The sequence below is a fragment of the Humulus lupulus genome, chromosome 8, assembly GCF_963169125.1.
Source record: "Humulus lupulus chromosome 8, drHumLupu1.1, whole genome shotgun sequence".
Classification (NCBI taxonomy): Eukaryota; Viridiplantae; Streptophyta; class Magnoliopsida; order Rosales; family Cannabaceae; genus Humulus; species Humulus lupulus.
The window spans coordinates 4,240,404-4,301,351 of NC_084800.1; the positions used below are offsets into that span (position 1 = coordinate 4,240,404).

At 35.7% G+C, this 60,948-nt stretch overlaps 2 protein-coding genes and 2 long non-coding RNA genes across 4 annotated transcripts; 1 reads left to right on the forward strand and 3 right to left on the reverse strand.

Moving 5' to 3' along the window:
- Window positions 1–18,253: 18,253 nt before the first annotated feature.
- LOC133794233 ((3S,6E)-nerolidol synthase 1-like) lies at window positions 18,254–21,005 on the reverse strand. Its single transcript, XM_062231449.1, has 7 exons — window positions 20,875–21,005; window positions 20,414–20,732; window positions 19,937–20,321; window positions 19,559–19,777; window positions 19,295–19,436; window positions 18,922–19,170; window positions 18,254–18,564 (listed from the first exon to the last, which is right to left on the reverse strand). Exons 1-7 carry the CDS (start codon window positions 20,944–20,946, stop codon window positions 18,277–18,279), a joined length of 1,674 nt encoding a protein of 557 aa, XP_062087433.1. The 5' UTR covers window positions 20,947–21,005; the 3' UTR covers window positions 18,254–18,276.
- A 12,545-nt stretch (window positions 21,006–33,550) lies between these two features.
- On the reverse strand, window positions 33,551–36,369 carry LOC133794234 (uncharacterized). Its single transcript, XR_009875143.1, has 3 exons — window positions 36,141–36,369; window positions 35,455–35,603; window positions 33,551–35,244 (listed from the first exon to the last, which is right to left on the reverse strand). It is a non-coding gene; the product is annotated as an uncharacterized LOC133794234 (long non-coding RNA).
- Window positions 36,370–36,622: 253 nt separating this feature from the next.
- Window positions 36,623–38,058, reverse strand: LOC133794236 (uncharacterized). Its single transcript, XR_009875144.1, has 3 exons — window positions 37,958–38,058; window positions 37,634–37,708; window positions 36,623–37,541 (listed from the first exon to the last, which is right to left on the reverse strand). It is a non-coding gene; the product is annotated as an uncharacterized LOC133794236 (long non-coding RNA).
- A 16,547-nt stretch (window positions 38,059–54,605) lies between these two features.
- Window positions 54,606–55,929, forward strand: LOC133793442 (protein CHLOROPLAST J-LIKE DOMAIN 1, chloroplastic-like). Its single transcript, XM_062230804.1, has 3 exons — window positions 54,606–54,734; window positions 55,166–55,286; window positions 55,663–55,929. The coding sequence occupies exons 1-3, from the start codon at window positions 54,672–54,674 to the stop codon at window positions 55,716–55,718; spliced, it is 240 nt and encodes a 79-aa protein (XP_062086788.1). The 5' UTR covers window positions 54,606–54,671; the 3' UTR covers window positions 55,719–55,929.
- The last annotated feature ends 5,019 nt before the right edge of the window (window positions 55,930–60,948 follow it).

The following is a 60,948-nucleotide window of genomic DNA, read 5'->3' on the forward strand; positions in this document are numbered from 1 at the left end:
ATATAGTATTAGGGGCGACTTGTCGCCCCTAATACTATTTAATTAATTAATTTTATTAATTTTATATAAATAAAGAAGTATTAGGGGCGACATTGTCGCCCCCTGATAATATGTCACGTTCATTATTTGGCGCGACAGAGTATAGTATTATGGGCGACGTGTCGCCCCTAATTCTTAATTATTAGGGGCGACAATGTCGCCCCTAATTATATACCACGTGTAACCATTTGGGGCGACATATTATAGTATTAGGGGCGACTAATAGAGTATTAGGGGCGCATATCGACAAAAATAATTCAAAATTTTCAAATTTTTGAGGCGAAATTTCAACTTTTAGGGATGACTGTGTCGCCCCTCATATTTGAATATCAGGGGCGACCCTATAGTCGCCCCTAATGTACCCTTCAGGGACATTTTTCCACGGGCGACTAATCAGGGGAGACAAGTCGCCCCCGATACATATTAGGGGCGACTTTTTGGGTTATTAGGGGCGACATGCGTCGCCCCTAAAAATCATTTTTGTTGTAGTGAGTAGATTTGGAGAAGATGAAGATAAGGCCATAATTGCATCTGAGAATGGTAAATGGTCGAATGGAAAAGCTGGCAGCAAAATACACATTTATTCCTGAAAATCGGGATAAGTTTTGTCGATTTTTGAAATCAGTCAAATTTCCAGATGGGTTTGCATCTAATCTAAGGAAGAATGTAATTGAAAATGACAATAAGATTACTGGGTTGAAATCCCACGATTGTCATGTCATATTGCAACGTCTTTTGCCAATTGGTGTTTATTCATTCCTAGAAAAACCTATTGCCAAGACCATTATTGACTTGTGCACTTTCTTCAAGATTATTTGTGCTAGAACTCTGATTGTTTCTGATTTGGAGAAAGTGAAAACATCAATTGTTGAAATTCTTTGTGGACTAGAAATCATTTTTCCGCCAGCGTTTTTTGATGTTATGGTTCACCTAATGATACATTTGCCTCAAGAAGCAATAGATGGAGGTCCAGTACACATGAGGTGGATGTATCCCTTTGAGAGATACATGAAAAAATTGAAACATTATGTGCGTAATAAAGCTCGTCCTGAGGGGTCCATAGCTGAGGGTTATGTCGTCGATGAAGCATTGACATTCTGTTCTATGTACTTCAAAGGGGTGGAAACAAGGTTTAATCGTCCAGATAGAAATGTTGATGCAATTCCATCACCAAAGAAGTTGTCTGTGTTTCAATCTCAAGGTCGTTCGATCGGTAAGAAGACATTAACAACTTTGGACGATGAACTTAAAAAAACTGCTGAGTGCGGTACATTCTCAACAATTGCATTGAGATTCTCCCATATATTCAGTAAGTACTTTGATCACACTAACAATATATTTATCTACTCTTCCATTTATCTTTCAAATTTTTTAAGTCTTTCATATTTTATCTGTGTAGAGAGCACAAGCAGATCTTTTTATCTAGTGGTGCTGAAAACCTAAATCAATTACAGAAAAAGGAGTTCCCCATGTGGTTTTACAATAAGCTTTACAATCTTCGACAAGCGGGATCTGCAGAAGCTTCTGAAGAGTTATTCTCCTTAGCAAGCGGCTCCTCTAATCTTGTTTCTTCATACACTGGGTGTATTGTCAATGGAGTTTGATTTTTGTGTTATGATAGAGATAAAAATTTGAAAACTCAAAACAGTGGTGTCTTAGTACCCAGAGTAGACAACAAAAATTTCTACGGGCAATTAGAAGATGTTATAGTGATGTCATACCTTGCTGGTTGTTCTGTTGTATTATTTAAGTGTAAATGGTTTGATACAGATCCTACCAAGAGTAGGATGAAGCATGAAAATAATATAACCAGTATATTTACTAAGTTCGAGTGGTACAAAGATGACAAGTTTATCTTGGCAACTCAGGCAAAACAAATTTTCTATCTTGATGATTTGAAAAATGACCGGGATTGGAAAATTGTTGAAGAAGTTCATCATAGAAATGTGTGGGACATCCCATCAGCTGATGAACAATTGGATCCCATTGAAATAGATGTTATGCATGACTCAATATCATCTGATTTCCAATTGTTTGTCGATCTTGTTCCGTTGCTAGAAATCAATTTTTGCCGTAGAGATTAACCACCATATATTGTCAATGTAGATACTCCTGTTGATCAAGAGGAAGATGAAGAGGAAGAGGAAGAGGAAGAGGAAATGGTCGATGAAGAGGAAGAGATGGACTTAGAAGAAGATAATGTAGAAGAAAATGAGAATGATAGTGATAATGAATATTATAGTGATGATTAAGTTGTAATTTTTGCATTCAAAGATTGTTTGCACTTATTATTTATGGATAACCATATTATTTATGTTTATCTTTATTTGTCAACATTTTATTATATGCACACATATATATATCATTTTATTTAAATTTATTAGATATGTCTTCTGCGGTAATGCGACATCACGGAGGTGATGGCGGGGCAGATCCTCCTCGAGATCCAACACATATAGAGGCTGACTGTGAGAGAGGTAATTCATGCACTATCTACTGTTTTTATTCATAAATTAACTTTATAACTATAGATGTATAATTTAATATTATGCAATTGTAAAATAATAGTGCCTGCAATAAAAAGGCGTGGCATCAACAAAGGGATATCAACCCGAGAGGCTAGGGCTGCCTTAGGTAGACCATTACCCCTTGAGTGGGATGTTCGAGGAAAGACGTACAAGGAAATTGGTGAATATTCCCACCATTTGTCTCGGGAGATCGGCCTTCTCATTCGACAATATGTCGATCCCGACTACGATCGATGGGATAAAGTACCAAAGGAAGTTAGGGATCGAATATTTCCTCGTCTACAGGTAATTTATTTCTTGTCTTTTTGTATTTTGTTGAATTTAATGTTAAATTTGACTGATTAACTTAATTTATTTTAATTTAGGATGATTTATTCGATATTGGTCTCACTCGCTATGAGGCAGAACACTGAAGTGGCATTCTTCTCGGCATTCAACGATCTTTCACTGATCGTTACTCAGAATGGAAGAATGATCTATCTACTCACATAAAGAAGCATGGTCGGAGACATGCTCCTCATAGTTTGGTAGAAGAAGAATGGAAGAAGACGCTTGATTATTTTAATCGACCTGAAGTGAAGGTAAAATTTCTTTTTAATTTAGTTTTGTTAATATAACATATATATAATTAACACAATGTCATTTTGTAGAGGTGCTCTGAGATTAACGCTGCGAATCGAGCAAAACAAAAACAAAATAGCTTCCAAGGATCGCAGTCTACGTCAGCTCTTCGTTATAAGAATGTATTTTTTCTTATTAAATTTAAAAAAAAATTCATATATTTTTATTAAATTTCTAAATAATTTTTGTATATTATTAGCACAATATGCAAACTGGCCATCTCTCAGGTGTTCCAGAAACTTGGATGGATACTAAATATAAAGAAGGGAGAGGTTGGGTCAGTCAAGTAGCGAGTGATAACTATGTAAGTAATTATATATATTTTATATTTTTCTTACTTTGTAAATTTGTAATAGTTGTATTAAAAATTCAATAATACAGGAAAAGTTGCTGGAGGTACGTCAAACTCAGCAGACACAATCTTCTACGACCACCCCCAGTTCGAGTACTACCACAACTGAGGTGGACGACATTGCCCTTGTTGAGACAGCCTTTGGACGTCGTCGGGGCCATCAGATAGGACTTGGTCGTAGGATTCGCTCGAGCGCGGAACGTGAAGTGACTGACACACATCAACCACCGTCACCGCCCCCTACTGCACAAGAGATGCGGGATGTGGTCCAACGTCTCCGAATCGTTGGGGAGTACATGGCTAGGCTTGGTGGAGCCTCAGGTTCGGGATCTTCTCAGCTAGGTGATGGTCAGGATTCGACACCTCCTACTCAATAGGATGCAGGAGAACATTATTTATGACTTTATACTTTATGTAATTTGACTTTAGAAAAATATTATATATCACATTCTACTTTATTTAGACTTACTTTATTTTATTGGAACATTATATTTATAAAATTTTATGATTATTAAATTTCATTAGATTTATTTATGTTTCAATAACAAAAAAATCAAATAAAATATATAATAATTATAGAAAAAAAGCAAATGAATAAAAAAAAAAAGTGAAAACTCTAGCGACGACAACTGAGAGCTCCAGCGACGACTTTGGGGAAGAGTTGTCGCTAGAGCAAACGCAAATCCGAAAAAAAGAAAACATCCAGCGACGAATTTAAAAGGTTCTAGCGACGACATTTATCGTCGCTAGACGTTCCAGCGACGACAATTCTGGAATCGTCGCTAATAAAACCCAATTAGTGACCGGGTTTTAGCAACTACAACTAGCGACGACCATGTTATTTTATGTAACATGGTCGTCGCTAGTGGCTCCAGCGACGAAAAATCCCCTTCTAGCGACGAAAAATCCCCTTCTAGCGACGAAAAAAGTCGTCGCTAATACCCATTTTTCCTGTAGTGTGCTCAACATCATCTTCATAAAAAGTTATTAACTCTTCCTTTATTCGAGCTTTTTTAGGAGCTCGCTCCTCCATATTCATCATCTCGATGTCTTGGTCGTGGCGTAAGGTTCGGGCGTACCGCTCCCTTGCCTTCCCACTATCTCCTGCAATGTTTGGGCCGCCATAGATGGTGAGTAACGTACCTGCCACAGGAGCTGGCTGTAAAGGTGGTGAGCATTGGTGTATAGGCACCTGCTCTTTGCCTCCTTGAGCCTCTCGCTGAGAACCTCCCGTGGCTCGTACATACCTCCTTAGGTGTCCTTGTCTAATAAGGAACTCAATCTCATCCTTCAATTGGTTACACTCATTAGTGTCATGACCATAGTCATTGTGAAAACGAAAAAATTTTGTTGTATCTCTCTTGAATAAATCCTTCCTTATGGGTCCTGGTCGCTTATAAGGGACATTGGAGTTGGTCTCTTGGTAGACCTCCGCTTTGCTCTCGACAATGGTTCAATAGTTGGTGAATCTTGGCTTATACCTATTGCCTTTGGGGCGCTTATTTTCGGACGTTGATGGCTCATTGCTCGCCTTCTTTCCACTGTTTTACTGTTCCCGTTGCCTTTATTGTTGCCATTAGGTGTATCCGACCCGTTGGCGGCTTTGGCGGGATCTTCCTTTGGTCCCTTGTCTTTTGCAGGCGATTTCCCCTCGTTGGCAATCACATCTTCGAGCTTAATGTATCGATCTGCTCGATCCTGAAACTCCTGTACTCTTCACCCCATTCTTTCTTAGGTTGTTCCAGAGGGGAGAATGACGCCTTACCTCAGCAGTAAGGGCCATCATTTTTCCCTCGTCGCCCACTGTTTTAGCTCCAGCAACTGCTCGCATGAAACTTTGGACGTATTCCATTAAGTATTCTCCCTCATTCTGGTGTATCTCGACCAGCTGGTTTGCTTTAGTGGGGTGTACACGACCAACGTAGAATTGTTCGTAGAATTCCTTCACGAACATTTTCCATGATACTATGCTAGCATGAGGGAATTTAAAGAACCACTCCTCAGCAGTGTCAGATAGGGTGGCCGGAAAGATCCTGCAGCGGGCATCCTCCGATGCCTTCTGGATGTCCATCTGTATCTCAAACTTGTTCACATGAGATACTAGGTCCCTGTACCCATCGAAGTTCGGCAGTACTGGCATCTTGAACTTGCTAAGGGTTTCTGCTACAACAATTCTTTGTATGAACGGAGTATCTCTCCTCCGGTCATACTCAATGTGGGATGTACGGCTTCCCACCAGTTGCTGAACAACCTGATTCAGTGCATCAATTTGGGCCTGTACAGCGTCTGGGATCACTGGGGCGACTGGTGCCAGAGGAGCGTACTCATCGTGCCTATCGCGCCTATCTTTGAGCACGTCCCTCAGGTCATCATCTATGCGCCTTTGCTCGCTAGCATCCAACCGATCAAAGACTTTATGCTATCTAGGTTGCCTCCTAAAGTTTTGGCTCGAAGGCCTATTTTCTCTAGGTGGGGGGTTCCTATCTCCACCTCTTTCTTCATGCCCTCGACCAGCATTTCTCCTGTCGGAGTTAGCTTCATTATAATAATGGTCATCCCAAAATTGCGACTGACTATGGCGCGAACAGCTGGTCACGCTGTTTCCTCCTCTAGTTGGCATCTCTTGAGCGTCAGGGGAGGCCTGCATTGGTCGGTGGGTCCCCATGCATTATTATGCCGTGGGGGTCCCCTGACTGCAGAGCCTGACTCGGCGTGCCTTCTGTTAGCAGAAGGACGTTGCCCCCTGCTCGATGGATGTGGCTCATCAGCCACTAGCGTCTAGGGCTTCGGGGAGGCTTCCCGGCCTTATTCTGCCTCTGACACTGGGGATTGTCTCGACCAGCTTGAGAAGGTGGCTGCTACTCAGGATCCTGAATTGGGATATCATGTTGAGCAGCGGGCAACTGTTCCGGCCTTTGAGGGCTCGCTGGTTGAAGCGGAGGACTTGGATTTGGGGCCCGTTGTGGTGGCTGATCCGGTTGAGATGCCGGTGCAGCTTGTCCCCGAGCCAACTGAATGGCAGCTTCTAAGGCGGCTGTGGCATCTCTCTGCCGGTGGTCCATATTTGCCTACTGCTCATTCAGTTCTTGACGCTGACGTTCGATTTCCCTCTACTGCAGCGCTAATGTCTCAACCGCATTTTCCTTATTGGCCCTCAGATTGGCCAACTCATCTTGCAACACAATCAGTGTTGTCCTCAGTGTTTCAGAATTTATTTCTTCCTCCTCAAAATCCAAGCATGGCACATTTTCAGCCACATTTGGAGGAGGAGGCTGAGTGGATGCAGTGCCAGAAGTATGCCCAGTTCTCTTGGATGTCTTGGCCATTTGATCTTCTTGAAGTTTCAGATTAATCTCTCAATGAAAGCACCAAAATGTTGACCCTCGAATTGGCCAACGACACGGAGTCAGATAAATGACAAAGAACAATAGGAAAACAAGAAGAGAATCAAATGGAAAGCAAATGACGCAAACGATTTATAGTGGTTCAACCCCAATTCGATGGTAATGACCTACATCCACTTAGTGTTCTTATTGATATTGAATCCCAATATTGTGATCAATGAACTAGGGTTCACGAGTTTCACAAGCCTTGGGAAGATTACAATTTTGGTGGATAATCACACTATGTTCTTCTCTCTGAATACATAGATCAAAAGTTCAAAAGTCCCTTCCTTGAGCCCTCTCATTCTTATTTATAGGCTTAAAGGGGTTACATGGGCCGATGGGTCTTAATTATAATTAAGATTAGCGTATCAAGGTAATAAAAAAAATGTACTTATTACAAGATTGCATATTGATAAGCGTACAAAATGTACGTTTATTTATAACATTTTCAGATTGATTTGGTTGTTTTTCTCAAGAGAAAGTTTCTATTTAACCTGTTTGGTGAACTTGTGCAGTTTGTCGTTATAATTCTGATTTGTTCGAGAATTTGGTTAACTGTTTGTTTTAGTAGCCGAAAATTGGCTAATCTTTGGAAATATGGTATAGGCGATATATCGCCTGTCTTGGGCGATATATCGGCATAAGAAGGAATTCCAAATTTTGGCTTTGCAGAAACGACATTAGAAACTCGCGTTTTATCGAGAAAATTCACCAGGCGATATATCGCCTCATCTATGCGATATATCGACACGAGGGTATTTTTGGAAAGTATTATGGAAATTCGTAGGTTTTTGGGATTTTGGTAAGAAGAATAAAAAGAAGATAGAGAGGGACAGAGGGGGGAAGCATTCTGACGGCAAAGGAAAAGAAACAGAGAAGAATCCGCGTTTATTTCGTTTGTGTTTATTTTTATGCTTTTGAATTTTAGATTGGATGATGAAGTTTAATATTATGAACTAAATTCTTATTTAGAGTATTTTAATGTAGTCACTGGATATTCTATTCGTCTTTAATGCAATTTCTATGAATCTTTGAATTTATGGTTATCTATTGTTCTTATGTTTAATGCTTGTAATTGATTGGCCATCTGTTGCATGATTATTGGTTTTAATTCAATATCTGAAAAGTGAGAATTGGAATAGTTTTAGACAATAGACATAGATTTCAATTTAGAACGAAAGTATCAAATTGGTTTGTGTAGCAATTAGGTTTTTGTTCTTAATGCGGTTTATGTGTAGAATTTATCACAGACATGTAGAAAATTCGCAGGTAAACTGAATATTTTATATCTTGAGAGAGAATAGAATTGTCATTAGTAAACTTGCTATAACCATAGATCACAGAAACATATTAGTTGTATTATTGATTGAATAGAATTGAAGGTTGATGAAATTAGAATACTCTAATCTTTCGCTCATATTAAATTTCGTTAATTAAATTGTGCTTTCTTAGTTTATTGATCATTGTTAATTGTCATTAAAATTTCATTAGTCAAATAGAAATAAAAGTTTGTTATTGGTAATTATTAGATCAATTCCCTGACGGAACGATAATCTATTTCCACTACTATTACTTGTTTATTCGATTGCGTATACTTGCGCAGTGGTAAAAATTCGCAACACATATCCCAAAGGAAGTAAGTGGAAGTATGCGACCAGACTGGTCGCACTTAATCGTGAGATTTGATTGAATTAATGATTCTCTGGTTGATGACTGAGCAAGATCAATTCGCGTGAAACCGCCACGTGTAAGAAAATCTTGCCACGTCATTAGGAGCCGTTTTTGGGTAAAAAAAAATACATCTAAAAATTAATTTTTAACTATAAGCTAGGTTGGGAAAGAAAATAAGTAATAAAATTTTAATTTTATATATATAAAAAAGTAACAGACATGCACCTAGTGGATGCCTTGGGGATAGCCAATGTATTCATGTACTGCTCCTCATTTTTTCAAGATGTTTGAGAAACATTTTGAAAAAATGAGGAGAAGTACAGTACTGCTTTCTATCTCCAAGGGATCCACTAGGTCAGAATAGGGTAGGTTGGGAAAGACCATAAGTAATAAAATGTTAATTTATAACAAAAAACAATAGACATGCACCTAGTGGATGCCTTGTGGATCGCTAATGTATTCATGTACTGCTCCTCATTTTTTCAAGATGTTTGAGAAACATCTTGAAAAAATGCGGAGAAGTACATGACCGCTTACTATCTCCAAGGGATCCACTAGGTCGGAATAGGGTAGGTTGGGAAAGACCATAAGTAATAAAATGTTAATTTTATAACAAAAATCAATAGACATACATAATTTGAATTAGTTAATTAATGAATATTTTAATGTAGAATGGCCGAACCAAGTAATGACACCGGTGGTGGCTCTAAGAGGGGCAGTGGAGCTTATTACGGTGCCAATATCGAGAAGGAGCTGGCCACCAAAAAAGTTAGCCATCTGAAAGTAGAGTTTGATGCACAAACTGGAAAAGCTATTCAAACGTACGACAAGTGGTTCAACAATTTGATGGCTCGTTATATGCGTGACATCGTACCCCCAACTACACGAGCTTAAGAACAAGTAACGCCAGCTGATCTCCAAGTTATTCGGCATAGGCTATCTGTAAGCATTTTTTAAATCTTTAATAACTCACTATTAATTATTTTGTCTGTCTTCATAATATTTTAAAAAATTCCAAATTTAATTGTGATTTTAGGAAAAATTCATTTATCCATAAGACAATTCAATAATCAACGATGCCATGGTAAGAGAAATGCAAAAGCATCTGAGTGATTGGCGCCACACGATGAAGAAACACTGGGTAAAGGTTGGAGGAGAGGTGGACAACGAGAGAGCGAAGTAAAAAACTTTTAGGTCGATTAGTTCTTTTGATTGGGCAATTGTATGCGATTTTTGGGCTTCTGATTCTCAGCAGGTATACCCTAGTTCTTACATTAATGTTTAATTATAAAATTACAATCTAGATCAATGAGTATTATTTTCTGTTTGAAGCATATATCGAAGAGAAATAAAGAAGCTCGAGCAAAAATGACCATACTAGGAGGACACGGTTCCAAATCCATCGTTGCCCATGCTTATGATCACGTAAATTATAATAACCTATGTCTTTAAAGTTACGAAAATATTATAAAGGTAACAATATTTTAATAATTTGTTTTTTTAGATCGACCCGTCTACTGGCCAGCTTCCGAGCATGATCGACACATTCAAGCACCTCCACAAGAAGAAAGATAAGTGGATTAGCGATAAAACGGTGCCAAAAATGTAAGTTGCCTAACCTGAACTAATTTATGATCATTTAACTTTAAAAAAGTTTAGTAAATAATTAATAAATATTAATTGGTTGGTGTCAATTAGTAATTACTTATTAATTATTAATTAAATTTATAACAATTAAATCTTTATAATCTATGTGCCAATATTTTTATGATTACTGATTGTGTACTAAGATAAAAAAAAAGAACGTAACTAATGTTGTCCCCGTATCAGGGAGCTTATGGACTAAGTTAGTTTGTTCATAAAAATCTATATCTAAATCACAAACATGCAAATATTGTTGACGTATATATTTAGAGACGTAATTTCCCCATTAATGGAATTAACTGCTCTTACTGTATATATCAACAATATTTTCATTGTTGTGATTTAGATATGGATTTTCATGACCAAATTAACTTTAGCATCCCTGATACAGAATCAAAATTATTTACATTCTCTTCCAATCACTAGTATGCAGTCATTAATGATATGATGTTGGCACATAGATAATAAAATTATACTTTATATGTAGTTATATTAAAAATTTCTATATATTGTCTGCATTCCTTGCATAATAATCAACGAACCATCAAATATCAAAGGAACAAACATTAGTGAAGTTCCAAATATGGGAATTGAGAAGAATATCATTACAGTCCACTAAAATCTATTGCATACTTATTCTGCTCTTCTTTAAGAAGACAACTTTAGCAAATAAACCAATGATTCTATGATGAGAGAATTGGTGGTGGGACCAGAGTTTATTTTCACGTGGCTACGAGTTCTTCAATTGAGCTATCAACTAGTGCTCTTCCAATGATTCATTTTCTTGAGCAAAGGCCTTCTTTTTTCAAATGTTTTTATGATACTCTACAAGCCATCATGCTTTTTTTTTTTTGGGCAACCGACGGTATATTAACAACAAAGTCTCGTTACCACATATATATAATTGATAAAATTGCAAGTTTTATTTATAAAATTTATCAATTATATTTATTAAATTTGTATTGTTATATAAATTTTAAATAAATAATATTATATATAAAAGAATGACATAAACATATTAAATGAAAAATTAAACAAAAATTTTATTTATAAATTTTTTTAAATATATATAATATGATAACTTTTCAAACATAAATGATAATTTTTTTAATAAAAATTAAGATTATGTATTATATATTATTATTATAATGATATTTTATAATATTTAAATTTATATTGATATAAATATTAAGTATCTAGTTTTGTATTAAATATTATTATAATAATAATATTTTATAATATTTGAATTCATATTAATATAATTAGTAAAAAATTATAATTATCATAACAATATTTTATAACATTTTGTTACATCCAGATTTTGAGAATGAGATTGTGGTTCCGAAATCTAGGCTCGTTATATGTAAGCTCGAAATAGACACGGTCGTCATGCGTCCTTTCAGTTAAACCATTTCTGTAAACAGCAACCTCGAATGTGAAAAGAGGTATGTAGCCTCGAAAATGCTCCGAGCTTGCAAATAGCATAGCGTGACACTTGGATATATCCCTGAACCATCTCTTGCCTTCTAGGCTCGGAATGTGTGAGTTCGAATGTGGCGGCATCGTCAATGTCTATTTGTTCCAGGCATAGGCAAAGTTAGGCGACGAGCTCATGATCGACTGATAGTCTCGGAGATTTGAAGAATCTCGTATCTGAGTTAATCAGTTATATGTGAACATATTTATTGTTGTACAATCCCAATGTTTAGGGGATATTATTTAATCTGTTATCCGATCCCACATTTTATGGGATGTTTCCGTGGATGTAGGAAATAATGCATTAAATAGAATTATATTAATTGATTCATAGAATATATTCCTGAGATATGTGGGAATGAATTTTGCAATCTTCTCTATAAATAGAGAAGAAAGCTCCATTTGTAAGGGACCAAAATACTGATTTATGGAGAGAAAACTCTGGGCAACTATTCTCTGAAAAGTTTTCAGAAAAATCCAAAGTTTTAATAACATAGACTCGTGGACTAGGCAGATTTAACTACTGAACCACGTAAAAAACCCCTTGTGTTCATCTTTGTTCATTTCCTCTGATATTTTCTTGTTTAATTGCTCTCCTATTTAAGTTGACGAAAAATGATGTCAACACATTTTAATTTATATTAATATAATTATTAAATATCTAGTATAGTATTATATATTATTATAATAATGATATTTTATAACATTTGAATATAAATTTATATTAATATAATTATCATATATGTAGTCTTATATTAAATATTATAATAATAATGATATTTTAAAATATTTGAATTTATATTAATATAATTAATAAATATCTATTTTAAGTTAATTTTAAACATATATTTCGTTGAATATTTAGAATATTCCATTAAAATTAACAAAACGAACTGTTAAAATCAAGAATTTCCGTTATCTACATACTTTTTTTTTATACAAAAGAGATATATACAGACCAACCCATTACCATATATATTATGCATGGATATATTATACCGACCAAGTCTCATTGTCATATATATATATATATATTAAATAAAAGCAACAAACAATACACGTTTTATTTAAAAAAATATACTATTTTATTTTTATTATATTTTTTTAATTGTCATATAAATTCACTACTACAAATAAGGGTTTTTAGGCTCGCAGGACGCGAGTCCTCTATTTGAGAGCCTTAAAAAGTGGAGTTTTTTAGGATGCGCGTTTCGAGTCCTAAAAGAATATTTTTAAAACTCGCAATGCGTGCCCTTAAATTTTAATTTTTAATATTTTAAAACATTAATTAATATTTATGGTAGAGACCTGCGGCGAGACTCTGGCGGCGGCGGCGGCGACGCCACCACTCAAAGGTGGTGTTTGGGAAAAAATAGTTACTGGGTTTTGAAGCCTAAAGCACAAAGAATGCAGTGGTCGTGGTCATTTGGCTCGGGGTGGCTCGAGGCAGTCGGAAAATGCTCAAGAAGTTTTGGAAACCCACAAAGTCGTCGAACTTTGAAGGCACCGTTGAGAGGGCTAGGCGACACATACGGCTTGGGGCTCACGGGGCTAGGGGTTTCGGGGGCTTGGGAACACGCCTGGGTGACGCGTGTAGGCGGGCGGTGGCTAGAGAGCCGCAAGTCGTGGCTGGCAGAAAGCTTGCGACGAGCTGCCACTACAACTTTGAGGGGTTCGTTGGAAGCCTTAGGTCACGCATGAGGCGGAGGGCTCGCGGTGTCAGAGGTCGACGATGTCCTGCATCTCCTCGGGTGGCGCGTGTAGCTGGTGGTGGTCGGCATAGTGGTCGTTGGGGTTTGCATAGCTGGGACGCGAGAGAGAAATAGAGAGAGAGAGAGAGAGTATGTGTGTGAGGCGGCTGGAAGAAAGAGAGGAGAGAGAAGGGGCTGGTACAATTTTAGGGTTTTTCTAATTTTTGTATTATATATATTAATTTATTTATTAATAAAGCTTTAGTTTATTTATTTATTATTAATTTTTAGGGCCCATTTTGAGTGTTCTCTATACTCTTTTAGAACACTCAAAGTGTGCCCTTAAAAATCTCCACTGACTCAAATTTCCTTATAGTCTTTTAGGACTCACGTCAGTAATTGGGGCTCGCACTGCGTGTCCTAAAAGACTAGGAGATGTTTTTAGGGATTGAATCTAGGTGAGTGCCCTAAAAAGTGTCCTAAAGACTAGTTTTTGTAGTGGTGATTTTAAATACATAAACAATGTCATATATTATAAAAGAATGACATAAACATATTTTAAAAAAATTAAACCAAAATATTGCCTATATTTTAAAAAATAAAAAGCTATTAAACTAAAAATTCATTAGATACACATTTTAATAAAAAAAAAAAGGAAGGGTGCATTCTAGTTTTAACATTAAATATGTTTTTCTAATTTTCTTTTCGAAAAATATGTATGAATTTCAATATAATAAAATATTAAAAAATTCTAAATTAAAATTATGAATTTGAAAAGTTTAATTTAATCAAATTTTAATTTTTTAATTTAAAAGAATTTAAAGATAATAAAAATTTATATAAATTATATTATTTAATTAATGTCTAGAGCAATTAAAATTAAGTAATAATTTCACACAAAAAAATTAAACGGTAAAAAAGAAGATACATATATTTATATTTTATTTCACTATTATATATATATTTAGATAAACAAAATATATGCTACTATTTAACAAAAAAAATAGGTCAAACCTCCGTACTGATCCTCCTTACTAATTTGGCAAGAATGTCAACAAATTTACATCATAATTGATAAATAGGACCGACCATCTCCTACAGTATTGGGGTATTCTTAGAAAAGTTATTTTTCAATTCATTCATGAAAGATTGTTATTAATAAATACAAGTACAAAACCCTCTCTAAAATCATAATTTTCTAATTAAGTACATGACAAACCGCCTAAGGCTCCCTCCTGCCCGCACATGTGTGTTGTGTTGTGTTGTCTCCTCTTTTTTGTTTGATCCCAATATTATGTCTTTGTTTTAATGAGTAGAAAAGAGTCAATCAAGACCAACCGAGCTCACCCAGACACCCCACATCGATCTAATAGATATATGTGGATCAGAGTTAGCCGCACTACATATGATAGCAGCACATTGAAAAACAAATAAGGGATCAGAGTTCGCCTAAGTAATGACCCAACTGAAGACTTCTTTTTCCTCTTCTTTATTTTTAAATTAAAGCTGAAAGATAATTTTGTCTTTCAAAAATATTATTTTATTATTAATTTTTTAACTAAAAAAATCAATTGAAATGCTATTCTTAATTGCCCCATAAGTAGAATATATATTTTTTTGATCTAGAGCATCTCTAATGGAATGACAAAAAGATAGTGCACTGTTATATTTAGTACATTTTAACAAAATTATCACTCCAATATTATTCTAAAATGTGTGACAAATTTGACACGTGCTGAAAGTTATGTCAAATTTGGCACAAAATAAAGCATGAGCCAAATTTAGCACAACAATTTATTTATTTTTTATTTACTATATTGCCACTAATTTTATTAATTAACAATTAATAACTACTTTTTTTTTACAATAAAAAATGAGAAAATGTTTACTTTTTGTATATTATCAATAAATATTAAATGAATTGTTGACTTTTTTTAATAAATTTGCATCTTGTACATTGAAGTACAATTGTAAATATTGAACCAAATATAATATTGACTCATTTTTTATGTTAAATTTGACACAAAATTTACATCTTACATTAGAGATGATTTAAGCATTAATTGACCATTTTGTCTTATATCAGGTATTTTTAACAAGTTCAAAGACAATTGAGGAAAGTTCCAGACTAGGCTAAGTAGTGAGACATATATGTTGTGCTCTTAATTGGTGTCTAATCAATTATATTATTAATACATGTGTTTAACATATATTTACTTAAGATGGTTAATGACTTAAGTTTTTCTTCATATATCTTGACTTTTGTAATTGCTATTTCGTATTAATGAGGTTGGTCATTCGAAAAGAAAGAAGAAATAGAATAATTATTTATATATTTAATTTTTAGTCGATTTATCTCGAAGCCATCTAGGTTAATTTTTTTTTTAAAAAAAAAACCCAAAATATGCCTATAATCTATTATTTAGGTAAGATTTGAAATTAATTAAGTTGGGTATTTTGAAATTTTTAAGAGTAGGTGATTAAAATGGTGTACAATTATATATCTCAGCAATTCATTCGATGAAATGTCTCTTGCTAAAATGCAACACGTTTTCCCTGGTTTGAGACATGCATAAGCTAAAATAACTTTTTATTTTTTATGGTTAAATTTTTGTGGAAAATTGTGTTTGGATAAAACAAATTAACAAACAAACAGAAAGTTGCCTGTTGAATAATTTGGAGCAAAGCATCTCATCATTAAGAACACACATATATATATATATACTAGATACAAAGCAACGTGCAATATGCATGTTTGTTTAGTTTTATTTATAAAATTTATTAATTATTTTTATTAAATTTATATCAATGTCATATAAATTTTAAATAAATATCATATTTTAATTAAATAATTTATTTATTTTTGTTTAAGTTTATATTTGTTCTAGTTTTTGAATTTGGGAAGAACAAGAATAAATCATATATTATATGTTTACTGTAATATTAAATATTATGCGTGTAATTTAAATTTAAGTTTCTTGCTACTTTTTAAAAAAAAAAACAAATTGTTGCTAATTCAGAGCAGATTATATTATATATTTAATATGATCTTATTCTAATAAGTGGGTTTAAGTTTAATTAAATTATATTTAAGTTATAAAACATATGATCTTATTATTTTTAAATAATTATCATTGTAAAATATCTCAAAAATATCATATTTTAATTTGTTTAATTATTTATTATTTTAAAATAATTATTATGGTATAATATTTCAAAAATATCCTATTTTAATTTTTTATTTATTTTATTTAAGTTTAAGTATTTACAAACTACCATTAAATATAAGAATATTCTGTTAAATATAAGAATATTCCGTTAAAGTTAACTTTAAAAAAAAATAAAAAACCGTTAAAACCAAGAATTTCCGTTATCTACACACTTATTATATAGAAGAGATATATTTATATATATATATATAATGTAAAATAGAAATATATAGCTCCAAAATATAAAGAAAAATGATTAAAAATGCACTTGAGATTGGAAAAGTTAAAATATCATTAAACTAATTCTGAAAATACGTATCATAAAAACTATATCTTGTAAAAATATGAGGTGCTCCTTATATTTCGTTTGTTCTTTTATATCACATATTTCGCCAAAAACTGATGATAATATTAATCTGAATTGGCCAATATTTTGCACATCACTATCATTGTGTCACGGTATGTACTGACGTTATGTTTGGAAACGTGTCTGTTCAAAAAAACAAAAAAGAATGATCAGAACCGGCCATTTCGATCTAATGAGTAGAAAAGAGTCAATCAAGACCAACCGAGCTCACCCAGACACCCCACATCGATCTAATAGATATATGTGGATCAGAGTTTGCCGCACTACATATGATAGCAGCACATTGAAAAACAAATAAGGGATCAGAGTTAGACCAACCATTCTTTTGTTTGTTGAAGCTTACAATGTAATTCATTTATTAATTTGCACACAGTACATATATATATATATATACAGATATCTCTGTACAATTTAATCTATTCCAGCAAATATATATATATATATAATAATTTAATCTAACACACTTTAGTTCTTCTCAAACTAAAGTAAGGTTTTTTTTTTTTTTCATAATATATTTCCTAAATGATTGAATGTGAAAATGACTTCTTTTTAAATATTTTTTTTTGTAAAATAATCTCTGTCTGAATTTTTCGATCAATTGTCTGAAAAATTTCGTCTGAAATGTGTCAGAAGTCAATTTGCAAAAAATTATAAAAATTATACGAGAGTGTAAAATAATTTTAAAAATAAGTCAATTTTCTAAGAGACCTCTACAAAATATGATATATAAGACCGTGTTAAATTTTAACGAGGATTTTTGTTTACAAAAGAAAAAGAGAGTCGAAGCATTTTTAAATTTTTTTTTTATATATTAATAAAGTTTATGAAAAATATTTAATTTAGGTTAAGAATATATATATATATATTTATATATATATATAATCTTTACTATTTAAATTATGTTTACCCTATTACACAAATCAACTTTTTAGGATTTTTGTTGGATGAGTCATGTGCATTTGAAGAGTCCAATATATAAAAATTTCATAACACTTTAATGTTATATGAGAATATAGATGTCGAGTTATAGTTGTGGAAATTTTTATAATTAATTAATTAAGAAAATGGGAAGATAGAAAAAAATTTAGTGGATATGTCTCACACAATAGCTTTCTTAATCTTATAATAAAGTAGCAAAACATACACATACGAGTTGATATTTAGGTACATAATAAACAGCTCATGAATGTAACAACGGCTTTAGCTATTCTTTGAACGGATATAAAGTCATAATTACAACAACCACACTCTAATTCTTTTAAAAAAGCATGTTTTTTTTTTTAACTAATAATCTATTTAATTGTTTCAGAGAGAAGTGATTTGATATAGTCCTCGAGGTCTGGAAGGCGATGATTATCATCATAGTGATACATTATTGGAACCATCCGAGCAGCATTAAGACAACCCTTTTTAAAGCACATTGGAAAGTGCTTTGAAGAGAAACACTCCTTATTGAGGCGTTCCCACTCATTTTTAATCATACTGATCACATGGTCTCTTGCTTCTTCCACCAAACAACCTTGGTGTTTTTTCATGTAGCATTCAACGTAGGACCCATCATGCCCATTTTGATTCTCATCCTGCGCTTATTGGTTATTGGTTAGGTAACATCTCATCATTTCACTATACAAAAATATGATGAATACGTACCAAATAATTAATCTAACAATTAACTTTCTAATGTTATTCTCTTGTGTGAATAAATTTTTTACTTGATGATGAAATGCTAAACGTACCTTAGCACGTGGCATATTGCAACCCGATACTAAATCGCATCAATATAGCAATATGCAGCCAGGTGTTGAGTGTCTTATATATAACATTGCTCGTATTATAAAGTTTGACGGGTGATTACTATTGGTGTTTTCTAATTGCTATTATTGTATTGTATCCGTTGATTGCGGTTTAATATATCTGCTAATCAATGATGAGGTTACCTTGGCACTTCCCAAGTCATCCCAAAGACGAAGGATTGCGGCTGTAGAAGACACAAGGCCTGGAATGTCGTCGAGTAAGTTTACAGCTTCCATGGATATACCTTGACCCAAGAGAAAGAACATATGAACAAGCACCACATGGACCCCTGAACTCACAATCGCGTTCTTCAAATACTCCTCTTCATTTGGTAACTTCCCAGAAGCAAACCACTGTGCTTCTAATAAGAACGCATTGCATAGTTTTCCCCACTTTTGAACAGTAACAAAAAAACAATATAAGCATATATATTACACGTACGTCAATACTACAAATCTGTTTAATATGCATGTTTATTTCATTGGCAAATTAATTGTAAATCTGATTTGTCTATACCGATTTTCTTAAGGAGTCAATGGGATTCCATCCATGTTTTCTGTACACCACGTGGCTAATTTCGTTGGTTATACCATCAAGTGCCTTGAAACATATTTTCAAGTAGTCTGGTAGCTGCTCTTTATTAGCGGTTATATCCCAACTGCAAAAGCGATCAACAGATTCAAGTTTTATAATACACACACTTTTTTATGCTTTAATTTATTATGGTATATATATGTTAACTAATTCAAGAAAAACAAATTGTGATGTGTCTGTACGTACTTATTAACTGCGTTTGTGAAAAGTGTGAGTTCGTCTAGTGTCCCATGAACATCAAAAATATCATCTATTATGTAGACAAGAGAAATGGGTTTCGTAAGTTCAATCCTCTCCTCAGACAAGTTTGGATCTGCTAGACTTGCCACTGTCCAGAGGTACCATTTTAATGGTTGGTCTCTTGCAAATTTCAACTCCTTAGCCAATCCAAGCTCTTTCCACCATCTGTTGAACAATGCAATCATAAATATTTGAAAAAAAAAAAACCTTTTTTCTCAGTTCACTATAGTTGAAAAGCCTCATGACTAAACACAAGAAATTCAATTTGGTACCATGTATGATTAAAATTATTGAAAATATCGAAACACAACAAAACTTAATTACTTGGAAACTTGAACAATTTCCATTCGGTGAATGGACTGAACTATTTTGAAGTCTGTTGTGGCCAGTTTCTGTAAAAGGGTCATCCAGCCTTGGTGTCTGGTGGCCGGGAATAAACTCTCCAAAAAGTTTGGAGCAGTAATCCTGGCCAAGGTTTTATGACATGGCTGCTCTAACGTTACTTGAATAGTCCGAGCTTCACTCGTATGATCATTAAGATTTGCCCATTCTTTTAGGTGCTGGCCACTGAAGACCTCAGCTTCCTCTAGCACGTGTTCTCCTTCTATTCTTACTTGGGAGGCTTCAAACAACTCTCTTAGTCCCTCTCTGTCTTCAGCCACTGAAGGATTGAAATTTCCCCTTTTGTCCTTCAGCTCGTTAAACACATCTGTATGCACAGCAATAATTTAATTGGTTAGTAGATTGGTATAAGGTTTTACACATGTATTATTTATAGTAAAATATGTATATATATAGTACCTGTAGAGACGTCATAGCCTCCTTGTCTCAGTAATCGAAAACGAAGAAAAACGTCGTAGAGGTAGTCTTGAACATTATTATTATTGTAAAAGCCATGGTTAACAACATCGTCATCACCACTACTGAAATTTAGATGTTCCCTTTCAAGGATAGCGTTAATCTCATCTTGGAAGTGGTAGTCAATGCCGAGTCTTAGCACAGCGTTGACCAAGTTCAAACCTTCTATGGAGTGTTGATGATCATAATCAGCTAAAATAATATTGTTCATTACGTTCTTGATCTCTTGTATATTGCGTGCATATTCCATGTAAAACTTGTCCTGAAATAATTAAGGGAAAGAGTTAATAAATAACATATATAATTAATGATCAGATATATATATATATATTTATATATATATATATGATTCGGCGAAAAACATGAATACGTAGTAGTATGGCAATATATGTGCAAAACTCAACTGTGAAACTTTGTAATCTATAGGGTTGCTTAGAGGGAGTTATTTCGCTAGTTTGGGTTTTTTCAGAAGCCATGAGGACACGAAGTTTAATAATACTAGAGAGAGAAGATATAATGAGATAGACGATAATATAATTGAAGTTATATCATACACATAGTGCTGTTTATATATAAAATATTACAATACATGTGTTTCTCGTTAGTCCTCCGCACCCGTTTGCAGAGACAAAAAATCATCCTCATCATGTGTGTGACCCACACACATATATATTCAAATTAATGTGAATAAGTTTCATTAATTATCCGTCGTTTCTAATTTAATCCTTGTTATTTTGTATTTATATGCTATTATGTTTGTATGATGAGAGAGGTGGGAGAGTACACTCACTTAAGTGTTTAGTGTCATCACTTCTTTTTTCTCGAAGTACACCTTTAATCATTTAAACATTATTATTCATATATTCAGCTAAGAAAAATATTATTCATATAATTAATAATAATAATTTGTTGGGATTCAAGTCTTTTGACATTTTTAATTAAGAAATATCATTTCTTTGATATGATCTTAGTTTCTTAGATGTTTTTTTAGTTAGTTTGATATATTAGTATCTTAATTATTGTAAAAGTATATATTATCACCATTTAAAAAAATTGTTAGATTTTACCCCTAAAAGAATAGAGTTAATTAGCGTATACTTTTTTCTTCATTAAAAAAAATATTTTTAGGCTTCTAATATAATAAAAGATCAAATGTGCTATTGAAGATTTATGAATTGAACTTTATATATTTATGAGAAATTGGTGAAAATGATATTTTTTTAAGTGATTTTGCACTCCGATCTACTTTTGATAATTACACTAAGGTAAAATTCAAGTCGAAAGATATTTTACTTTATGCACCAATGCAAAGGTTTCTATAGAGAGTGATTATTTAATCAAGTGGGGGAATATTATATTTTAATATAATGTTTGATTGATTAAATAAGTGTTACAAAAAGTGATTATTTAATCTAGTGGGGGAATGTTATATTATTTCATATAATATAATATTAGATTAAATAATGTGACAAAATGTGATTTGTCACACAAATGTGATTTGTCACACCTTGTAACATATTATTGAGAGTCACAAAATTGGATACATGTGTGTGCCCAAATGTGACATATTTTGGAGTTACAAAATCAGTTACAAATTTGTAACTCCCAAATATTACCCAATAATGTGTATATTATATGTTACACATTTGAGATTGGATTTCATACAGCCATTGTGAAATATGGCTGTTGGAGATATGATTTTAACCCCAATAATGTGTTTTGGGAGTTACAAAATCATTTGGGAGGGTTTGGAACCGTTTGGAAAAACAGCACATTTTCAAGTGCTGAAAATGGACTGTGGCCGCAGCCTGGGGGACAGAAAGCAATGGCCGTGGCCACTGATGTCCCTGGCTGCGGCCACAGGTGCATTTCAAGCAAAATTTTCATTTTTTTCCAAATGTGTTGAACGGTTCTAAAAACCCAAATAACTCACAAATCTCAATTTTAATTCCATATTAATCAAATTAAACATTGGTAACAGCCATGGGGGTTGGTGGAATTTGAAATCCAAATGGTATCTCATACTCTATAAATAGGAGCCTAATGTTCACTTGTATGACACACCATTTTCCATCCACAAAGCACTTGGCTGAAAAATACACCAAAAGGCTTGATAATTCATGAAAGCTATTTCCTAGAGAGATCCCTTAGTGCTTAGAGAATAGGAGGAAATAAGCTTTTGGACAAAGGTCTTGAACCTTGTTCAAGTTGGTGATCCCCACTACTCTACACTTTGGTTGTGTGAGAGTTTGTTTGTGTTTTCATTCTTTTGTTCCTCTTGTTCTTCTTATTTATTTGTATTATTATAGTATTGAGCTTGTAATCTTCTTCCTCTACATCTTATTTCTATTTACTTGTATTTTGAGCAATTGAGTTGTAATGTTTATTTAATCAATATTATCTTGTCCATTGTATTTTTGCATAGAGTTGTATTTGGTTTTTCCATATTTCCATTGAAGTATTAATATATATTCTCTAACAAAGTCACCTAAGCCCTTTGATACCTGAAAACATACAAAAACAAACGTAAAATAGAACAAAACATAACAAACACCTAATACTTTACTTGAAAAACACATAGATAAATGAGTCTAAAACTCAGAAGTGACAAGTGGCAATGCATGGTCAGTAAATGGAAAATTAATAGTCAATAAATGTATTGGCTCTTCGGAGTTGTGATATTACTGGTCATGAAAATTATTTATCTGGTTTGGAAGTGATTTGACCGACCAGGTAGAATTTTAGTCCGACCGGTAAAGATTTTTGACTGACCAGTAAAATGTTCTAGCCGACCAGTGGAGTATTTTGGCTGACCAGTCATTTGTTTTGCCCGACCAGTAAAGTTTTTTGCTAGACCAGAGATGTGTCATGCTAAACCAGAGATGTGTAATGCTAGACCAGAGGCGTGCTAGAGGAGTGCTTTGCCTATACCAATGAGAGGTGCTTGCCTATGTTGATTAGTGAGTTGTCTTGGCCGATCAGTCACTTCAGGGATTGATTTGGTTGGTCCACGGATCAGAATCGCAGAAGTTACCGTCTAATGACTCTTCAGTAAAACCTCAGTAACAGCTTCAACCCGAATCATTCTCAACTGCCACGGGAATCTTTCAGATATCCTGGAATAATAGCAATATTAATGTAATTTAAATTTATTTATATTTTATTAATTGAAGTCTTTTGGAAGAACGAAGGACCCGGTCAAAGGGATATATCTGATGTACGATCCATGAGCCTATAAATAAATGGCTCATGGCATCATAGAGGGGGGATCTGATCTTTTTAGACTGAGAAAAACTCTCTAGTTTTGAGACTTTGGGATTGTTACTTGGGGCATTCTTGGGGCATTTTCTGAGAGCTCAAAGAGATAAAGCTTGTATTCTCTAGAGAGAAACTCTGTATTTTTCTACTTACATTTAAGAAACTTAGTTGGCTCAAGTTCATCTGATCTTAAGTGTAGGCTAAATATATCACAACTCTAAGTGGATTAGGCTATTACCAATAAATTGGGGCTGAACCACCATAAAATTATTGGTGTCGTATTTTTCTATTAAAGGCTTATTGCCATTTTGACGTCTACTCGTCGTTGGCCAAAATCGTGGTCAACATAGAGTATTTTTCAAAATTTTGTTAAATCAAACCAAAGTACTATGCTAAGTTCGGTCATGCAAACATGATGTTGGAATATATTGCAAGTATTATAATATCTAAATATTAAAAGTAAATTGTTTTACACAGCGAGCAGTTACTGCTCGGATGTAATTCTCTGTTTAAAAGAAAAAGCTGACTGTGTAGCAAAGGTTATATTGTCTTGACACTACGAACCGAGGTCCATGTGCCCCAAAAAGTTAAATAAAAAAATTATGAAGCAGGAGGATCTTGAGGAGTTTGCTTGTCGACGGAGGCCTCAATTTCCTCATCTACGCCATTGATGCCCGTAGCCAACGAGATTTCGGGGGATGCTGGAACTCTCGCTTGCTCTTCCTCTTCAAGGCGAGCCAGCCACCTGTTTATCTCAGTCTGCCTCATACGCTCTGAGAGATAGCTGAAGTCCGCCTCGTGGTTATGCTTCTAGTTAACGTATAAAATCATCTGAAAGTGGCCCCCTTGTACCTCTCTAGGTTACTGGCATTGGTCTCCTCAAGCTCTTTGATGCGTTCCTCCAACCTCTTAGTCTCCTTTCTGCTGATGACCAGATCATCTTGAAGCTTAGAGGCTTCCTTAAAATTAATCAAAGAAGCCTCCTTGTACTTCTCTTTAGTTTCGATGGCTTTGATCAAAGTAGCCTGGTGCTGTTTCAGCTCTTCTGCCAACTTAGCCTTCTGTTCGAGCAGCTAAGCATTTTTCTTCTCGGCTGCCTCGAGCTGCTCGGTGTATTTTGCCTCAGCCATCTTAAGCTCCTCATTGTGTTTGGCCTCAGACGCTTTAAGCTCCTCAGAGTGTCTGTCCTCGGACGCCTTAAGCTGCTCGCCAAGTCTCTTCTCATATTGAGCAGCTAGGGCTCTTGAGCGGTGCCAACTAGGGCTCATGGTTAGAACTCCCTGCGATCAGCAAGAAGGTAAAACTATTAGTAGAAATAAAATGACAAGATAAACAAATAAAGCTCAGCAGGAAATGGAAACTTACGCTGAGTACTTCGTTCAGCGCACGGTTAATGATCTGGTCGACCTCCATGGAGTCGGTACCAATGATGGCCTCTCGGCTGTGTCGGTGCCTCAATAACTTAGTCAGCCTATCTTTGGCTGAACTAAGCACAATGTTTGTGAAAGCTTCTCCTGTCTGATCAGGAGGTGTCTGGTCAGTAGGGGCTGGAGGAGGTTGGTTAACATGCACTAGAGGATGTGTCTGGTCGACAGGGGCTGGCGGAGATGTTTGGTCGATGGGAGTTGGAGGAGGTGTTGTTTCCTTGGAAGGAGCTGGTGTTGGAGGATCTGCGGTCCGAGTCTTTTTTGTCGGAGGGTTGCTGCTGCTCTCTCCGCGGTTTTGCCTGCTCCCCTTTTTCTTGCTCGGAGGGTCAGCGGGTTCAGGTTCGCTTTACAATTCGAACATATCTTCAGCTGACATGACTGCAAAATAGAAGCGAACGGTCAGGCAATATAGATGAAGATTCTTACTAAATCAAGGAAATAAGATCAAAGAAATTACAAGTAAAATACCCGAGCTACAACTATTGGCCGCTACATTATTTATTGTACTATTGCTACACTCACTCACTGCCTTGAAGAAGTCTGAATTTAAATTAGACGTATATTTAAAGTTGCCGTCCCCGTCAAATAAATGACAGGGGATGGTTAAACTGTCTAAGAGCGAGAAGTCAGTACCGTTCTCATCTGAAGATTCACAATTAAGTAATGTTGAAAAAACAATTAATTAATTCAAATATAATTAAGTAAAATACAAATATAATAAAATTTTTATTAAATAATAATTAAGTAAAGAATTAAATACATTTGAGGAATAATTAAAAATAATCACAAAGTGCAATTAATATATAATTAAATAAATTAAAAATTATATTTTAATTAATGAATGAATAAATAAAACCAACAATTAATTAAATGATTTACGAAAAAATATAATTGCATAAGACATAATTGAACGATTCTTACATAATACATCATAATTTGTTGTTTTGAAAATAAGAGATCGTAATATATCATAAATATTTATTTTTTCAAAAGATATGATATTATTATTATCACTTAGTGATAATTTGTTCTCTTAATAATGAAGTTGAAGATGGCGAGCAACAAAAGCTGGATGAGTGCTAGGAATCGTTGGTCTCTGGAGTATAGAAATGGTGTTAAGGGGTTCATTGAGGTCGCTCAAAATGTGGTGCATGATCAGGATTTGACTTATTGTCTGTGCAAGAAATGTGGGAATATTAAGTTCCAGCCTATAAATGCAATTTTGATGCATTTATTCAACAATGACATCATACAGTCCTACAAAGTGTGGCATTACCATGGAGTGGCATTGCCGCCGCCAACATATGTGGTACGAGATCGGAATAGAGATGAGGTAGCGAATATCCTGGAGGATGTTTACGCTGAAGATGACACTCCTGCTGGAAACTATAATGATCCTCCCCAAGATGATGCTCAACATCGCGACAAGTATGACAATTTATTCAAGGAGATGTCAAGTGAACTGTTCCCGAGTTGCAAAAAGTATTCCACGTTGAACTTCTTGGTGAAGCTGATGCATTTGAAAGTTATTAACGAGTGCATCAACCTTTGATTTGATGGTTTGCTGGAATTGTTAGTCGATGCTATGCTTGACGGAGACACTTTTACCTATTCAGATATGAATTTTCATGACCAAATTAACTTTAGCCCATTTGCTCCCTGATACAGAAACAAAATTAATTACATTCTTTTCTAATCACTGGTTTGCAATCATTAATAATAGGATGTTGACAAATAGATAATAAAGTTATACTTTATATATTGTTATATTAAAAACTTCTAAGTTAGGCTTTCAAATAATGTTATATTGGAATGTGATATATGTTTTTTATTGTGCAAACTGAGATGACCAAGCACCGAGCATTGTAGAGTACGACCTCTATATCATCTGCTATTTTTTGTGTCGGCGATAATGTTGACAGTCAGTTCCCGCCTGATATAGACATTGTCACGGATGTCCTTGGGCCCCGCTCTCATTATAAGAAAGGGTTTGGGGGGTTGCCTAGGTTGAGGGCAATTGGCGTAAAGATGACAACTTCTTCATTAACTTCTCAAATGTTCGGGCAATTGCCACCTGAAGTGGACACCATTTTACAGGAAAATCAGAACCTAAAGAAATATACGACTAAATTTGAGAGTCGTCAACGACGTCAAGAGGCACTGCTCACTGCTTTGTTGAAGCAAGTTGGTGTATTAACTTCTGGTTTTACCGTCGACTTACCAGAAGAGGATCTGGACGAAGACGATGGTCCAGGTGACGATGATGGTCACAAGGGTGGTGATGATGAGGAGGACAGTAAACATTTGTAGAACTTTTTTTATTTATTTAAAGTTTAATTAATTAGAGATTCATTTTACTAAACTTTTTCATGTTTAGTAGAGACAATAAATATTAATAGTTATAAAATAATTTTTATTTATTTATAAAATCTTAACTTTTATTTTATTTCTAATTAAATAATATTACGAAAAAATTAAATAATTATTAATATATTAAAATCAAATTTTATTAATTAATATTAATTTATTGAAAATAAAATTAGTAATATTATTTAAAAAAATACTTTTACTGGCTCAAAATTACGTTGGCAAAAGTCTCTACCTTTACCGTCACAAAAACGCGCCACTAAAAAACCTACGATTACCGGCGCAAAATAGTGTCACCAAAGATATCCACCTTTGCCGGCACAATGTTGCGTCACTAAAAGCAATACTTGCCGACACAATTTTGCGCCGCTAAAAGTGTTTTTCACAATTCCGCGGCATTTTTTTTTGTTAGCGCATCCCTATTTTTCCGGTGCAGTTTTGTGTCGATAAAAGATACCTTTACCGGCTCAGTACGTTTCGCGTAAGAAAAAGTGCCATTATCGACAGATGTTCGCCGTCACGTTTCGTCGGCGGAAAAGCGCATCAGGAAAGCCCGAATGGCTTTTGTCGGTGCAAAACGTGACTTTTGCTGGCGCAAAATCGCGTTGACAAAAGTCTCATATTTTTTGTAGTGTTAAGACGTTTACGACAATGCCCAGAATTGTGCAAGCAGACTATCATCCCCGTCGTCCCTAGGATAAAACAACCTAGTAGAACACTGTATTGGACCCCCACTGCACTGTAGAGAACCGTCGAATACAACACCCTAAAAACTATTGCTTGGAATCAATCATGAAAAATAAAAACCAATTTTTTTTTTCTGGTGTGAAAATGAGATGTATTTTACCTCATGAAATCCATCGCACTATATCGAAGAAGTGGGCAGAAGATAATAATAAATAAATTTTCTCCAAAAAAATAAGGTGCACACCACACCAACCAGTTCTGCTCGGCTCAGTCGGATGGACAGTGGTAGCGGCGCGCGTGTAGTGTTCAAATGAGCCTCTGTATAACTCCTCCCTCTTCCACAAAAATGGGTACCCTTTGGGGCCTTGGGGCACAACCCAAGACCCATGTCCATACTTCTCTGGATTGATATCTGGGGAGGAAGATTCTTTGTCTATATAATCTCTCAGACTAGAAAATATTGTCTATATTCCTTGCATAATGATCAACAAACCAACAAATATCAAAGTCAAACAAACATTAGTGAAGTTCCAAATATGGGAATTGACAAGAATATCATTACAGTCCATTAGTGAAGTTCCAAATATGGGAATTGAGAAGAATATCATTACAGTCCACTAAAATCTATTGCATACTTATTCTGCTCTTCTTTAAGAAGACAACTTTAGCAAATAAACCAATGATTCTATGATGAGAGAATTGGTGGTGGGACCAGAGTTTATTTTCATGTGGCTACGAGTTCTTCAATTGAGCTATCATAGTGCTCTTCCAAACATTATCTTGAGCAAAGGCCTTCTTTTTCAAATGTTTTTATGATACTCTACAAGCCATCATGTCTTTTTTTTTTTGCAACCGACGGTATATTAATAACAAAGTCTCGTTGCCATAAATATATATAATTATATTTATTAAATTTGTATTTTCAAATAAATTTTAAATAAATAAATAAATAATATCATATATAAAAAAATGACATAAATATATTAAATGAAAATTGAACCACAACACTATTTATAATTTTTTAAATATATATATATATATAATATGATAATTTTTCAAACATAATAATTTTTTAATAAAAATTAAGATTATGTATTATATATTAATATTATAATGATATTTTATAATATTTAAATATATTAATATATGTTGACCATCGATTTGACCAATGACACAGAGTCAAAATAACGACAAAGAATGAAAAGACAATTAATAAGAGAATCAAATGGGAAGAAAATGACACAAGTAGTTTATAATGGTTCGGTCCCAACTGTGTGGTAATAACCTACATCCACTTGATGTTGAATCCCAATGTCGTGATCAAAGAACTAGGGTTCTTGAGTTTCACAAGCCTTAGGAGAATTACAACTTTCGGGTGTATAACCACACTATGCTCTCTCTCCAAGTATTCAGATTCCAGGTTCAAAAGTCCTTCCCTTGAGCCCTCTCATTCATATTTATAGGCTCAAGGAGGGTTACACGAGTCAATGAGCCTTAATTATCCTTAATATCAGCGTATCAAGGCTATAAAGAGAAAATATCATCAGTGTAGTTATTACAAGATTGCGTATCTTAAAGGAAATAAATTGAAGCATGCGACCAGACAGGTCGCATCTAAAAGCGAGATCTGATGAAGCAATAAACATCTGGTCGATAGGCGAACAACATCCCTTTACTTTAACGATGCCACGTGTCAACCACGTGTAATGAATTCTTGCCACGCCATCAGGAGCTATTTTTGGGTAAACATTTGCCCCCAAGTTTATTTTACTACGACTAGCATAAAGTAAACTTAGGAGACTGACCCCTCACATACCCCACCAAATCTGTCAGTGCCGTCCATGCCTTCTCAAAAAAAGCAACCAATCACGTCTTTCCAGTTTCCCAAAAGTTGTCTGACAGCTATTGCGTTTCCCCATGCTTCGAAAAGTTACCCGAAATGATTACCTAGGTAACTGCTCCTCGTATAATATAAATAATACCTTAGAAGCCATTTTTACTTTTTACATTTTCCTCTATCTTCAAGAAAATCGAAGAACAAGGTGCACAACTTTCAGAAACTCAGACGATTCTTGGTGATCTACGAAGCTCCTGCCCAGCCAACTCGACTTAGCGTCTTAGAAATCTACCCCATCTTTTATATAAGTAATTTCCTCAACCTTTTTAGTTGCTGGTATGCCATGCAATATTCACCTCATCTCCATTTTAGACTTTGAGTTTCTGAGTTCTTGAATATTCTTAACTGTTTTTGTAAAAAATTGTTTCGGGATAAACGGGCACGCAGACTTAAGCTTGAAATAAAATTTGGTAGGGGTTAAGGATTAGCTTGGTAGTTAGGATCGTGAATTTAGGGCATAAGATCGAAGTAAAAATTCAATTTTTAAGCTTGTAGAAAAACGAGGTTTTTCCCGCCCTTTCAGAGTCGAAAAAGTTTTTCCTAATTTTTTTTTTACTTTTGCTTTTTGATCCTTTTTCCAAACTGCTCGTATGAAACATAGTGTTTTTCCCAGAATGTAGTTGGTCGTATAAAAGCTTAACTTTTATACGCGAGCAACATTATTCCAACTTGTATGCCCTAAATATCCACGGGTTATTAGCGAGCTGGAAAATGGCATAATTCTATCAGCCACGTGGAAGCCACCTACCCGGAGCTGCTATTACAAGTCTCAACCTCTTTAGCTCGAGATGGCCAAAGGTTTAGTAAGATTACTAAGGCATCAGGTCAGCAGTGCGGACACTACGAGCTGAGACTACATCAAGCTCGGGGTACGAGCTTGAGTTGACACCTTCGACCCTTTATAAAGTCAACCACGCAATGTAAACGTGCATATATCATAAATCATGTGTCTGCTCCATTCCTGAATTCTCGGACACGCAGCATAAACGTGCGTGTTTAGGCACCCCACGACTGGTTTGGGCCATGCGGCCCATTATCCCCCTTACCTATTGATTAGACCACACTTCATTGTCAGGTTTTAGGAATTAATCATGAATGTCGCAGAATTGACATGATGGGTAAGAAGGTCATGGGATGACCTCCTTTGCCAACACCCAGGTGTCCTTTCCCTATAAATATGGAGACCCTGGGAGTTGCAAAGGGTTGGCTTCTAATTTGTAAAGAAATACCCTGTAAGGAATATCAGAGAGATATCAATAATATTGGCTGGTGGACTAGAAGGATTTTAACCTTTGAACCACCTAAAAAACTATTCGAGTTATAATCTTCCTTTGACATCATTCATCTGTTCCGGTTCATAATTTAGCACTAATCCCTCTCCTTATTCATATAATTATTTGTTGACAAAGAACCGCGTCAACATAACTCTTAACACAAGTTTTTAGGCTGTAGATTCTCATCTCCCCTTCTTTGTTCGCAGATTTTCATGCAAGACTCGTGGGGAGGTGAGAGGCCAATAGACGACGACCTGCTCGCTCAACAGCTTGAGGATGAAGAACAGTCGTTGCTACTCGTACCAGAAATCCCTTTTTCTCGAATTCCACCCAACAGATCTCCTTCCAGTTCGTCAAAAATGGGTAGAGTAAAATCCACTACCCAGAAAAAGAAACCCTCAAAACCTTCTGAAAATTAGCCCGCTCCTCGGGCTGAAACTCCCTCGACCAGTGGTAGGGCTGAAACCACTGATTCTGAGATTCAAACACAGGCCCACCTCCGCAACACCATTCGACCAGATGTCTCTTCATCCTTACTTCCAAGGAGTGGCCAATTATTTCGAGGTCGCTCCTTTCCAAATAACCCCGAACAGGTATAGAATGCTTTCAGCACTCTATATCCTTTACAGCCATACAAAATGGCCTGTCCCTTCTCCTCATGAGATTAACTACCTGTTCGATCTCAAGTCCAACCCCAATCAAGAAAATACGGGGTTTTTCCATTTTTGCCACCAGGAGTCGACCCGCACCTTCCTGAGTGGGACTACCTACAAGTCTAATGTAGGAAAGTACCACCAAGAGTACTTTTTAACCATTGACCTGGTCGCCAACAACCTAGCTTTCACCTAAGGATGTAACTTATTTGTTTTCTTGGTCGCTTATTTTCCTTGTATTTTATCTGCATTCTTCTTAGGAAATTAGCAGATTTCAGGTCCATGGCTGTGACTGGCTCCTACTCCAGAAATGGAGGTTCGAGCAGCATTACTGGCCAGCATGAGTGACGTAGAGAAAATCGTCAAATAGTTGGTCACTGAAGCCAACCTAAGCCTGGTTGGGCTTCTAGCACCTCACCAGGATGTGAGGGAGTCGATAGCGGGGAATGCGACTGGCAGAGAAATTCCCGAGCAGCACCCAGACGTGTTGCAACCTCAAAGGAGAAGACCAACTGGAGTGACAATCAGGGAACCCTCCAGTTCCCCGCGCCCATCAACGAGTCTTCTAATGAGAACGACATTGTCTTCTCATTCTTAGATAGTTTGCCCATTCCATGTCATTTATTTGAAGGGGACGGAAACTTTAAGTATACTCCAAATTTAAATTTAGATTTCTTCCAGGCAGTGAGTGAGTGTAGCAGTAGTTCAGTAAGTAATGTAGCGACCAGTAGTTATAGCATGGGTACTTTACTTATAATTTCCTTGCCTTTACTTTCAGTTCCATCTATGCTTATTGTCTAACTGCTCGTGATGTTTTCTTACTTGCAGGCATGTCGTTTGAAGATATGTTCGATCACTACACCGCTGCTGCTACTCCCTCGAGCAGGAAGAAAGACAACAAGAGGGTCCGCAGAGAAAGTAACACACTACAAGAAAATGGGGGTATTTACCTACCAATTGTAAGTGTAGGTAAAACTAGCCTAATGGTATGTAATATAGTTTACCTACCAATATTGAATTGGTAGAGACTGGTAGGTAAAGGTTAGTGGGGAAAGAGTCTTTACCTACACTTATTAATACTGGTAGGTAAAAGAATCAGTAGACCCCACTAAGTTATAAATCAATTGATGAGTCATCAGATGACATGTTTGATGACGTGTCATCCTATGTGTCTGTTGACATGGTTTCCATAGTAGCATACACGTGGCATACGTCAATACCGCCACTTGGAATCTTGTGGCTGCTCCACATGTCAAACAAGAATTTTTCCACGTGTCTTGATAATTAGTACATATGTCATCATTTGATAGAGACCACGTGGCATCATTTTATTGGTCTACGTGGCACAATATCATTGGACCACGTGGGGTCATTTTATTAGCCCACATAGCATGATTTTATTGGTCTATTACACAATTTATATTTTGGTCAAATTTAATAGTTATGTGTAGATAAAAGATATTACAGTTATTTACAAATGTTCTATATTATAAATAAACTAGAAAAAAACCATACAATAATAAAATGTTTAATGCTAAAATTCTTTATAGTGTTCAATACTATAATAAGTCATAAAGTTATCCTTTTAAGGTTACCCTACCAAAATAAAAATAAAAACTTTATAAAGTTCATTCCTTAGTAAATTAATGTAAATAAACTAAGAATCATCTTGTGACTCCCGAACTGAAAAAGATGGCGACTCTCTTAAATTTGCATCTGAAGCTTGGTCTGTTGGAGGTGGTGGAGGCGGTGCCATAAAAAATGCTACCTTAAATTCAGGAGAACACCAACGATCACACAAAATCATCCAATCTTCTTGCTGTTCTTCTTTTAAGTCTGGATGACGTTTGCTCTTGGTCATCTCAAGATCATTTTCTCCTCCAATTTCTTTGAAATATAAGTGCAGCTTCTACTTATGACCCTTCCAAGCTTTTCTCATTTGCTCATCAATGCATTTTTTAAACAAAAAAAATAATTAGTAAATAAATATTTACAAATGTTAAGAAACTAACTATGAATTAAGAATCTGGATGTGTCTATATATTAATATGGATGTCTATATATTTATACAGTAAACGAGACAAATATGCCAAATATGTAAAGCTCACATAAAACGTGTGGTTTGTATTGGCATATAAATTTTTACATATATAAATGTGTAAGTATGTTATTAGATAAAATCAGAGCTTTTATACAAGATCACCATATGTGCTACGGTGCTAGTCAACTGAAATAAACAAGTCTAAAAAATTTCACCAGATGTCAAATATGTATGTCTCATACCCCTAATTTAAATAATGAAACATTAAAGAAAGACTCTCATAGTTTGACACAACATTGAATTATAGTGAAATTGCATACACCTAATTTATAATTGCAACTAAAAATATATTACTAAATTGTTTGAAATTAAAATCCAATTAATAATACATTCACATCCTAATATCAGTAAAGATAACATAAAGAATGAATTTTTACCACACCCAAGAACTGTATAATTATAACAACCAGAACAAAAGGACTTGCTTTGTCAATACATAACATCAAAATACATAAAATACTGAAATATGATTCTAATATTTTGAAACACAATAAAGAAAATTAAATTATTGAACAGAATGTGCACCAGTGAATCTTAAACAATGAAATTGAGACAAAGAACCATCTTTTCATTTCAAGAGCATTCAATGGGTAATAATCAAATGCAAGAATTACAAAATGGAACACTAATATAATAAATACCTAAAAATCTAAATGGTAGTTTGCCATTGATTTCCCTTCTTCAAACATCTTAAAAGATGAGTAAGTTCCAGAAACTAACGGCCCAACAACATATGCATAATTGTAATCAACGAAAAGTGTATCGATCACAATACTTGTATCATCACACACACTCAAAAAGACATGGAAAAAATATATATGACAGTTAGAAGCAATAAACACATGCAGAAGAATATCTTCATGTTGAAAACAAGAGAATCATAGAGTGGCAGCACAACATAGCTTGCAAACCTGAAATTTAAGATCATTGTTCTGAGCTAATGTATTAGCAAGCATACGACTTTGCTCCATAGCAGCTAAGTTTGCAACATTTACCCCTCTCACATGATCCATTGATGTCAATTGAGACTGCTCCTGTGAACAAAATTAATAGCCAATAATATTGCTATTATAAATAAATAAACCGCCTAATAATGTTTTTTGAAGTTACCTGAAAAATGATATGTAAATGGTCATAAGTTTTTTAATAAAACTTTCACTGGACTTTAATAATAATGGTAAAGATTTCCGATTTTTTTAAAGGACTATCATTAATTGGATTAAACATTAGCATGTTCAAAATCTTTACCAATCTAATTAAACTACCTCATAATTGTAACAGCAAATGCATAAAATAAATTTTAATTTCTAGAAATATTACTTATCATAAGTCTCTTGGATATACATTTCTCTATCGTGGCTTTTCTCTTAGTGGTTGTAGCATACTCATCGTTCCATTGTAAGTTCTTAAATGATTATATCACACAAAGACATCGGCAGTCAAAAGATCTACCCCAAAACTTGAGTAATCTACAATGATGAAGAAAAATAATATAAGTCATTCACCACAGAAAAACTCAATGCATATATATGATTTTAATAAATAATGGCATTTGAATTTCAAAACCTTCGAAATCCCTATAAAGAAGAGGACATCATCAGGCAAAAGGAAATAAAATCAAAAGATATATATCTATATTAGTTCCAAAATATTTTTCTACTTACCATTAGGGATTAGAGATTCGAGTGACCTCTATAACATCATGTAATAGAAGAGTACTGAATGATTTTTCATAAAGGTAAGTATATTACTTATATTACATATATATATATAATCCAAACAGAAAGAACAAGATTTTATATATTAAGCATAATAAGAACAAGACCCCATGATATATTATTAGTTCTGCCTCTTTATTGTCATTATGGGCATCTCATTTAAAAGGCGGTGCCAGAGGGTGTTCTTTTTTTGGACTGTAGATTGAGTGATGTTGTACATCCATCAAGATATACAATAAATACAAAACAGGAAGTAAATAGAAAGATCCAAGTAACTTAGATACTTACTCAATCTTCTTTGTTGAAGGAATGCAAGTATTGGGATCAACATTTTTCATTCCTCTGTTCCTCCTTTTCTTTGCTTTTATAACATCCCAAAGAGCTTTTTAGTTGAGGTACTTTATTCTTCCTTTTCTCAGTGGTCTGTGTATGACCATTAACATAACATGGCCCGAGAGCCTCATAATTACCTCTACCTTTAATTCAAAACACAAAATTCACACATAAGTTCTTGAATCAAAAAATTAAATAAAAAAGGTAGTGTAACAAAATTATACTCCAAAAAAGCTCGTGTATACACATCAAATACAACAAATCTATACCAACTCCAAGATAGATAAACTAAAATTATCTTGGATTAACCATGAAAAATGAGAAAAGTAATTATTTAAGAGCTAACAAATTTTAGTTCAGAAAGACTAACAGTAAATCTAGACCCAGATCATATACTTTACCAATAAAAAACATTATGTATAAACATAGTGTAAGGTTATAGTGACACAAAGCAAAAGAAAATATTTTGCAATTTTACAAACAAATGTGATTGATTTTTTGCATTTTTACAAACAAAAAGCAGAGATTTCAGTATATAATTATCACATATTAACCAATAACCTATCAAGCAAATAAAAAATGGCTTAGTGAACCATGAGTTCATGACCCCAAAGTCTACATTGGATTTTTTGAAGTAAGAAAAATTACCCTTTTTTTGTCTCGTCATCTTTTCCCATAAGTAGTTCCCTAACACAACTTTCTTTGTCTAGCAAGCCATCAACCCTGAATCAGTATAAGAAATTAAGTCTATGTCAAGATTCATATCATACATGAATAAACAACTCCATTTTCCATTTAGTACATCAGCTTTTACGAAACAACATCTCAGTATATGTATGTATGCGCAAATAAACAAAATAGAAAAATAAAATGACTCATATATCACTATGTAATTGTGATTGAGTTGAAGTCATGGTATGAATATGAAACATAAAAGACTTCCATTTATTCATTTCTCTACTCTATACTTTCTGATGTGAATTGTCATTTGAAATGAGCTATTTAGCCACTACATAAATGCAAGAATAGCTTCAAAAAACATAAATAACATATATATAATGTAATATAAGTAATTAAAGTTCCCATCCCGAAACTTATTTGCTCTATGCATTTCCATTAAATCCTATTATTGGAAAGAGAGAACAATCAAGATCTAACAAATGTATTAAAGAAAAATAAGTAGGAAAAATTACACAAAAATATACTACATTTACTAATAGTTTGAGAACCCATACCTTCATATTCTGCACCAATAAGCAACAAAAAATTATGTTAACTATAGAGAATGATTCACAAAGCTCAACATCAATTATCACGTTCTTTTTTGCTCCAAACACCGTAAAATCAATTCAATCCCTAATTTAAACAAATAATCACAATACTATTGTTATTTAAATATACATGAGACAAAAATTGCAGAAATTGAAATTAATGGAGCAACATATTACCTCAATATTGAGAGGTGAATGGTGAGGTTGAGGAACGGGGGAGGGAGGCCAGAAAGACGACAAGGGAATAAGCGTCTAGGAAAGAAGAACAATACCCAGATCCAAAATTTATTAAAAGTCATAATCATATTAAAAAATCCGCATATAATAACTGAATTGAAAGACAAAAACCACCCAGATTCAAGAAACATATACTATGAAGGAAACCCATAAGATTATTAAACATACAGTGATTAAAATACCCCATACTAAGATTGTGACTACCATAAACCAACCAACAACAACCAAAAAATAAATAAATAAAAAATCTGAGAGGAAAAATACCAGACCTCACCTCCACCGTGCGCTGAGGAGATATGATAGTGTACCAGCATTGGCGTCGTAGAGGTGTAGTTCGTGGGTATCAGCGCTCGCATCGGCGTCGTTTGGAGGACGGATCGGTGAGAGAGGAGAGAGAGTGAGTCACAGAGAGAGGAGATGAGAGAGGACACGGACATGAAAATAGAAGAGGGAAAAAGGAGGGAAATGGGAAAAAGAAAGGAAGGTGGGGGAAAATATTAGAGGCTGAATTTTTTTATGCTCTTTTACAATTTTAGGACTGCTTTGAGAGTCTTAATACTAAAAGACTTTTAGGACTCGCACTTTAAAAGTCACAATTACTAATTTTTCAGCCCAAGTGTTTATAGGACTTTGTGAGTCCTTAAAGAGTATTAAGGACTCTCAAAGCAAGTCCTTAAAATTGTTAAGTAAAACACTCATTTTTTAGCCCAGATTTTTTTAGGACACTCATTGTGAGTCCTAAATTATGTTTTTTTAGGACTCTTAATGAGTGTCCTAAAAACTCCATAAATATTTTTAAGGACTTGCATTTATGTGTGTGTCCTAAAAAAGTGTCCCATAAATGATATTTTGTAGTAGTGTCGTTGAGTTGATTTTGTGGCTGATTGTGGGTTTGTAGATTTTGTGTGATGATTGTGTTATGCTTCGACCAGTTTTCTAAGAGGGAGAGATTAGAGGGTTTTTTTTTTTTTGTGTGAAAGGGTTAAATGATAAAAATTATATTATTATGATTTTTTTTTACTGGATAGTTAGAATTAATTTAAATTTAATTTTTGTTTGTGTAATGTTTGTTTTTAAAATCTGTACCATTTGTTAAAAATAATATGACATGTTAAAAATAAGTAAGATGACATGTAGGATATTTTTAACACATCATCACACAACTCGACATCATTTTTAATAAAAAGTTAAAATGATAAGAGGGAAACATAGGCGCCAAATGCAAAAAAAATTCCATCCAGTATATGTGTAGGGTAACACTCTTTACTTACCCATATTATTAGTAGATAATCATCCTTCCAAAATGTTATAATATTGTCAATATTTACCTACCAATAAATCTTAAGAATAAATATTGGTTGGTAAAGGCTGCCTTTATCTACCAATATATATTGGTAGGTAAAGCTCAGATTTCTTGTAGTGACAAGGCTGCTTCAAAGAAGGCCCGGATCGAGGGTCCTTCAGCAACTTCTCCTTCGAAGGAGAACACGCCACCTCCCAGAAAGGAAATGACACTACCTCCTTCTCCACTTGACCAGCCGTCTCCAACTGCACCGGTCGACCAGCACTCTACCCCTCCGGCGCCTACCGACCAGCCACGCCACACTCAACTCGAAGATACCCTGACCAGCACCGTGGTCAGTTCGGCCAGGGAGAGGATATACAAACTCTCTAAGCACAAACGCAGCCAAGAGGCCATGGTCAGCGCCAGCTCCATGGAGGCCGACCAGATAATAAACCGAGGGCTGAACGAGATATCCACGGTAAGTTGTTCTCTACCGCCGAGTCACTTTACTTTGTCAATTTCTACTATCATCTAACCTTTTTTATCTGGTCGTAGGGATTGCTGACTATCACTGCTGGTTGGCGCCGCACAATGGATTTGGTCACCCACACCAAAGACTTTGATGCCAAGCACCTTGAGGCGGTGAAGGTGCTCGAGGGGAAGAACGATGAACTGCTCGAGGGGAAACACAGAACTGCTCGACGGGAAACACAGAACTGACCAACCAGAACGATGAACTGCTCGAGCAAAAAGCCAATCTGACCGAAGAGTTGTTGGAGTGCCGCGCTGCCCTGACCAAATCTAATGAAGTCAAAGAAAAGTTCAGGGAGTGTGCCAGACTCAACTACCAAGAATCCAAACAGCTCGAGGCCGATCTGATTGCGAGTATGAAGGAGACTGAGGAGCTGGAGGGGCGTGTTAAGGAGCTTGAGGAGACAAATGCCAGAAACTTGGAGAAGTATGGGGAAGCCACCCACCTTTGCTTCTACGAGATTTGGAAGCATAACCGTGAGGCCGACTTCAGCTACCTGTCTGAGCGCTTGAGACGAACTCAAATAACCTGGTGCACTATTTGCTTGGAGGAAGAAGAAAGAGCCAAGATTCCTTCCCCAGAAATTTCCTTAGCAACGAGGATTGATGGCGCGGACAATGAAGCTGGCACTACTGTCGACCAGGACACTCCTCAAGATCCCCCAGCCTTGTAGTCTTTTTATTTTTCTCTTTATCTTTTAAATACACGACCTACGGTTCGTGATGTAAAGACAATTCCTTTATTAACTTTTATTGCTGCATGGGCAGCTTTTTTCCTTTTAATCAAACAATTAGATCCGAGCAGTACTGCTCGCGGTGTAAAGGAATTCTTTTTGATATTATAATACTTGCATTTATTATAACTTTTGTTCGCATGACCGAACTTAGCATAGTACTTTGGATTAATTTAACAAAAGAACAAAATTTTGAAAAATACTCTATGTACCCTAGCATGCTTTCACTTATTTTGCTCATGTCTTTACATACCTTTCGATATGCTTTGCTTACTAGATACCTTATATGCCTCCCAAGTGATTGAGGAACTTTAGGTTGTAACGACCCAACTATTCTATACCTTGGACCATTAATAACTATTATACTAATCTTAAGAAAATGTACATATGAAAACACCATAACTTTATTTAAAACTATAAAGTAAAGGTTTAAATACATAAAATTTCACTTAGGATATGGGATCCCATTGTTTTGAAAATAAAACAATACATAACTTAAATAAATTGATTACAAAATTAAGTGCAGAAAAATAATACATAGAAATCATAACTAAAAGACTTAAAAACTTCATCCTCGAAACGTACGCGCAATCCATTGATTCCATCCTGCCTCAAGACACATCCCCAAGCTGCCAAGAACCTTCTCGCCGCCATAACTATTTTCCTACACATATAAAACATAAAGGAATGAGCCTAATGCCCAGCAAGGAAAATCTACTACAAGCATGAAACATATACATACACATAAACTATAAACTATCAACTGTAAACTATAGTCATATAACTATATAAATACAACATCTATTATAATGGCCATCATACTTCTTGGGACTTGCTATCTAAGTAATCATATGCCCATAAATTTATGGGGCTAGTTATCTAAACAAGTCATATAAATTTATGGGGCTCGTTATCTAAACAATCATATGCCCAAGGAATCTACTATTGGGACTTGTTATCTAAACAAGTTATTTATTTGTTATCTAAACAAATTATGCGATTGTTATCTAAACAATCCCTACACTAAAACAACTATAAACATAACATACTTATAACATAAACATATATCAAAATCATAAAAGCATACAAATCTACCCTATTTTCCTTACCAAAAATACCGGAATGTGAGAACAAGATTGGGACTTTGGAACACTCCTAAAAACCATAATAGAGAGGTGAGTATACTAATGAAAAAAAAAAGATGAAAAGAATGAACTATACCATCGCAAAGACACTTACCAACAAGAACCTCAAGTTTAATAACTTAGATGCCTAACCAAGAATAATGAATATGAGTTAGGATTTGAGTAGAAAAACTATAAGAAAAATACAAAAAGGAACTAGAATAAGGAATACCTTGAATGCTTCTATGACCGAACTATACCTCGAAACCAAAATACACTATAACTGTAACGCCCCAACTCCAGGGACCGCTACAGTGCACATTGCAAACAGTGCTAAACTCGCTAATCAAGTCGTTTGTCCATAAACGTGTAACTAAGTGTGATTAGTGGTTTAGGGGTTAAAAACTTTGGTTAAGATATAACGTTTAACTAGAACGTTTACTGTATACATTGGGATCCCAAAAATATAATTTCAGAGTTTATTACAAGAAAGTGTTTACAACAGGCCGTTCTAAGCGACAAAATAGGGTTCAGCCCTAGTTCCACTTTCAAACCTCGCCCAAGTATTGGTCGAGCAGCTGCATATGTACACGTCATCACCTAAGCTCTCCAACTCAAGGATGGTATTTTGCCTTTACCTGCACCACAAAGCACCCGTGAGCCGAAGCCCAGCAAGAAAACTCATATGCTCATAAACAGTCATATCATGATATCAAATCATATTTGGCATGCCTAGCAATCATAGCTCTATTCAGCATGCAAATGATTTCGAATGATGCTAGGGTATCCAGGATAAGAAATCCTGGCCTTCTGATTGGAGGACTATCAAGTCAATCCTAATCAGATGAGTGTCGTAACACTAGAGGTTCCGATAAACCATGCTGAGTGACCAACAAGCAAGTCACTAGGGGCCTCAGTGCCCAAGCCATGCATATGATGATCAAAATGATCATATAGAGCTCATAGCTCTGATCAAATGAGTGAATATCACTTGAGGTTCTGGTAAACCATACTGAGTGACTAAAAACCAAGTCACTAGGGGCCCGGTGCCATAGCCGTGTAACAACACCGTTACCTAGGCTTTCCTGCAATGACTCTTATCAAATGAGCGACTGACAAGCACGTCACTGGGGCCCAGTGCCCATAGCCATGTGACCTAACAGTCACGGGGTTCGCTGGCCCTGGCTCTAAATGACTAGCCTTTGGCTAGATAAATGCTTGTTTATATTCATCGAACTTGAGGTCGGTACTGCATTAATGCTCTTTGAGTCATTCAATGCAGAGGGTCGATTAGGTCCAACCGACATAGCTTGTACTACACACTAGGGTTGTCATGACTAGTGAGTTAGCACAACGTGACCAGTGCCCAGTACCACTGCCGAACCTGACTAATGAGTCATAGCTTCACAGCTGATACTAACACCTTTGCCAATTCTGACTAATGAGTCAGCCCTATGTGACCAGTGACCAGTACCACTGCCAAACTTGACTAATGAGTCACAAATTCACAGTTGGTACCAACACCTTTGCCAAATATGACTAATTAGTCAGTGCCATGCACAAGTAAGCAATGCTATCAATGTGTATCATATGCCAATTATCTAAGAATAGGGCATTCAGCATGCTTACTAAACAGTTGCTAGCATAATTATGATCATGCACAAACATAGAGACTCAAGCTCTGACCAATCTCATATTCATCATTCATGGCATGCCCTAATCACATGTTTCTCGTGCATCACATGCATCACACTTAATCATCCAGCATGCCTCAACAATAATCATATGCAAATGGGCAAGATTGCCAAGCATTCATTATGCTATCAATGTTTACATTTAAACATTCAACATGCATCAATCATAACCATGCATGTCACACATGGGGTGCAGTTTTCTTACCTTTGGTCCAAGCACATGTTACCAACAAATGAGCCACAAGCACGATCTCGATTCCAAGCCTCTAGTGTTAACCTAGTCACAACCACAAATGATGATCCAATGAGTTCAAGTTCTAAAACCAACCCTTGAACTAAAACTTAGCCTCCAAGACATCAATCCTCACTAATCCGGGTAGTAGGAATGATCCCGAGGCCTAAAACCATGTTTCCGGGGTCAAAACGAGCAAACGGGGTGAAAACAGGGCAAGGGCTGCGGCCCTAGCACCTTGGGCCGCGACCCCCAGGGTTCTCTGAGGCTAGGGCCGCAGATCCCTCCATCAAGGGCCGCGGCGCCCAGCAAGGCCAATTTCCTGACACCTGCTTCTTTGAACTAGGGCCGCGGCGCACAAGAACAGGGCCGCGGCCCCCAACCCTGGGCCATTCCCAAACGTGTTTTAAGCACTCCAAATCCTCCAAAAACATACCCAAACATTACCTAATCATCAAATCAAAGTTCCCAAGCTTCCCAATACTCCAAAACCCTCAAAACCCAAGGTTCAAACCAACCAAAAACTCAACAATTAACAAAGTCCAATTCTAAGCTTAGAAACTTTAAAAAGTTAAAACTTCAAACTTGAATTACCTCCGATTGAGTTGTTTCCAACTAAATCCTCCGGCTAATAAGCTTCTAATTCTCCTTAGGATTGCTATGCCTCGATCCTCGCTTGATTCCGAGTCCTAGAACTCAAGTTATCTTCGAAAATGCGATCGGGAGACGAAAAGGGAACTTTAGGGAGAGAGAACGTACAGAACGTTCTTTTTATTTCCTTAAAAGGTTACTTCAAGCTTAAGTAGCTTCCAATAAAACCTAATGCTCGGGGTCCCGAAAACACCCCCGGGGACATTATAGTCAAAACTTCCAGAATTTCCCCCTGGTCTTACTAACTCCCAATTTATCACCAAATATTAATTCCCATTACCCAATAACCCGGTAATGCTATAAATACCCCTTGACTTACTCCAAGTCAAGCTTAAAACCCGTTGTGATTTTCCCACTAGCTTACCTTTTAGGATCGTCTTGTGCTGGGTAACCCTGGCATAACCAGATAATAACAAAGCACCACGCCCATTTCACATATATGCCAAAAATGCCCGAAATGGCCAAAATATGAAAATCACCCAATTAATCACAAATGGGTTCACATGCATATTTAATACACCTAAACATGCATATTATCATTAAATAGCATAATAAAGCAATTATGGCCCTCCCGGCCTCCTAATCAAGGTCCTAAACCTTATTAGAAAATTTGGGGCATTACAATAACCTTACTTCCCAAGTGTTTATTAAACTTATAACCCCAACCCAGGTGTTTAACACTCTAAAGTAATCCTAGCAGCTTGTAAGCTCTGAACTCAGTTTGATGAATGAAGAAATGGCTGGGTACTAGGTCCTATTTATAGAGTTCAATAATGAAAAGATCTTCATTTAGCTTGAATAAAATAATGGCTTTTTAATTGAAAAACATTTGAATAATCGTTCAGCAGAGGCTGAAGACTTGGTCAGAAATATTCTGGACTTATGAAGAGGTTAAGGATTAAAATGAGCTCAGTTTCAAAATAGTTCAAAAATCATGCACCATAGCCGATATATCGCCTGGGCTGATATACCCGAGGCTCGTCAAGGTTGTTGTGTGAAGCTACGTGTTTTTTGTATCCCTGTATGGCGATATATCACCCCCTAGAGCTGCGATATATCGGCATATGCTGAAATATTATACGCAAAATTACACTTTTTCAGCCTAATTTGATTTGAGTAAACAGCCTTGACTAAGTCCTTTAACGATTTCAAAGCTGCTGGCAGACCCTAGGATTTTCAAACATTGCTTTTAATAAACTTATTCCTCAAAAATACTTAATTCTCATTAAACATACACAAGACAAGTTTAATATTTTATTGGGTCTATCTAAACCTTATAGTATAATAAATATCACCTTCATAATCTGTCATATTGATCAAATCTTAGGTTATAATCTTAAACTATATGTTAAACTTATAAAATCTACAAGTGTTACTACGAGTGTCCAACTAAGTCCCGGCTTGAACCAAAATCCACAGTTATAAAAATACTACAACTATTACTAGCTATTACTATTACTACTACTATCTAACTAGCTAAGTAAAGTTCTTGGACTCTACATAGGTCCTCGGTCACTTGCCTTGACTAGGACCTGTTCGAACATTTCTGCTCGTAGGAAAAATTTGAAACAATATAGCAAAACAACACACGTAATAAGCAAACACTTGTATTAAATACAATAGTTGGCAAGATTGACTGGCTGCACACAGTGCCTTTTATTTCTCGTAATAAATGGACAAATCGTGTCTGTACGAGTGATCACCAAAAAGATGTTACACTTATAAGCGATCAGTCACATAAAATGACCAACCCTTTTTCAAAACTTGTAAAAAGTAAAATTAATACAAGCCAATTCTTTAAGAAGAATTGTTTATGGATAGTACTTGCATAGGAGTTCTCCAATCCAATAGCGAGGACTGAGATCTCCATTTAAGCAAGCAAGTTTGTAAGTGCCTGGATGGAGGACTTATTCAATTTGATAGGGTCCTTCCCAGTTAGGTCCGAGTACCCCAGCGACCTGGTCGCGGGTGTTGAGGAAAACCCTTCTAAGTACTAGATCCCTGACATTGAATTTCCTTTCATGTACTTTAGAATTGAAATACCGGGCGACCTTTTGTTGGTAAGCTGCTACTTGGAGTTGGGCTTGCTCACACTTTTCATTGACCAAATCTAGAGATTCCATCAATAGCTGGCTATTAGAGCCTTGATCGTACGTCATTCTCCGATGCGATGGCGAGTCTAATTCGACGGGCAACATAGCCTCTGTTATACCCAAAAATTGGAGATCAATGACGTGGCAATAAAGGTGACAAGTGGCAGTACATGGTCAGTACAAGACACATTAATAGTCAATAAATACAATGACTCCTCAGAGTTGTGATAAAGTGACCCGGTAGACTGACGAAGAATTTGGATTGCTTGAAAGATGTCATAACCAAGCCAAGTGCACCTTGGTCCGAGGAAAGCTAAGGAGAGTGCATCCTAGGAGGCTAAGGAGAGTGCATCCTAGGAGGCTAAGGAGAGTGCATCCCAGGAAGCTAAGGAGAATGCATCCTAGGAGAGCTAAGGAGAGTGCATCCTATGAGGCTAAGGAGAGTGCATCCAAGGAGAGCTAAGGAGAGTGCATCCTAGGAGACCCCAAGGATGTGGTCCGAGGAGAGCCCAAGGGACTTTGGTCCGAGGAGAACTCAAGAGAGTGGTCCTAGGAGACCCCAAGAATTTGGTCCGAGGAGAAACATGGCATGCTAGAGGAGAGTGCCATGTTAGAGGAGAGAAGTGCATGTCCTACCACCATGCACGTCCGACCAACAAATGTTTGTCCTACCACCATGCATATGTCCGACCAGCACTTGCATGAGTGGTCAGTAGGAGAGGTGGATCAACTAGCTAGAGGAGGACTAAGTCAAGATTCCCAGAAACAGCTTCAACAAGATACGCGGGAATCTCTCATTCTTCCCACAAATGGGGGGTTTGGTTACATTTTGAATGTTTTTTGTAATTTAAATGTAATAAATATAATAAAATATCCCGATTCTAGGGGATATCAGATGTATGACCCTAAGCCTATAAATAGAGGGCTTATGGGATTAGAGAGGGGCTTCTTCTGCTTCTTCTTTCTAGAGAGAGAAATTTGGGTCTAAGTATTCTAGAGAGAGAAATTTGGGTCTGAGTATTCTAGAGAGAGAAAGTGCTGATATTTGAAAGGATTCTTGTATTTTTGCAATCTGTACTGAAGAAACTCAGTTGGCTCAGTCCATCTGATCTTGAGTACAGATCTATAAATCACAACTCTAAGTGGATTAGGCTATTACCGACAATCAGGGCTGAACCACTATAAAATCTCTTGTGTTATTTATTTTTCTTGATAAAACTGTCTGTGTTATTTAAATTCTCTTGAAGGTTTGTCATATTTGACGTTCTCACGTCATTGGCTAAAATCACAATCAACAACCTCATATCCATAAGCTAGGGAGAATGGAGTATGGCCTGTTGCTGTTCGATGGGATGTTCTGTATGACCAAATGACTTCAGGAAATTGCTCTGGCCATGCTCCCTTTGCTTCTTCAAGTCTTTTCTTCAGAGTATCTTTTAGTGTCTTATTGACTGCCTGAACTTGTCCGTTCACTTGAGGGTGAGCAACTGAAGAAAAACTCTTGATAATTCCATGTCGTTCGCAAAAATCCGTGAATAGATCACTGTCAAACTGTGTGCTGTTATCTGAGACAATTTCTCTTGGCAATCCATAGCGACACACAATGTTTTTTTACCATGAAATCCAACACCTTCTTGGTCATTATGGTTGCAAGTGGCTCAGCTTTGACCCATTTTGTGAAGTAATCGACGGCCACCACGGCGTACTTGATGCCGCCCTTTCCTGTGGGCAAAGATCCGATTAGGTCTATACCCCAGACTGCAAATGGCCACGGACTTTGCATCTAGTTTATTTCATTAGGGGCCACTCGCAAAATTTTGGAGAACCTTTGGCACTTGTCACACCTCCGCACAAATTTCATCGAGTCTTCATTCATTGTTGGCCAGAAGTATCCTTGCCTTAGGATCTTTTTGATAAGCTCTGCCCCCAGCATGGTCCCCACAAAAGCCTTCGTGGACCTCTCTCATCAATTCTTTGGCCTTCTCTTTCGAAATACACCTGAGGAGTGGCATTGAGTAGCCCCTTCGGTACAGAATCCCATCGACCAGGATATACCTAGCAGCCTACCGCTGGAGGGTTTTGGTTTTTTTTTCTGTCCGTTGGCAATACATCATGCATCAGGTATTCTATGTAAGGCACCATCCATGTATCCGTTGCCTGAATTACCAAAGAGGTCTCTTCTGCTTGGATGCTTAGTGCAGGTAGTCGTTCAACTAGCACTATGTTCAGGGTATCAGCATCCTTGGCACTTTCTAACTTAGCCAAATAGCATCAACGTTTGAGTTTTGGTCGCGGGGTACTTGCTGGAGAGTGTACTTATCAAACTACGCCAATAGATCCTTTGCTTTATTCAAGTAGGCAACCATCTTTAGGCCTCGGGCCTGGTATTCTCCAATGATCTGATTGACTACTAACTGATAGTCACTGTAGATATTAAGTGACTTTATGTTCATGCCTCTGGCTAGCCATAATCCTATGAGTAATGCCTCATACTCTGCTTCGTTGTTGGATATCGTGAAGTCGAACCTAATCGTGCAGTGAAATCGATGCCCTTCAGGTGTTATTAAAATCACTCCGGCTCCAACGTGATGCTCATTAGAAGAGCTGTCTGTGAACAACTTCCATGAGGGAGTTTGGTTTTGAGCTTCAGGCTCTCCAGGCTCTTTTAGCTGCTCGCTGTCTTGAAGCCCAGTGAGTTCTGCGACGAAGTCGGCCAGAGCTTATCCTTTTATTGCTGCTCGTGGTAAATAAGAGATATCAAACTGCCCAAGTTCAACCGCCCATTTCAATAATCGGCCTGCAGCTTCTGGCTTCTGCAGAACTTGCAGTAGAGGTTGGTCGGTCAAAACTGTGATTGGGTGAGCTTGGAAGTACGGCCGTAACTTTATGGAGGCTAAGATCAAGCAATAGGCTAATTTTTCGATAGGTGGGTACTGCAGTTCGACTCCTATTAGCCTTTTGCTTACATAATAAATGGCCTTTTGCACGCCCTCTTCCTCTCTTACTAGAACAACACTAGCAGCGCATTCTGTGATCGCCAAGTAGATGAGCATAGTCTCTTTATCAACCGGGTTTGATAGAATCGGTGGCTGCGACATGTGTGTTTTTAAAGCTTGAAAAGCTCGCTCGCACTCCTCCATCTATTCAAACTTCTTGTTGCCACTAAGTAGATTAAAAAATGGGACGCATTTGTCCGTAGATTTGGAGATAAATCTACTTAGAGCAGCAATCCTTCCGGTTAAACTTTGAACATCCTTGATCTTCATTGGTGATTTCATATCGACCAGGGCTTTGATCTTCTCGGGATTGGCCTCAATTCCTTGCGAGTTTACTATAAATCCCAAGAATTTCCCTGATCCAACTCCGAAGGAACACTTTAGGGGATTCAACTTCATCTGATATTTATTCAAGAAGTTGAAGCACTCTTGCAAGTCCCTTATATGTCCTTCTGTCTTCTTCGACTTAACTAGCATGTTATCGCATATACCTCCATGTTCGTGCCGATTAGCTCCTTGAACATGTGATTGACCAGTCACTATTAAGTCGCACCAGCGTTTTTCAAACCGAAAGGCATAACTTTGTAACAGTAAAGCCCTGTATCAGTCCGAAAGCTAGTGTGATCCTCGTCAGGGGGATGCATACTGATCTGATTGTACCCGAAGTATGCATCCATGAATGAGAGGATCCCGTGCCCTGCAGTGGAATCGACCAGCTGGTCGATTCTAGGGAGTGGGAAACAATCTTTAGGGCAGGCTTTATTAAGATTTGTGAAATCCATGCACGTTCTCCACTTGCCATTCGGCTTTGGAACCAGTATGGGATTAGAGACCCAGGATGGATAAAACGCTACCCAGATGAATCCATTCTCCTTTAGCTTCTCGACTTCTTCCTTTAGAGCTTTTGATCTATCTTTGTCGAGCAGCCTCCTTTTATGTTGCACTGGTCAAAAACCCTTATCTATGTTTAGGACATGGCTAATGACTACAGGGTCTATTCCAACCATGTCTTTATGCGACCAAGCAAAGACTTCCTGGTTTTTTCTTAAAAATTCCACCAGTGCTTGTTTCGTTGTTGTCTCTAAGTTTTTACCGACTTTAACAACCATGGTCGGATCTGTTTCATCGAGTTGGACCTCCTCAAGGTCCTCGATGGGTCCTATCTCTTCATCAAAATCCCGAAAGCGAGGATCCAAATCCCTGTCCTCACTTTTGGCAACGCCTTATTTGGTGACACAATCACCTGATTGGGCTTGCATATCATTGGTCGTGTGCAACCCTTTCCCGGCAGCTTCCCTCGATACACCTTTCTTCACCTTAGATATTGAGGCATTGTAGCACTCCCTTGCTTCCCGCTGGTTTCCCAACACGCATCCTACCCCTGCGTCAGTTGGGAACTTCATGGCAAGGTGCCATATCGAGGTAACTGTTATATTATTTCATATAATATAATGTTAGATTAAATAATGTGACAAAATGTGATTTGTCACATAAAAATGTGATTTTTCACACCTTGTAACATATTATTGAGAGTCACAAAATTAGACACATGTGTGTGCCCAAATGTGACATATTTTGGAGTGACAAAATCAGTTACAAATTTCTAACTTCCAAATATTACCCAATAATGTGTATATTATATGTTACACATTTGAGATTGGATTTCACAAAGCCATGGTGAAATATGGCTGTTGGAGACATGTTTTTAACTCCCAATAGGTGTTTGGAGGTTACAAAATCACGTGGGAAAGGATTTGGGACGTTTTGGAAAAATGACTTTTTTGTGCTGAAAATGGCTTATGGCCGCGGCCACTGACTTTTAGTGGCCGTGGCCTGGGGGACAGAAGCTAGTGGCTGCGGCCACTGAAAAGTTCTGGCTGCAGCCAGTGAGGTTGACAGCCTATTTGGTTTTTCAGTTTTTTCCAAATTAAACGGTTCTAACATCCCAAATAACTCCCAAATCTCCATTTTAATTCCATAAACATCCAATTAAACATTGGTAACAGCCATGGGGGGTGGTGGAATTTGAAATTCAAAGGGATATCTCAAACTCTATAAATAAGAGCCTAATGCTCACTTGTAAGATACACCATTTTCCATCCACAAAGCACTTGGCTGGAAAATACACCTTGAGGCTTGATTATTCCAGAAAGCATTTCCAAAAATCTGTGAGAGATCCCTTAGTGCTTGAGTTAGGGGGAAATAAGCTTTTGGACAAAGGTTTTAAACCTTGTTCAAGTTGGTGATCCCCAACCCTCTTCACTTAGGTTGTGTAAGTGAGAGTTTACTATTGTTTTGTTCTTGCATTTTTCCTCTATTGCTTTTCTTCTTATTTTCATTTTCTATTTACTTGTAACTTTTGTTTAGAGTTGTAATCTTCTTTTATTTTGTTTCAAACACCTTTCCTTTACTTGTGATCTTTTGTTTAGAGTTGTATCTTTCACCATTCTCTTCTTCTCCTTCTTCCTCTTCCTTTGTTTGTTTGTTTGTATTTTCACTTATAGAGTTGTAACACTCTTTTTTCAATCATTATTTATTTGTAATATATTGCATAGAGTTGTATTATCTTATCTTTTCCATTGAGGCAATTACATATATTCTCTAACAATCAGAAGCTTATCCCTTTTTTGTTTCAATGGAAGGGGAGACCATCAAGATCATGAACCAAGACCTAGTGAGGTTGGATAGGTTTGATGGATCCGATTTCACTTGGTGGCAAGACAAGGTGAAATTCCTTTTGACAACACTCAAGATAGACTACATCCTTGGCACCTCTAGCCGAGCCATCCGACAAAGATACTCCCGAGAAAGTGGAGAAAAGAAGGAAGAGAGAGAGGACAACCTTCTTTGTAGGGGTCATATCCTTAATGCCTTATCCGATAGGCTATATGACCTCTATACCAATACCAAATTGGCAAAGGAGATTTGGGATGCCTTGGAGAGTAAGTACAAGGCTAAGGAAGAAGGTACAAGAAAGTTCTTAATTTCTCAATATTTTGAATTTTCTTTCATTGATGGGAAAACTCTTTTACCTCAAATTCATGAGTTACAAGTGATTGTAAACAAGTTGAAAGATCTCAAGATTGAGCTTCCCGAGGCCTTCCAAGTTGGTGCAATAGTGGCAAAAATACACTACTACAAAATACCCTTTACATGACACTTTTTTAGGACACGCACATAAATGCAAGTCCTTAAAAATGTTTATTGAAATTTTAGGACACTCATTGAGAGTCCAGAAAAAACACAATTTAGGACTCACAATGAGTGTCCTAAAAAAATATGCGAGTCCTAAAAAAATCTGGGCTAAAAAAATGAGTGTTTTACTTAACAATTTTAAGGACTTGCTTTGGAAGTCCCGCGAGTCCTAAAAACACCTGAGCTGAAAAATTAGGAATTGTAACTTTTAAGGACTCGCTTTGCTAGTCCTAAAAGAGTATTAACGACTCCCAAAGCAAGTCCTTAAAATTGTTAAGTAAAAGAATCATAAAAACACTTATTGTTTAACATATTTATAAAATTAGTATTAGTTAAAAATGAGTTGTTTTATTGATTAGAAAAATATTGTACAATAATTTTAATGTATAAATTTTTATAATATATGGCATTGTTTATTTATATAAAATTTATATAAAAATTAAAAAAATATTACTAAAAATAAATTAATATATTTTTAAAATAAAGTTAACTAAAGTGCACTTTTACCTAGTATTTAAATTAAATAGCTAACAATTATTATAAATTGAAGAGAATTTATATAGTTGTGATTTAATTTTTTTTTTTATAGTATTAGGAGTATAATATTGGAGTTTTATAATCACATTTTTTTATTTGAATAATATAATCAGATTTTTATTTATAAAATAAAAAAAGAAAAAAAAATAAGTGACAAATCATTTTCTTCCTCCCTCCCTACCCGATCCATTTTCCTTTCTCCCTCTCTCTCTCTCGCATGCTCTCTGCTAGCCCGAACGGCTGCCCTCCGATGGTCGCCGCCGTGTAGACACCGGATCAAGAGTACCAGCCACCGCCGAAACTCCAGCCTCGCGAGCCCTTCGTTGCCGTTCTCCGCCGCGAGCAGAAGCCTCCAGGCTCGTACGTCGCCGTCGTGGCTTCAAGGCCAATTTCTGGCTTCCTCTGTCATCGTCTCAGGCGAAGGGTAGCATGGGTGAACTCAGGGTATCAAGACGAACAAAGCCCAGCCAAGGATCAGGCTTTTAAATGACCGGAGGAGACGGAATCAACTCTCCATTTGCTGCTCGTAGTCTTCTTCTCGAGGTGAGTTATTGTTTGTCTCTAACGTTGCCTTTTCATGTGTGATTGTTCAAATTTTAGAACTATTTTGTTCTCTTGCAGTTTATAATGGATATGAAATTAGGGAAGTTCACATTGATTTCTGTTACAAAGGGGGTTGGTAAATTCCATTGCTGTCAAAATTTTGTATGGGGTAATTAGTTTATATAGAGAAGTTCACATTGATTTTGATCAATAATGAGTGTACTATTGAACCTTTAACCTTTAATTAAACATATTGTTAGCCTACTCAGATGGACATTGTGGTTCACCTTCACCACTGCCAGTGTATGAAGATCGATTGTTTTCTTCAGAGGCTTATGTTCCTGAATTTAAGCAGGGCAAGAAAGCTGTGTCAGTGCCATTTCCTGGTCTATCAGAATATTTGAGACCTGAAACTCCAGAAGAGGTAATTTTTTTTAATTCTTTTATAATAAGTTTTATAATAAAGTATCTTTTGGATTGAAACTTGAAAGTGATAGCTTTACTTATATATGACTCTCCAGAAATACCTTCCTTGAGGATATTATTGTCTTGTAAGTTTGTTATAGCTTTACTTATATATGACTCGTGGTTCTTTTAAATGTTAAAGCTCAAGCTTTGTTACTCTCCCATGTCTGGCACAGCAGCCTGTTTTAAGATTTCTGTGTAGGACCGTGATATTGATATACATTCTAATTGTATTATGATTTCTTTCCAGATTCACCAACTCTTCTGTGCAAGATATACGCATCAACCTTGCAATATCTGATGTCTTTGTAAGTTGTGACAATTTAGAGAGTGGTTTATCCTCTGTTTCCCTATTTGTTTTTGCGATTGTCGTTAGCAGATAGTGATGATAATATATATATATATATATATATATATAACAGACACATTTCCCAATTCATTCTAGAAAATTGAAGGTTGAGCCTTTTACCTTTATGAGTAGTAATTGTTACTTATGACTGTTTCTATAAGATCTATAGTGTTGAATGGCAGGTCCAGCCTTCATTACATCTTCAAGTACATTAACAATTAAAAAATTATGGCTTGGATTAATCACAATTTTTGCATCCTCATCTTTGCTTACCTTACCTTTCTGCAGATGGTTTGGATTCTCATTAAGTGGAATGCTGAGTATAAACCTTTGCAGTTTCTAGGTTTTGCATTTGTTTATCGGTTATTTGAGAAGCTGAAGTCTTTTGAACCAGCTGTATCACCAACATTACAGTGAGTAATGCAAAATCAAAACATTTTTACTCAAATTTGTGGCTCAGAAACAAGAAACATTAACTTTCAAATTGGTTGATACTCAAGTTGATTTTTGCTGCAGGAAGATGGTGAAGATTCAGGGACGGGACTGCGTATGGGGAAACGGCTGCTTCGTTCTCTTTGTCTAGTTTTTGGCTGTATCTCTGTTGCCTCTCTGGTATGATTTTTGTTTAACTAGTTAATGCATATTTTTCATAGATTGATAAAGTGTTCCGGTTTTTGGTAAACCAGATAATAGAACCTATCCCTTACGGGTGATAACAGGTCGGCTTTTCATAGTGTTAGCATGCATACCAGATTTAAGTTAGTGGACTTCTATATTTAGTAGAATGTCTGTAACCTTTATTTTCCTCCTTCCGTTTAGTTTAACATGGATTTTTTGTAGATTGTGCGTGTAATCCTTTCAATAAATTGATTGAAATTCTTAAATGTTTTTCATGTCAAAACCATCTTCATTATAACTTCTTGTTCTCATTGTTATTTACTATCCTCCTCTGTACTTATGGCTGTCTTCTGTTTTTTCTCTTCTGTATTTATGGTTGCCTTTTATTTGCTAATAGTTTCAATTTTGTGTGTATGTGTGTGCAGGCATATACTGGCATTTTGAATCTGATTGAATACGTGGGCGGCTACATTCCTGCTTTGCTTTACAATAACCAGGTATCACCATTTTCTTCTTGGCATGAACTCTCACTTCATATTATAGGATGTAAGGATCCTACATTGTAATATTGCATTACTTAAATTAATAAACCTATTCTTAGTTCTTAGACAAAGACATTCACAATAATGTTCCTCATTGAAATGGCATTTCGAATTGTTGCATGCAGTTAATTGCAGAAACTAGTTCATTATTGTACTTGTTCTACTTCCTTTGTTTTAAAATGCATAAAATTTTGGAATTGCATCACATTTTGATTATAACCACATTTTAACAACCTGTTGCAGCAATGTAAAAATAACAATGGACTTGACTATTTTCAATTGTAGCAATTGTGAATAAACTTATTTATGTACACTACAATAAAAATCTAGTTATAATTTTTCATGTTCGGTGTATTATAATGTGATTTTTCATGTTTCAGGGATGATTTTAGAAAGAAATTCATGGCAGTCAATCCTTACTTTGGAAAGGCAGTGACGAGGGTGAGTACAAGGACAAAAAGAAGAAATATATGTTGTTTGACAATGAATTTAGTGTTTTATTATATTTGTAATTTTTATTAGAGTAAATGATTCTTGTTTGAATGGTTAATTATTTACTTTGTAAATCTAGTTATATATTTTTTAAGGTCAAGACGATTATAATTTTAATAAGTTTTGTTATTTTAATCTATAAATTTTTAGATTAATTTGTATATAAATGTTTCATTTATATCATAATTTTTAATTTAAAATAACAATAAATAAATTTTTTAAAAATTAAAAATATAACTTTTAAGGACACCCAAAGAGAGTCCTAAAAACTTTACTTAAAGGCACTTAGCAAGATCTTTAGGACTCGCGGACATTCTTTTAGGACTCGCAATGTGAGTCCTAATAACATCATTTTAGGACTCGCAACGTGAGTCCTAAAAACCTTACTTAAAGGCACTCAGCAAGATCTTTTAGGACTCGCAACGCGAGTCCTAAAAACCTTAGCGAGTCCTAAAAACCTTAGTTTTTAAGGCTCTCAAATAGAGGACTCGCGCTCCGCGAGTCCTAAAAACTTTTTTAGGACTCGCAATGCTAGTCCTAAAAAACCTTTTTTGTAGTAGTGATACCACCAACTTGGAGGAGCTATAGGAAAAGAATCATCCATAAGAATGAGGATTACACTTTGGAAGAGATCCAAAAACACATTAGAATTGAAGAGGAATCGAGAATAAGAAACAAGGGTGTGAATGAGTCTAAAGATGAGACTTCCAAGGCCAATGCAGTTTCACACAAGCATCCAAGGGGCAACAACAACAACAACAAAAAAGGGTAGTGGGAACCCTTTAGGTCCAAAGAAAGATCATGGACAATTCAAAGACGTGAGAGGTCATTGTTTTGTTTGTGGAAAACCCGGGCACTATGCTAGAGTATGTAGGTATCGAAAGGACCCACACGAGAATGAGGTAAATGCTATAGAAAAGGAAGAAGAGATCCTAGCATGATTACCATGTTTATGTGCCTTGTTGGGAAAATTGTTATTTTGTAATAAAGCTTGTACTCTTGAAAGCTATCAATAAAATTAAAGTATTATTCTATGATAATTCTTTATTTTTCTATGAGACATTTGTGTGAGACATTAACAAAGTTTCAAAATGAACTTGTTAAAATAATAGGTAAATGTGTAGACCTATTATTTCATAATGTGATTATTTGTTTGAGAAATTCTCACATTACACTTGTATTCACACTTTATTTTGTGAAATATATAAAAAGAAAGCAACCAAGTGAAAGTTACTTTCAAATAAGTGTGCCTTGCTTTAGCAAGTAAATAAATCAAGATAAAACTTGAGGTTTTATCTTGAGAGTTTATCATGTGGCTGTAATGACCCACTAATCTAGACTATTTGGACCATTAACGAAACTATACATAAAACTTACATTTTTACGAAAATACCATAATTTTATTGAGTAACTTGTAAAATAAGAGTTACTTACAAATAAAATTGAATACTAAGAAGGATATGGGATCCCATTGTCTTTAAAAACAAAACATGTTTTAATAAAAAGACATTACATAAGAATTGCGGAAAATACATGTAAAACCATAAAAAAAGACATAAAACAGTAACTACATCCTCGAATCGAATAACGCTCGGCCCCTTGACTCCATTCACCATCGATACACATCCTCTAAGCGTCACGAATCTTTCCGCCTCTAAAGCTTATTTCCTGCACATAAACAGAAAGGAATGAGCCTAATGCCCAGCAAGGAAAAATCTAACACATAGTCATACACATCAATTTCATAATAACGTAAAGACATATCATAACACATAATACACTTATTATAATGGCCATTATTACTTGGGGTCCCATAGACTAAACAAGCTTATGCCCATGAGATTAGTGGGGTCCTACCAGCTAAATAGGCATATGCCCACAATCTTTTTGGGGTCTTGTTAGTCAAAAAGGGCATAAGCCCAAGCCTACAAACATACACATTCATAGCATATTCATAACATATCATAACATAACACATAAGATAACATAAACATAAACATATAGATTCTAGCCTATTTTCCTTACCAAAGTTACCGGGATATGTGGACTGAGTTGGGACTTTTTGGAACACTCCTAAAACCATAAGAAAGAGTGAGTCTAAAGAAGAAAGGAGATGAAATGAAAGGGATGGAAAGACTAAACCATTTGAGAAACATGCTTACCGAAACTTATGTGCTCAAGAACTTAGATTCCCTAACCAAAATGAAGATTAAGGTTAGAGATTGAGTAGAAGACTATGAGAAAGAAAATAACATAATACAGAAAGGAACTAGAGTTTTGGTTACCTCAAAGACTTGAAAGACCAATCTACACCTCAACCGAAATACTATAGAACCTCACTTCCCAAAGTGTTTGATAAGCTTATGATGTTTAAGCTTATGATTTTCCCAAACCAGGTGTTTACACTCTCACATTCACTTAACACTAGCAGCTTCAGAACTTAGAGCAAAAGGTGAGTAATGGCTGGGTACTAGGTCCTATTTATAGAGTTTGGGAATGAAAGTATCTTGATTTTACTTGAATAAAAATAATGGCTTTTTAGGTGAAAATCATTTGAATAATCGTTCAGCAGAGGCTGAAGACTCGTTCAAAAGATGCTGGACTGTTGAAGGAGTTTGAATGGCTGCAAGGAAATGAATTCAAAAGAGTTTGAATTTATGCTGGAGGAGGCGATATATCGCCCCTTGTAGGCGATATATCGCCTGGGCCAGTATGCCCGAGGCGACCGTGCATCGTTTCGTGTTTTCCGTATCTACGTGCTGCGATATATCGCCCCCTATAGCTGCGATATATCGGCACACGCTGAATAATTAAACACGAAATTACACATTTTTAGCTAAGTTTGAATGGAGTACACAGCCTTGACTAAGCCCTCAACGTATTCAAAACTGCTGACTGACCCTATAACATTCAAACTTTACTCCTTATTAAATTTAATCCTAAAAAATACTTAATCCTTAATCACCATTCATAACATGTGCTTAAAATCCTATTGGTTGATGTCTAAACCTTATAATATAATAAATATAATCCTTAATATCAGTCACATTAATCAAACCTTAGGTTATACTTAATATTCTTAAACTATAGATTAAACTTAGAAAATCTATAAGTACTACTATGAGTGTCCAAATAATTCCCGGTCTGAACCAAAAATCCACAGTTACAAAGATAATACTAAACATACTATAATACTACTAAATAATTAGCTAAGTAAAGTTCTTGGACTCTACAGTGGCATAGAGGACTCATGATGAATTTTGAGAATCATAGGTCTAGATTTATCTTGGAGGATAAGGGACTTAATAGAAATGAAGAGATTTCTATTTTAAAGTGATATTTTATTATCACTATGTGAGAAATGTGCGAGTGCTGCTCCAAAAGTTAATCAATTTATTTTGTTGATAATAATTGATTAATTTGGTCATCCTATCCAATAGATGATTTGAAATTTCACATTCTAAATCACATTGGCTATATGTGTATAGAATGGACAAATCTAGACATGTTTGGTGTTTAAAGCTACCATTTTGTAATATTTTGATTCAAGAAGGAATCAATTTAAAACATAAAGGACAATTCTAGAAAAAAATAGGTTTCTAGAATTAATATTCAAATGTTTATCTTGGATATTAAAACTATAAAATAGTGGGGATGTTGACTATGGTCAAAATCACTATTTTAAAGGGGTAACTATTTTGATCAAACTATGGCTAGCAACAAAGTTTGAATAAAATAATGAGAGTGTCTAAGTATGCATACATGAGAAAAGAAATTATTCAAATTGAATCATTTCTACATCTCAAGGGATGAGACTTAGACTCCCTAAAGAGATTCACGGTTGATGGTAACCTATCTTAATACTAGTAACCAAACTAGTATTAGGTTCAATAGGTAATAACAAGTCAATCAAGTGAATAAGTAGTTGTACTCAAATTTTGTCCCATCTAAGATACGAGTACTGGAGTGTTACCAAAATAAGGGTTAAAACTGAAAGGTTTTTTTAATAGAACTCAGTCTTGAAAAGACAAGTATTTTAGGGTAACAAAATACTGTAAGAGTTCTACCTATATAGACCTAGAGGTGTTGCCACCCCTCATGAGAATTGGGAGTCATTCTCAAGAAAATTCTATGAATGGAATGTGCACATGGCCATTAACAGTGCAAAAGCGAGACATTGAGGTCTCAAGTGAACACAGCAAATGTGTGTGTGTGCTTTCACTGGTTTGTTATCAAGGGATAGTGGTTCAATGCTTCAGCAACCAAAATTTCAACAAAGTTTGTGATAATTACACTAAGGTAAAATTCAAGTCGAAAGACATTTTACTTTATGCACAAATGCAAAGGTTTCTATAGAGAGTGATTATTTAATCAAGTGGGGGAATATTATATTTTAATATAATGTTTGATTGATTAAATAAGTGTTGCAAAAAGTGACTATTTAATCTAATGGAGGAATGTTATATTATTTCATATAATATAATGTTAGATTAAATAATGTGACAAAATGTGATTTGTCACACCTTGTAACATATTATTGAGAATCACAAAATTAGACACATGTGTGTGCCCAAATGTGACATATTTTGGAGTGAAAAAATCAGTTACAAATTTGTAACTCCCAAATATTACCCAATAATGTGTATATTATATGTTACATAGTTGAGATTGGATTTCACAAAGCCATGATGAAATATGGCTATTGGAGACATATTTTTAACTCCCAATAGGTGTTTGGAGGTTACAAAATCATGTGGGAAATGATTTGGGACGTTTTGGAAAAATGATTTTTTTGTGCTGAAAATGGCTTGTGGCCGCGACCACTGACTTTCAGTGGCCGCGGCCTGGGAGACAGAAGCCAGTGGCCGCGGCAAGTAAGGCTGACAGACTATTTGGTTTTTCAATTTTTTCCAAATTGAACGGTTCTAACATCCCAAATAACTCCCAAATCTCCATTTTAATTCCATAAATATCCAATTAAACATTGGTAACAGCCATGGGGGTTGGTGGAATTTGAAATTCAAAGGGATATCTCAAACTCTATAAATAGGAGCCTAATGCTCACTTGTAAGACACACCATTTTCCATCCACAAAGCACTTGGCTGGAAAATACACTTTGAGGCTTGATTATTCCAGAAAGCATTTCCAAAAATCTGTGAGAGATCCCTTAGTG

Excerpts from the sequence above, each read along its gene's own strand:
- LOC133794233 (XM_062231449.1), bottom strand. The coding sequence starts at position 20,946 with ATGGCTTCTGAAAAAACCCAAACTAGCGAAATAACTCCCTCTAAGCAA. Across the intron at positions 20,322-20,413 it reads AGGCTATGACGTCTCTACAG|ATGTGTTTAACGAGCTGAAG; the intron begins GTACTATATATA and ends CTGTGCATACAG. Across the intron at positions 19,778-19,936 it reads GAAATTGTTCAAGTTTCCAA|ATGGTGGAAAGAGCTTGGAT; the intron begins GTAATTAAGTTT and ends ATTGTTCAACAG.
- LOC133793442 (XM_062230804.1), top strand. The coding sequence starts at position 54,672 with ATGGGGAAACGGCTGCTTCGTTCTCTTTGTCTAGTTTTTGGCTGTATC. Across the intron at positions 54,735-55,165 it reads GTATCTCTGTTGCCTCTCTG|GCATATACTGGCATTTTGAA; the intron begins GTATGATTTTTG and ends ATGTGTGTGCAG. Across the intron at positions 55,287-55,662 it reads CTCACTTCATATTATAGGAT|GGATGATTTTAGAAAGAAAT; the intron begins GTAAGGATCCTA and ends TTCATGTTTCAG.